Here is a 72,089-nt window from a genome sequence, read left to right as displayed (position 1 = left end):
TTTCATTAATGTTAGTAAGCTTTCACATATAAAACTGATGAGGAACCTAGAAATTAATAAATGAAAAGAACAATTCTTACTGTCTCATTAACAGAGAGAGAAAGTGAAGGTCTCCCAGGAAAGTCTCCTGGGAGTTCTGTCCTCTCTACTTTATTCCCTGGTGACATCAAGTATTTGCATAGTTTTATCTATTGTATCTATGATAAAACCTCTAAAATCTACATCTTCATCATAATCTCATCCTCAATGTCCAGTCTTGAATCTCTGACTGTCTTTTCTGATTCAAGCCAACATGCTAAAAACTAAATTTCTCATCCTGAATATTGTTATCCTAGAAGGATAAATTCAAGACCAGAGTTTGTTACTTATTTTTCCATTCTCCTGGTACAGTATGGTATGTGCTAAAATAAGATCTGGTTTTCTATATCAGCAAAAATGAAAAAAATATTTCCTTTAAATTTGTGAGTTTGCTTACCAATTTTTGTTCCTTAAAAATATAGTTCCAATTCTGTGTGCCTTTTCTCATGTGGGTACTTCTAATACATGCAAATATGGTGGGTTTTTTTCACCTCAATGGTATTCCTAAATATAATGAAAGTTTTAATCTTAAGAATGCAGCAATAGGTTCAAAATATAGCAGTATGTTTAATATACTCAGCAACACAAGTTCTATAACTATTTCACTATCGCACTGAAATCACTGAACTTACTGAATAAAGGGTTAAGTTCAAGATTTTGTTTCTTAGTTTCAAACTTCTCTCTAGGAATAGCTCAAATTACCTGAAGGATCAGCTCCGTCTCTGATACCATGACTTCCCACAATGTCTAATTTCCTTTCAGAGTCCATTCAGTGTGGACGCTTTTTCGATGCACTTTTGCAATATGGACACTCTCTTTCGGAAGAAGTTTTTCCGGAAGAGCTCTTCCAGAAAAGCTTCTTCTGACATAAGCCTGCAGTCTAGATACAGCCTGGGAGTCTTAAATGGAGCTGAGCTATAAATGGAATTCTTGTCCCTAGACTTTGAGAGATCCAAATTTTTTCTCATTCCCAATCTGGAATAAAGGTCAACATATTAAAAATGTTAATGAATTGCAAATCAAACCAAAAATGTGAATCAGGTCAATCAAAATGTTTCATTTTGATATTTCCAAAACATTTTGGTTTGATTTTGACCTGTTACTTATTTTTATATATTCTACCATTGTGTTTTAACTTACATTTCAAAGCAGAAGGCCACTTTGAAGCAAAAAACAGATTTATTACTTAGAACGTGTCAGAATGGGATTTTTTGACAATTTCAAGCCTTTTTCATTTTTAAAATGGGAAATTTGTCAAAACTGACCCTCTCACACAAACAGTTTCAGCATCAATTAATCAGAACTGTTCAGTGAGAAACACAAAGTAAAAAAAAAATCCAATTAGCTCCTGTCCTAACATTCATAGTATCTCACAGGGTAAGCACCAAACTGTTAAGAGTCTTCATTTCCCAGGCTACGTCTACACTGTGTTTTTTTTTTTTACGGAAGAGGATATGCAAATGGCATGCTCATTTGCATATCTTCTTCCGATTCTTTTTGCAGAAGACGTTTTGCCACTAAAAAGCCTTGTGTAGACGGGGCCATTTGTCGGAAAAAAAAACCCTTTTCTCAAGTTCCTATAAACCTTGATTTTTGAGGAATAAGGGATCTTGCGAAAAAGGTTTTTTTTTCCCTACAAATGGCCCCATCTACATGGGGTTTTTTAAGCGGCAAAACCTCTTCCACAAAAAGAATCAGAAGATATGCAAATCGGTGATCCATTTGCATAACCTCTTCCGCAAAAAGACCTCAGTGTAGACATAGTCCCAGTGATTTTAGTGGTAGTTCATGGTGCACATCACATTGTGCATCCTATGAGATCTAGTGGATTTCACAAAAGAATCAAACAGCTCCTGATTTCTAAATTGTATCCCTCTGTGCCTGCAGTCCAGGCATTTCTCTTTACTTTAATTTCCTCCTAACATTATTGTTCAGAAGCACTCTCACAGGGGGATCATTCATATTACATAGCTAATGAGCTTGATCTTGGTCCCATTGAAGTGAAAGGGATTTTGGCCATTAACTAAAATGATTAGGCCAAATATTTATAAATATCTTTGTAGATAAAAGGGGCTAACCATGTTCAAAGTATTAAAGAGTTACATTTTCTGAAACTGCATAGCATTTTGCTATAAAGTATAGAAATCTTGCATTTCATGAAAACCTTTTTTCTGCTGCAGAATTTTCCTAAAGCACTCACTGCTCTCCACTTCTGTCTCCTGGGGTTGTTTATGAATCTTGTGCTTGTGCCTTGGGAGACCCTCTTAAAGCTTTTTATCATTCTTCATGCAAAACACTGTAAGAAATTATAGTCACCTAGCACAGAAATGGTTTGTGGCACTCACGCTGGAGGAGATTCAGTGGAAGCTTCCGACATTCTGACATACATTTGTTTTTTGTAATAAAATAAAAATTGTGCTTCTGCTATGATAAAACATACTCTGTTGCCAGTTCCTGCTACATTCATCCACTTCACCCTGAGCCGCGACAGTATTTCATCTTGTGTTCACTTGAACAGTCTCTTAAGATCACTGACCATGGTGACCCATGCTTTTATGCGCTTCAAGACAAATTCATGCAATGCAGTGTTCATAGGAAAACCTTGAAAACACTCCAACAGGTCTCAAATGTGTCAGGGCAATGCTGGCATCTCAGAGGAGTATATCATCTCTCTGCTCCCATCACTCTATGGCAGTAGTCTCCAACCTTTTTACACCCAAGATCACTTTTTAAATGACAGACCAAGCCAAGATCTACCGCCCTGCCCCTTCCTTGAAGCCCCACCCCTTCCTTGAAGCCCCGCCCCTTTCTATTCTCCTCCTCTCCATCACTTGCTATCCCCAATCCTTATACTGCTGCTTATTTTTTTTATTCTTCTGTAGGAAGAGGTTTTTCCAACATTTGGCCTGTCTACACTGGACCAAATGTCAGAAAAAAACCCTTCTTTTGGAAGCCACCTTATTCCTTGTGGAAAGAGGAATATAGGGGTGACCAAAAGAGCCTGTTTGCTCTTCCACTAAAAAAGCGGAAGAACAAACGCAACCCTGGATGCAGAAGAGTTTTTCTGGGATATCTCCAGAAAAACTCCTGCAGTCTAGCTAGACCCTTGCTGTGTTGAGACAGGATGTGTAGGCTCTGAGGTGGGAATGAGGGATTTGGGTGTGGGAAGAGGTGAGAGGTGCAAGCTCTGGGAGGAAATCTGGATGCAGGAGGAGGTGGTGAAGGGGACACTGGCTCAGGGAGGGGGCTCCAGGCTGGGCAGTGTTGGGATACTAAGCAAGCCACAGGTTTGCGGATGTGAGGGTGCAGGAATTTGGGTTGGGGTATGTGAGAGGCTGAGGACATGAGGTTCCAGTGTTTGATAGGCTCAGATCTAGGGTCTGGGGAAGGGGGAGTGCAGGAGTGGTTGTGGCCAGATGGGGGCTTGGCCCCAATTGGGGGTTTGTTGGCCAGGCTTCATTTTTAAACAGAATACTATGTTAAACACAAAAAGTTTCTGCATTGTCTTTATTTATGAGAATGGCAGGGAACCTGCTTGGAGTCAGGGGTCACTGACCCATAGAAAAGTCATTTGGGAGCAGGGGACACAGTACTGGGGAGGAGTGCTAGTGGGTTCTGGAGCAGGGAACAGGGTGCCAGTGGGGGCAGGAGAGAGGGGGCAGGGTGCCAGGACAGGTTTCTGTGGCAGGGGACAGGGTGCTGGGGGGGGACAGGTTTCTGCAGAGGGGAGCAGGGGGACAGGTTTCTATAGTAGGAGACAGGGTGCCAGAAGGAACTGGTTTCTGCAGGGGGGGCAGGGTGCTGGGGGACAAGTTTCTGCGGGGGGGGGCAGGTTTCTGCAGCGGGGTCGGAGGGGCAAGAGAGAGGGAACAGGGGGCCAGGAGGGTGGGGGACAAGTTTGGGGCAGAGGAGAGGGAACAAGGTTGGGGGCAGGGAGTTCCCTACACCAGCCACGGAGGGAAGCCTCCAACCTGAGCTCCTTCCGGACTGACTGCAGGGTAGCCGGGCTGGAGCGAAGAAAAGCGGCTGCCCGGCCAGCTGGCCATGGTGCTCAGCCAGGGTGCCACCAAGCTCCACGTGGGCAGGCACAGAGGGGAAGCAGCCCAATCAGCTGGAGCGCAGTTCAGCCTCCTCTGGGCTGAATGCCACAGCCAGCAGGCCAGGCAGCTTCTCCTCTGCGCCAGCCCATGTGGAGCATGGTGCACCCTGGCTGAGCGCCATGGCCAGCTGGCCGGGCAGCTGCTTCGCTTCCCTCCAGCCCGGCTGCCCTGCGCTCAGCCCAGGGAGGCTGCGCCTAGCTCCAGCTGTGAAAGCCACAGTCAGCTGGCTGGGGTGCTTCAGCCCTCCCGACCTCCCAGTTCCCACCATTCCGTGCAGCTACTCACCTGTGTTGTTGCTCAGTGAGTAGCTGCTCCTCAAATGAGGAAATCTAATGTAAATGTACTGCACAGGTGCGCAGTTCAGAGAGGGCTCAAGAACTACTCTTAGAGCCCCTGAGATCTACTGGTAGCTCATGATCTACTGGTTGGTGACCACGGCTCTACGGGCTACCCTGACTTGTGACGCAATTGGCTCCAGGGATAGCATCGCAAGTTGGGGGCATCATAATTTGAGGCTGCATTTACAACAGACGTCGTATGCCATTGTAAATTTGCAGATGATACCAAGCTGGGAGGGGTTGCGACTAATCTGCAGGATGGGGTCATAATTCAAAATGACCTGGACAAATTGGAGAAATGGTCTGAGGTAAATAGGATGAAGATTAATAAAGACAAATGCAAAGTGCTCCACTTAGAAAGGAACAATCAGTTTCATACATACAGAATGGGAAGTGACTTCCTGGGAAGGAGTATGGCAGAAAGATATCTAGGGGTTATAGTGGACCACAAGTTGAATATGAGTCAGCAGTGTGATGCCGTTGCAAAGAAAGCAAACATGATTCTGGGATGCATTAACAGGTGTGTTGTGAACAAGACACGAAAAGTCATTCTTCCGCTCTACTCTGCGCTGGTTAGGCCTCAATTGGAGTATTGTGTTCAGTTCTGGGCACCGCATTTCAAGAAAGATGTGGAAAAATTGGAGAGGGTCCAGAGAAGAGCAACGAGAATGATTAAAGGTCTAGAGAACATGACCTATGAGGGAAGGCTGAAGGAATTAGGTTTGTTTAGTTTAGAAAAGAGAAGATTGAGGGGGGACATGATAGCAGTTTTCAGGTATCTAAAAGGGTGTCATAAGGAGGAGGGAGAAAACTTGTTCATCTTGGCCTCTGGGGATAGAACAAGAAGCAATGGGCCTAAACTGCAGCAAGGGAGATTTAGGTTGGACATTAGGGAAAAGTTCCTAACTGTCAGGGTATTCAAACACTGGAATAAATTGCCCAGGGAGGTTGTGGAATCTCCATCTGTGGAGATATTTCAGAGTAGATTAGATAAATGTCTATCAGGGATGGTCTAGACAGGATTTGGTCCTGCCATGAGGGCAGGGGACTGGACTCGATGACTTCTCGAGGTCCCTTCCAGTCCTAGTATTCTATGATGATTCTATGACATGAGGGGCCGAGGACATAAGTTAGGGGATTTCGGCCCTTTCCACACTTAGGCTGTGTCTACACTGGCATGAATTTCCAGAACTGCTTAAAACGGAATACTATTCCGTTTTCAGTTTTTCCGGAAAAGGAGCGTCTACATTGGCCCTGGAGTTATCGTCATAACGATGTGCTTTTCCGGAAAAGCGCGTCTACATTGGTGGCACGCTTTTCCGGAAAAGCAGAAGCACGGAGCCATTTTTAAGAGGGCAAAGGCCACCAGACCTTTCCGGGGGCTGAGCCAGAGTGCCGTTCAGACACGTGCTTAAGGGGGTCTCGCCAGACAGCTGTTGGTCTCCTGCTCTCGTGCCTTGGGGCCTCTGCTAGGGACTGGCACCCTTCGCAGGGTCGGTGGTTGCCCTCTGAGTTTTGTGGACACCACCTTTTGGCCCCCAACTGCTTTTCCGTGAGTTTTGTTTTGTCTGTCCTGCTCTGTCTGCTATGGAGCCGTGGGTGGCCATGTGCCTGGTCGGGCCCCTGTTGGGGCTGTACAGGTGGCTGCGGCTCATGCTGCAGGCCGGTGCCCTGCTGTTCATGGACCAGGAGGCAGAGATCGCTTTGGACTCCCTCACCAGGGAGGCCGTGGCAACTGTGAGGCATCAGCACCCGACCATAGACAGGCCCGTCTGGAGTTTGGAGAGCAGCACCGACTGGTGGGACCGGGTGGTTCTCGGACTATGGGACGACCACCAGTGGATCCGGAATTTCCGGATGAGAAAGTGGACCTTCCTGCAGCTGTGCACCTGGCTCACCCCCGCGCTGCAGAGAGCCACCACCCAGCTGCGGGCACCCATCCCCGTGAAGAAGAGGGTAGCCATCGCGCTCTGGAAGCTGGCCACACCGGACAGCTAACGCTCGGTGGCCCAGCAGTTCGGGGTGGGAAGATCAACCGTCGGAATGATCGTCGTGGAGGTAAGTCCCAGGGGGAGTGGGATGTGGGGAGGGTGCTACACTCCAGGCCCAGGGACAGCCAAGACTCCCTGCGGGGTCGCCCAGGGGTTTGGGCCGTCCCTTCCTTGCACAGGCCCGGGGGAGGGGGCATGCGGTGAGGGGGACCCTGGTGTGTGTGTGTGTGTGTGTGTGTGTGTGAGAGAGAGAGAGAGAGAGAGAGAGGACAGAGGGAATCAAGGGGGGGCCCAAGGGAGAGCACACTCACCCCTGCTGTATGTGATGTGTTCCCTTGTGTTTCTCTGCACCCTTCTGCAGGTCGTCCATGCCATCAACGACGTCCTGCTCCCACGAATCATCCGCCTGCGTGACATGGATGATACCATGGCTGGCTTCGCTGCCCTCGGGTTCCCCAACTGCGGGGGAACCCTGGACGCCACCCACATCCCCATCCGGGCCCCGGAGCATCGAGCGGGCCATTTCATGAACCGCGAGGGGTACTGCTCCATTGTTCTGCAGGCCCTCGTGGACCACCGGGGCCGCTTCGTGGACATTTACGGGGTCTGGTCCAGCCGGGCACACGACGCCCGCATCCTCCGGAACTCTGGACTGTTTCGCAGGTTGGAGGTGGGCACCTACTTCCCCCGGCGGGACTTGACTGTCGGGGATGTGCCTATGCCCATCTGCGTCGTCGGGGATGCGGCCTACCCCTTGATGCCCTGGCTAATGTGGCCCTACACGGGGCAGCCGGACCAGAACTGGGCCCGGTTCAACGACCGCCTCAACCGGGCCCGAAACCCAGTGGAGCTGGCCTTTGGACGTTTAAAAGCCCGCTTCCGTTGCTTGCTCACCCATCTCGAGATGGGTGAGCAGAATGCAACGGAGGTCCTGGCCGCATGCTGCGTGCTCCACAACATTGTGGAGCGCAGTGGGGAGGACTTCCTCCCCGCATGGATGGCAGCTGAGGCACAGACCTTGGAACAGCCCGACACAGCTGCTGTCCGCCAGGCACGCCAGGATGCGGTGCGCATCAGAGAGGCCCTGGTGGACATGTTTGCCCAAGCCCCGTAGTAGGGTTGCCTGGGTCTCCCCAGACTACTCCCACCCATCCCCTACCCTTCCCCACCTCCTCCCCTTACCTTGCCCCCAATTGTAAAGTGTTGGGTCAAAGCACATCGGCCGTCATCGAGACTGTTCATCAGGTGCTTCGGGCTTAGTTAGGGTTTTTCTTGTTAGCTTAGGCTAGGGTTTAGGCCACCATTGCCTGTCCCGAAGAACAGCCACGAGGATTCGGGGTTCGTGCAGAAGGCTGAAGTCAGCGTACCTGATTCCAGTCATCTTCTGTTGAGGGATCTCCTGGCTGTTCCTCTCCTGAGGCCCGGAAGGACCAAAGGATTGAGGTGGCCAGCTTCGCCGTCATCTTCCGTCGAGGGATCTCCTGGCTGTTCCTCTCCTGAGGCCCAGAAGGACCAAAGGATTGAGGTGGCCAGCTTCGCCGTCATCTTCCGTTGAGGGATCTCCTGGCTGTTCCTCTCCTGAGGCCCAGAAGGACCAAAAGATTGAGGTGGCCACCAATCATCCTCCCTGCACCTAGACTATGTTTAATTATCTCTAGTGTGCATCTTGTAACCGTTCTTGCTAGTTTGTTAGCTATGTAAATATAGTTTGTGGTTTACATTTTACTGAAAAGTCTCAGTATTTATTTATGCACCACAAACCACTGACCACTGAAGAAGGGCCCCCCCAGTGATAGAATACAGATTTTGTTGTCCACAGTTTGCAACCATGTTAAAGTTAAGTGGCTACTTGGCATCTCACATCATTTCTTACACTAACTAGAGTTACACAATTACCAACACAGGAATGAACAGCAAAATAGAGAACTGTTTATTTACAAGCGGGGGGGAGACCTTCAACTGGGACAGGGCGGGGGGAGACCTTCAACTGGGATGGGGGGGAGACCTTCAACTGGGACAGGGAGGGCGGGCAGTTACTGGGACGGGTGGCCCCTGCGAGTGCTCCTCCGGGGGCCAGCCTGCCCACGCTGGGCAGACCGCGTTGGGGCAGGCTGCACACGGAGGTGGCCGGGGAGGTGGGCAGGAGCAGGAGCAGGAGCAGGAGCAAGGGGCAGGGGCAGGGGCAGGAGCTGGGATAGGAGGAGGGGCAGGGGCAGGGGCAGGGGCAGGAGCTGGGATAGGAGGAGGGGCAGGAACAGGGGCAGGAGCTGGGATAGGAGCAGGGATAGGATGGGGCATGGGCTGTGCTACGGGAGGGATGGCGGGGGCCTGGGCTCCGCCCATGCCATAATGAATGGCATGCACATGTGCCGTCAGCGTGTCCATAGTGGCGCGCATCCCTCGGCACTCGTCGAGGAAGGTAGCCCAGCCCTCCTGCCACCACTGCAGGTCCCCCTGCACCCGCTCAGCGATGGAGGCCTGGATTGCCTCCACGGCATTGACGTGCCGGAGAAGCAGCTGGTCCCTCTGTCGGAGCCTGTGCCTCCGGGGTTGGCCAGCTGGGGGTGCCGCTGCTGCTGGAGTCGAGGGTCTTGTGCTCGGTCCCGCTGCAGGGAAGAGAAGAAAGGATGGGTCAGTCAGGCTGGCCATCCACTATCCCCACACCGCATGCCCTCTACCCCTGAGCCCAGGTGACCCCACAGTTGTGTGGCTTGGGCCCACTCGGTTCCCCTCCTGCCCCCGTGTTGTATGTTTGCAAGGAGGACCGCCCCTGGAGTAGGGTCCTCCCTCCAGTATTGTAAGCACCGGTCTGTATCCTGGCCCCGTGGAGGGCGGGAGGGTGCTTGTGCTGCGTTCACCTATGGAACTCCCTGCCGGTGGAGACTGTGAAAAGCTTTGGGCTAATCACTGGTGTTTGACAGGGAGTGAGATGCATCCCCATGCAGTGCCTGGGAGCACATCTGGCAGAGGTGGTCTGGGCTCTCAGATCCCCTTGCGTGGGATATCTCCTGGACGGAACCAGAAGAGTTACTGGGTGGGGGGATGTTCCATCCTTGCAGAAAATCTCAGGGGCCCTTCTCCCTCCCACTATCCCTCCCACAAGCCCGGTAGCCCAGGGACATGTGTGGCCACAGTGGGGACTTCCCTCGGGGAGGCAGCTAAGGCACCGGGAGCAGGCGAGGGGCTCGGTGGGGGTCCACAGTCACAGGACCGTGACGGTGCGGTGTACCCAGTAGCAGCTGGCTGTGCCTCACAGCGAGGCATGGGACAGTGTGCCGTTCTCCGTGCTGCACCCTTGGTGGAGCTGTGGGCTCTGGGCTGAGTCCCTGGGGCCCTGGCCGGTTCCAGCCGGCATCAACCTTTCCCCTGGTTCCACCGAATGTGTGTGAGCAGCACGGTCCCAGGCATGCCCTGCAGCTGCCTGCCGCAGCCACGTGCCGCTTGGTCACCAGGCTGCACGTGGTTGCACGTGCTGCTTGCTGCCTCATGCTACGCAGCGTGCAGCTCATGTGGCCTGAGTGACATGCTCTCCCCCTCCTCCCTCTGGGCACCTGGCTCCTCCCCCTCCACCCCCCGCCCTTTGGGAGTGCAAACTGCACAAACTCACCAGTGGGTTCCTCCCCGGCCTCAGCCTCGGAGGAGCTGCTGGAGGGGGCCTGCTGGGTGTTGGCTATGCTGGCCTCCTCACTGCCGGATGCGCTGGTGCTGTCCTCTCCCTCCCCTGGCTTGGTGGGACGGTTGATGGGGGGGCGCTGGCATGTGTCCACGGGGACAGCTGGGGCTTGCGGGGCTGGCTGGCCCAGAAAAGAATTCAGACGGTCATAATAGGGGCAGGCATCGGGTCCTGCCCCCCTACTCTCAGTGGCCCACACGTACCCCAGCCGCAGTTCTTTAATCTTCGAGCGCACCTTCTCGCAGTTGCGGCCGGGGTGTCCCTGCTGGGCCAGGTTCTGTGCCAGCCGCCTGTAAAGGTCCGCATTCTGGCGGCGGGACTGCAGGTCATGGAGACCCTCCTCCTCTTGCCACAGGTCCAGGAGGGTCTCCAGCTCCCTGGGGGTCCAGGATGGGGCCCGGCGTTTCCGGCCCCTGGGGGCTTCCTCCCCTGCGGATGCAGGTGGCTCACCACCCGTAGCTGCCATGCTGGGCTGAGAGGTGGCTGTTGGGCAGCACAGCGGCACGTGGCAGAGCTGAAGCAGCAGGGTCTCCAGCAGGCTCCTGCCACGGGTGCCCAGCAGCCTCCGAGCTCTTTAAGAGCTCGGGTTAACAGGAAGTCCGGGGCTCCTACGGGGTCTCGCGGCGTCCAAACCGCTTTTTTCCGTTTCTTCTGCTTTTCCGGAAAAGCTGTCTACACTAGCCCTTTTCCGGAAAAGCTTTTCCGGAATAAGAACTTATGCCCGAGCGAAAGCAGAATCGTTTTTCCAGAATAGCGGCTGATTTTGTACAGTAGAGCATTGTTTCTTTTCCGGAAATTCAAGGGGCCAGTGTAGACAGCTCTCAGCTTATTCCAGAAAAGCGACTGATTTTCCGGAGTAAGTGGCCCAGTGTAGACACAGCCTAACAGAAAAGGTTGTAAGTGCAGGGGGTTGTAAATTGGGCTGTCAGAAAGCAGGGGCCTCTAGTATTATCTCACCAATACACCAGAAGGTGCTGCTGCTAATTTCAAATTTGTGGTTCTCTCATTATATGATCTGAGCCTTCAGTGTTAGCTTTGCTCTTCAAGAAAGGTGCAGCTGTCTACAGCAAGAGTTAGACTTGTGAGAATTAGAAACAACAATATATTTAGTGACCAGTCTATATTGTGCAAGAGAGATCAGCAAGGCCTTATATATTATCTCTTCAAGAACAAGACCCCATCTTTGCTTTAGTTATTACACATCAGTATATGTTTAATTCATTAATAGCCATTGCTAGTCTTTGTAACTGAATAAGAAAAGGGGAGAGAGATATAAAATGCTAGGCAATGAATTTCACATGTTCTTGTTCGGTAAATTGTTACACTGTGATGTTGACAAGAAAATGATAGGTGCCTATGTAGACAGGTAAACAATGATGTCAGATATGATTGGCACAGAAACAGTGTAAGTATCTAGACACCCAGTATCAGGTTCAGTCCTGTGAGTGAGCGCCCCTTGGTGGCTGAAGGGGTCTCGCAGTATTTAACTCGCCTGTCTGCGGGAAAGTCAAACGTTCAGTCCTGGGCCGAGGTTCAGACCTCTTCTTTTACCCCCTTGCTTGGGTTTGGTTTGCAGTGAGTTGGGGGAGGGACAGGAGGAGGACCCAGGCCCACCCATTCCTCTGGGTCCCAGCCCAGGGATCCTATTTATAGCAGTTACCTGCCAAGCTTCAAGGTCAGTAACTGTGATCACGTCCCTGAGCCACTTCCCAGGGGTTTCACAGAGTTGCTGCTGGCTAGACTTTAGAACAGGGTCTAGCTCTGCTCAGTTCTGAGGGCCCAGCTCCCACTTGGAGCTGTCCATGGTTCTGGGGTAGTGTTCCCCAGTCAGCCCAGAGATCTCCCTGGGTTGAGCTTCAGGAAGGAACTGACTGGCTTTAGCTAGCAGCTCCTTTTATAGCAGTCTGCCGTACCCTGGTTGGCTGCAGTGAAGGCTGCTCCTCTACCCTGCTCGGAGGACTTCTCCACTGCTCTTGCTGTTGGCCAGGGTGCTGAAAGGCCTCCAGCGGGGAGGTTGGGCTTTGTCCACCCCATCACACACCCATACCCTTGTGCAGTAAAATATTAAAATCAACTGCAGTTCAGTCAGACCTTTGAAGAGGGGATTCAAGGGGGATGCAGGATGGCTTCCTCAGTGTTCCTTGCTCCTGCACATGTCTCTTCAGAACTGATTTTTGAGTTTGTTTCTCACAGTGTGACACATTTGAAGATAGGTGGGTCTCTGAGTTTCTCTACAAATGTAGTCTGAAAAATTCAGGTACAAACCCAGGCAATTTCTTCATAACTACTACTCTCTCCTGTGTCACTGATCTTCCTCAATGTCAGAGATACTTTTCCACATGCTCTCTTTCATAGCATCTTTATAACAGTATCCCCTGTGGAAAAAAAAAAGTAGAGAACTCACCTGGAGAAAGGGAAGACAAAATGTTCTTGTACTCACTCATCTATCTACCTGTATTACCTGTTGTTTCTTGTCTTATACTTACATTGTAATATCTCTTCTCCTCTGTTTGTACACCACCTTGCACAATGGTGCCTGGTCCATGACTATAAACCATGTCTACAATAAAGCAAATAAATAATAATAATGTAACCACTTCTTACTAAAAAATAATATGCTATGAAAATGCTTCTAAAAATCTTTTGATTACTCTGTTTCAGCTGTGGATCATGAGAGTCACACAACAAATATTTGGCTTAATGAGTGGTTGTGAATCCTAGCTACATTCATTTTTAGAATAGAAAAGGGGAAAGTTTCAGTATTTGAACTATATGGTGTAGGTGTAAAGATTTGTGACATCCCCAGACAGTTTGTCAGTTCACTTCACAGAATAAGGAACAGTAAAATGTTGCTTTTTCTATCAAGATTCTAGGGGGAAATTGTTTAGCATTTTAATGACCATCTAAAATGGCCAGCAGCTTGGAAAGAAAAAAAGGAGTGATGGTAAACAAGCGTTCAAGTAAGAGCTGAGAATGGGAGCTGAAAAGAGAACAATAAGAAGAAAGCAAAACAGAAAATACTTAGAAATGTCAGCTGTGCATTTAAAAACAAGCAGCAGACCCTGGCAGAGCTCTGTTCAGGGCACAAAGAGGGTGAACACATATGTCTTTACATAACTTCACTGTCCTTCAACCAATCCTGGGGCTTCCCAGGGGCTGGTCGTACCATCCAAGGATGCTCTCACTTAAGTCATGCAGGGGCTGTACCCAATTGACCTTTATGTCATTCAGAGTTTTCCAGCTCTATCCCCTCCCTCAGTCTACTTGGAGTTGAGGGGGATTCATGAAAATTCAGCTGTTGTGCTCTGTGGAGAACTTTGGTGATTTCAGACCCTTGAAAAGGGCATGCAAGGCTGGGGTGGGGAGAATCTCCTTGAATATTCTTTCCTCCTGCATTTTCTTTTAGAATCTGGCAGTAAGGACGATAGGTCTAGGACCATTGTAAGGCTCAGCAAGTTCGATGATACACAAACTACATGGGGAAAATGGCATTCCATTAAAGTCAAATCCACTATTTTACCATCCTTTCATGGGAACTGGAGGTGAACTGACCTCCTGCTGTTCGCATTCTTTGTACAATCAGTAGGAGTGGGTTCCCCTGTGGTGAACATGTGGCTTGTAGCATGCTGGCTTCCCATGTTAACGCAGCTTGGAAAGCTGCAGTGGGAAACTAACAGCAACTTTCCCATCTGAAGGTAGGTACAAAGTGATCATTATGTTCTAGTACAGAAATGAGAACTGCTCTGCATTTAAACGTGGAACTTATTTCTACTGTACATTTTAGAATTATACTATCTAGCTGTAGAATGTGATTTTAAAAAAGCATATTACCATTGGCACAAACACAGAATTGAGTCGTTATATATTCATTTTAACCTGGCAATATTCGTATTTCATATAGTAAAAACTGCTCTATTGTAGCCAAACAGCATAACTGTATGTATAGAAAGTTTTTAGACAGTCTTTTCAGTTTTAGTGACTCACAGGTGAAGCATACATTAAAGAAATAGCTCATCTCTCATTAAAAGAGTATTATTGTTCTAAGGCAGTGGTCTCCAACGTTTTTAAGCACAAGATCACTTTTTGAATTTAAGTCAGACCAGGATCTACCTCAAACCCAAACACCCCTGCTCCACCCCTTTGAGGCCCCACCCTCCTCACTCTGTGAATATGGAGTACGGGGGATGGGGACAGAGAGACATCAGTGCCCCCCTGCCTCTGTCTCCCCCACCCTGCACAACAAGCCGGAAGCTCCCAAGGGCAGTTCTGAGGCTCTGGGTAGGAGCAGCTGGGCAGTGGTAGGAAGGGCAGCTGAAGTGCTGTGCTTGATAGCCTCCCAGCCAAACCAGTCAGGATCTCCTGTCAGAGGCGCCAAGATCTACTGGTAGATCCCGATCTGCTGGTTGGTGACCCACTGTTCTAAGGAGTCTCATAGCAAAGAATACCTAATAGAAATAGCTAGTTGATAAATAAGAGGGTTCAAACTGCTGTATGTTTAGTATCTTAGGTGCATGTCTCTTAAAACAAATTAATGCACTGGAAAAGACAAATGAAAACTAGCCACACAACAGTATGCCACATTCTGCGTAAAGTGATCATGAACCCTGGAAGATCGTTGTAGAAGGGTGATTTATGCCCATAAATGTATCATGTGCTGTATCATATATTCCATCTCACTGCATCCTAGGGACAAAACACCCTCTTTCCTACAAAATGAAAAAAGTAATTTCAGGAGATATATGTGATGGAAGTGGAGCTCTTCTTTAATAACTTATGAATATTAAACATTAAATTATTTGGGAGACCAGAGTAGTTTTGGAGTCTGAAAAAGCTAGATTTGCCTAAGGCGGGGATAGGCAATAATTTTTGAACAGGGGCCACTTCACAAACTTATGAATATTAAACATTGCCCTGGTTTTTGGCATGTTTACTTTATGACTATATTGGTTTAGTTTGGCAAGGAGCTATAAAGAAAAAAGACAAGCAGGAAGGCAAAGAATAGCTCAATATAAACAACCCCCCAACAAACCGTTGGGGATGGTTAGGAGACAAAGCCAAGAAAAAACATGGCCTTCACACAGGAAGCAAAAGAACAGGAATACTCTCTCTACAAGAGAAAATTATTTAGGAGACCAGAGTAGTTTTGGAGTCTGAAAAAGCTAGATTTGCCTAAGGCGGGGATAGGCAATAATTTTTGAACAGGGGCCACTTCACAAATTTCAGAAGTGGCCTTGGGCCTCAGGTAGAAGCAGCAGGCTCTCGGGCAAAAGGGCAGGGGTTGAGAGCTACCCTTCTGGGGAGCTTCGCTTGGCCTTGGGTCCCTGCCCCCCTAACTTCTGGCCAATAGAAGGGACCTGGAATAGAAGAGAGGGTGTGAGGGGCTAGCCTCCTCCCAGGGCTTTTTGGGATGGAGGCTTAGATTTCATATAACAGGGCTCTCAGCTCCTGGTCCCGCTGCTAACCTGTTGTCTGGCAGCTGCCCAGCAGGCTCAAGCCCTTTGAATAGAAGCAGTTGAAAGGGCTTGTGCTTCCTGGGAAGCTCCCAGGTAATGGGCCAGTGGGGCAGAGCTGTGAGGTCTTTTCAACTGCTTCTGTTTAAAGGGCTTGTGCCTGCCAGGTGACTGGCAGGCAATGCAGCCATCCAGCAGGCGAGACCTTTAAATACAAGCAGTTGAAAGGGCTCATGTCTCTGGCTTCCAATAATGCGCTAGATGCATGAGGAGCAGCGAGCCATTTTAAGTGCTTCTATTTAAAGGGCTGGTGCCTTCCCTGGGCCTGTCAGGCAGCATTGCTTAGCAGCCACGTGGAACACAAGAGCTCTTTCAATAGAAACAGCTGAAAGGGCTCGCAGCTCCCCACACCTCTAGCACATTGCCGTAAATGTGCAATCCCTTCTAGCTGTTTCTATTTAAAGGGCTCTAGTGTTCCCTGCAGCCAATGCTGCACGACAGGTGCAGGGAAGGTAAGAGCCCTTTAAATAGAAGCAGTTGGATCAGGAAAGGGGTGTGAGCCCTTCTCCCGTTCTGAGGCAATACGCTAGGGAGCGGGGCCCGGAACTGCCTTAGGCGGGCAGGATCTGGCCCACTGAGAGGCTTTTGCCCATTCCTGGCCTATGGCTATATCTACACTGGGAAGGTTTGGGGATGAAAGTGCTGTTGACATGCAAAAGTTGACAAAAGTCAAAACTGGTCAGTCTGGTTTTTCTGCTTCCCCCTTATCAATGTTTCATGGTCACATTGCTAGTCCCCGTTGACAGATAAAGCAAAGAAATAGAGGTAAGCATCCCACAGTGCAGTGTTAAGTGAAGACAAAGTGGATCCTTGTGCTTCTTGGTATTCCCTTATAGCTGTGTGAGCTCTCCATGCTAAGGAATGTCAAAACAGCTCAGCTGTCTCTCCGGCCCTCCTCCTGCAGTAGCAATATTCCTGTCATTGTACTCCCAGCAGGGCAGAACAGGTGCATTCCAATTATTTGTTCTTTGTTTGTTCCCCAAAAGGAACAGCTCTCTCAGCTCTTACATACTTCCAAGAGCTTTGAAAGGGGAGTGGCACATGCCTGAAGGGCAGCAGAGATCACAAAATATGAGCACAGCCATCAGGGCAGGCATTGTGGGATACTGGTAGAAGCCAATTCTCTCAACAAAACAAACAGCAGAGTACACATTGGCTATTTGTCGACAATAAAGGAGAGGGAAAGTCTCTCACAGAGCTGCAAGTATTTTGTTGCCAAAATTGGGTGTTTTTCCCAACAAAAGTTGCATCGCGGCATAAATGCACTCATTGTTTTGTCACCAAAAGGCAGGTTTTGGTGACAAAACATGGCAATCTAGACAAGGCCTACGTTATAGTCAGTGGATGATAAGCCATTAAGTAACAGCCATATGTGTAGACTGTTTAAAATCTATTCTTTACATACTTTACTTGTTTTATCCCTACTGTTAAAATACACAGATCTTCTATTAAGATGGCTATTGTACCACTGGCTACATATTCCTAAAGGGAAGAACCACAGGTGTCACAATGTAATCAGACATGTTGCATAAGCATGTTTGATAGACAAGTTGGGGTAGCCCAGAGCTCAGCTAAAGAGTGAGAAAATTGGAATTCTACTCTAGAAGAGATAAAAACACAAGTCCCAATACCTGCAATAGAGATAGACCTGAAAGGGGACATTAGTTCAGCTAGCCCTGTAAGCATGATAGTAGCTGAGCTCAGAAGAGTAGATCTTAATTTCATTCTTTGTATAAACACACTTTTGTGCTTGTGATCATTTATTTGTGGGGGCGGGACTTTATAGGTGAACATTTTCAAACATGGGTGCTCAAGATGAGTCAAATTGGAAGTGGTGGCTTGATTTTGAAGGACTCGGGCACCCACAATTTCCATTGATTTTCTATTCCCAGGGAATGAGAATGGCAAATGCCATACTGTGACTGGCTATTTAGATTATGCCAGCACTCTACCCTCATCCTTTCCTCAAGCCATTGTGAGGGGGAATTTAGTATTCCTTCTAGCAGCATTAATTATAGTTTCTCATACAACATTTGGCTCAGAAATTTCCCAGTATATCTGGAGAGCATGCCAAGTAAAGTGGTTGAACTTTTGTGTCTGACTACCTACTTGCCTACACAAATATGGAGGGCCCCAAAAGCCTGGTGTAATCATAGAAGGGCTTCTTTATGCCTTTTGGAAAAATGAGGGTCTATTACAGATTCTCTGCTGCCCTCTTTACATTTTCACTCCTTTAATTTTAATTTGCTCCTTTCCACAATATGGAGCAGAGAGAGGCATAATTGCTAGTGTTTATAACATACAGGGTACTCAGCAATTCGCACATTAGCTTGCACTGCATTGGGTACTTTACATGGTCTGTGGTGCCTAGAGATTACACATACTAGTGGTATATAAGTGTATTAAGTGTAGTGTAAATAGCAGAATTTAGCTCAAGACATTTAAGGCTTCCTCAGTGTAGCAAACTATGTGTTTTTCTTAATTAACAGGACAGATAAATAGTTAATTATGAGATTTCTTATCCAGGATTCAACTCTGCATAAGCATATCTTTGCAACTGTGTGGAACCCCATTGAGTCTCAAGGACTCCTGTTCATAGCTTAGTATATGCTTGGGACCTAAGGGCAAAATTCCTTCCCCAATGGTAAGGGTGCACTTTTATTTTGATACTGCACCCTCCCTACATGTGTGGAATACATGTTGACTCAAGGGATTAGACCCAAGTATGTTGAGGAGAAGGTTGTGAGAACAATGGCTGCCTTTGCAATTCTTTGAGAGGAGAATTTTTTCTCCAACAAAGTAAACTGCCTTGTACTACAGTATTTCTGCATATTTGTTCTTACTTAATGGCTACATCTAGACTGGCATGATTTTCCGCAAATGCTTTTAACGGAAAAGTTTTCCATTAAAAACATTTGCGGAAAAGAGCATCTAGATTGGCACGGACGCTTTTCTGCAAAAGCACTTTTTGCAGAAAAGCGTCCATGCCAATCTAGATGCACTTTTGCGCAAAAAAGCCCTGATCACAATTTTCACGATAGGGGCTTTTTTGCACAAAACGAATCTGAGCTGTCTACACTGGCCTTATTGCGCAAAAGCTTTTGCGCAAAAGGACTTTTGCCCGAACGGGAGCAGCATAGTATTTCCTCAAGGAGCACTGATTTCTTACATGAGATCGTCAGTGTTCTTGTGGAAATTCAAGCGGTCAGTGTAGACAGCTGGCAAGTTTTTCCACAAAAGCAATTGCTTTTGCGGAAAAAACTTGCCAGTCTAGACACAGCCATAGCCTTTATCTGTCTAGCACATACAAAGCCTTTTAGAACATCTGTTCAAAACCATGTAACATGAAAACAAGTCCACTTCCAAACAAAATATAGGAAAACCAAGCTTCATATGACTCATTACAATTTTCAGGGGTTTTTTTTTCTGAAGATAATACAGATATGAAATGATCCTATACTTTTAAACTTGGATAAGTAACTTTCTGAAACAGTACAAAGTAATGCCAAAAGTTCATATGGTCAGATTAGTCCATTAAACGTAAGTTTGATATTCTATGCTATTTGGTGGGATTTTTTTGCTTTCCTTAAATTTCTTTTAAAGAGTTGATGATAAGATAAAGTTGGCAAAAAGGAAAGGAAAAGAGCATACTACATCATTAGAGTGTATTTGCATTGCCACGCTTTGATATATTTTTTTATTTTTATTTTTGATAAAATGGAGCGAAATATTACTTCAATGATAATTTAAATATTGAACTTGGGCTCACAGGCTATTAAAAGTGCTACAAATGTTGAGATCTCTCTTCTTTGATGATATATTTGCAAGGATTTACTTCTCTCAGCTTTGTTTAAATACTTGGATTTCAGTAGCCTTGCAAAATAAGTATTTTTTTCAACTTTACCCAGAGTGCCATCTAATGGTCCTGTTGTCTCAAATGAAAAAAATCAGAATGTGTTACAAAGCAGATTTCATTTTAAGATACAATGAACTTGTTATTATACAATTGAATATAGCTATCATCTTGTATAGCAAGTAAAGTAGGCTAGAGTTTTCATAAGTTATTATTTATATTATGTTCTTATGGGATTTATTCATCAAGACCATAAACACTATACTTTAATAAACTAAGATCATAATATTTAAGAAAGGCAGAGAATAATATAGGAAGTCTGACTATATAATCATATTGCCCTTTCTCTTTTCCTTCCCCTTCTCTTTCCCTTCACTGGCATGCTATCTTTTCTGGTAATTCTGGTCTCAACTGAGACATTGATTGAGCACATCACTTAATCACGTATTTACCTTTAAGCACATGCTTAACTCCCCTTTATGCTTGTGTCAGGATCTGTCTACAAAGATCAACACTGAGTGTAAGATCTTCTGGGCAGGACATCTATTTTTATTTGCTTTGTGAATATCTATGCTCATCTATGGCACTATTATGAAATATTAGTAGCAACTGAAAACCAGTATCAATTGAGCGCAACAAGATAACTAGAGAATTGCTTCAAGCTTCTACACATTATTCTAGCCTGTAAACTCTTGTTAGGCTTGCAATGAGGAATAAACTTAAATATGCCAACAATCATGACAGCATGGTAGAATAATGTGGCAGACTTTCTTAATGGTATGACAAGATTTCGGTCACTTTATAATATCATACTTTAGCCTATTGCACTTCATTTGCTTTTAGTGCAGCCAGGGAGACCCCAGCTCCCAACTAATTCAGTTTCTAAAGAAAAAAACCACAGCTAATAATGCTTGTCTCTAGATAATGGTTTAAAAATTAATTGATTTATTTTTACGTTATGTCATTTTATTCCTCTTGATATGAGAAGCTCTTCGTTGAGATTGAAAAGGTACAGCAGAGAGTAAATAAGATGATTCGGGTTTTACAAGTCTAAATTATAACAAAAAGATTAGTCTGTATAATTTAGAAAACAGATGACTAAGTAAGGACCCCACAGAGAGAGAATTAAGATTCTGAAAGTAAAAATCAAGGTGATATGCATGCTATACGTAAAATTAAACAATACTTGTTGACCCCCAAACAGAAGATAATAATTATGTACAAAGAGAGGTAGCAATTCAATTCCAAACCAGTAATTTACTGTGGTCTCACTTCTGTAACCCTTACACATGTTGACTAGCACTTACTAATGTGAGTGTTCTACTGATTATAAAAACAAAAATTTGAACTGAAAAATAATTGAGCCTACTGTTTTAATTTAATGTTTGTTTGTTGATGTAGGAGGAAAAGGACCTGAAACATAAGCCTTTGTATTATGAGTCCAGAAGCTTGGGCTAAAGTAGCGGTCAAAACTTTGTTGTCATAAAGCAAAGTTAAGTTTTAAGCAAGATTCAGGCCCTACTTACAGAACCTGGAAACAACAGGGCTAATACTCCCAAAACGTACCTTCTCAACAACTGTGAAACACAAAGAACACACATGTGCACATTACAGAAGGGTGGTACCAGAGCACTCCATACCAAGAATGGTACAAACACATCCCCCAAAATAAGAGGAACACACTGACCCCTCCTAAAAATAAGGTCAGGATAACAATATGATGAATTAAAATGTACAAAGTGATGGGAGGTTATGTCAAATGGTGGTAACTAACTATGTCAGGGGGTAATACTTAACTTGTTTGTACTAGAGGGAATAGTTTTGGCCAGCATAGGTGGCAGCTGAAAGTCCCACCACTGAATGAGCTGAGTCTAGTGTCACAGACATACACTAATACTATGCTTTGTGAACCATAAATCTGGTTGGGTGCCTTCATACCTTAACAGATCTTGTGGTCATTGAAGAGTTCACTTCACGTCTGCTATGCCAACTGCCTGCGCAGAGCTGGAACAACTCACAGGGAGAACATACACAGTCGAACACAAAAGGCACAAAACTGTGTTCCAGAAGCAGAGTGACAGTTCAAATCTGCAAAACAACTTCAAAAGCTGATCTCTGACAAATCCCACTCTAGTACAGTAAGGGTTAAGGAGCAGATCTAGTCCCAGAAAGCCATGCCTTGCCATCCCTACCAGCTGAGGTCAAGAGGAACCATCTTACCTCAGTCTGCAGACAGAGCAGGAGAAGATTGGTATGTTACAGGCTCCAGTTGAGAAGATCCTGGTGCCCAATGAAGCCCAGACCAAGCCCCACACAGCTTAGTAAAGATCCCACTGTCAAGCCAATGCAGGCTCTTCAACCACAGATATTGATAACAACTGTGATTAAAACAGCAATACATAGAGAGAACAACTAGAGAGGACTCCACAGTGTCCTCAAAAGCAAAACAGTGACACCAACAGAGGAATAGGTGTCATAAGCAAGAGGGAGAAAACTTGTTCATCTTGGCCTCTGAGGATAGAACAAGAAGCAATGGGCTTAAACTGCAGCAAGGAGGTTTAGGTTGGACATTAGGAAAAAGTTCCTAACTGTCAGGATGGTCAAACACTGGAATAAATTGCTCAGGGTATGTCTACACTACCCTGCTAGTTTGAACTACCGTTACTCCTCGTGAAATGAGGAGTAATGGTAGTTCGAACTAGGAAGCCTAGTTCGAACTACCTAGTTCGTGCCCCGTGTAGCCGCGCTGCACGGGGTTCGAACCAGCGGGGTTTTAAAAATGGCGGCTCCCCGCTTATGCAAATGAAGCCCGGGAAATTCAAATCCCGGGCTTCATTTGCAAGTGCAGTATGCCTACATTACCCTCCTAGTTCGAACTAGGAGGGTAGTGTAGACATACCCTGAGGGAAGTTGTGGAATCCCCATCTCTGGAGATATTTAAGAGTAGGTTAGATAAATGTCTATCAGGGATGGTCTAGACAGTATTTGGTCCTGCCACGAGGGCAGGGGACTGGACTCGATGACCTCTCGAGGTCCCTTCCAGTCCTAGTATTCTATGAATAGAAGCTGGGATAGGAAGTGGCCCGGGGAACAGGTGTAGAGACATCCAATGAGCTGGATGTTATTTCCACCTCAGCGCATTTAATGAAGTGGGTTTTACTCACAAAAGCTCATCATACTATGTATTTTGTTAATGTCAAAGGGCATGTCTAAACTACAGAGCTTTTTTGAAAAAAGTGGCCTCTTTTTTAAAAAACTTCACCTGCGTCTAGACTGCCATCACGTTTTTCTGAAATTAAATCGAAAGAACGCCGCATTTTTTTAAAGCGGTAAACTTCATTTTATGAGGAAGAATGCCTTTTTTCAAAGGAGCTCTTATGAAAAAAGGCATTCTTGAACACAAACAGGGCTTTTTAGGAAGAGTGTGTACAGGTTGCCTGGGTACTCACTTTCGAAAAAGCGGATCGCTTTTTTGCAAGTGCTGTTGCTGTCTAGACAATCTCTTTTGAAAGAGGTTTGTAATCTAAATGTACCCTAAAATACCACAGGACTACTTGTTATTTATAAACTCCGCTGCCACTAATAGGGAGAGACTGATTTACATGAATGCTATAAGCACACTTAATTTGATTTTGGTAGCTCCACTAAAGCCTGGAATTCTGAAGAATGTACATGTTTGTTATTGATTGTACTGAAGAAACTGACAACCCAGGACAGCAGCCTAATCTCTAAAGAACAGATTATGAAAGTAGCCTCAGGAACTGGAATCAAAATTAGAAATATGTCAGATCCCCAAATCTCAGTGCCCGCAAGATGTTTAATGCCTTCATTTTAATGTCAGTTGAGAGCATTTACTGATACTGCTCCATAACAAATTATATGAGCTATTGAATACAATGGATAAAATTCATCCCTGGTTTAACTCTCCTGGTGTGACTGCAGATTCCAGCCATGTTCTAGGACATATTTAATGGATCAACACATTGTTCTTTACCATAGATTGTATTATAGTTCTTGTATTTGAGAGCAAGTAGTGATTACTGGTGATCAAGTTTAATATAGCCTATAGAACAAAATATGAACATCATTCTCCACTGAACAGAATTGTAGTTGTCATGGTGTGGGGAATCCAATGAAAACCTGTGAAGATTCCAGCATCCAGTTTTCACTTCCAGACATTTTGATGTTTAATTATTAAAAATGTAAAAGATACTAATTTTTCTTGTCTTTTCCTGTTTTTCACATCTTTGATCATTCTAGTGTGGTCTTTAGATTTTTCATTACTACAATGAACCTTATTTATTCAAAAGTAAAAAAGCACAAATTTGCTTAATGTTAATCAGTACTTCTGGGTGTCTCTGATGCTATGCTTGCTAAGTACATGACAGCAGCTGAGGCACAAAACAAGAATAGATTAAAAATTTCTTATGAGAAATACGGTGATGTTTCTGTGATTACAATGTATTGAATCCCAGATGCATTCATACATTTGTTGTATATGTATATTTTAACTAGCATCTTTTTAGCTGGTAGTTTTAGAGAAGGTAAATGTGAATATCTTTTCACAGTTGCTCACAATGAGCTATTTATTCCTTGGATTTGAGCCTTTTTGCCTGTTCTTGAATGCCCTATAAAGACATCAAAACATTTATGAAGTTGTTTCCTACCCAACATTGACTGAATGTTTGGTGCAAACAAATTTTAATATGGGGATCGATTGTGAACTGTTCAGTTAGAACATTTATATTGGGTAGAATACATAATCCAACATTAGACCCAAGCACTGATTACTGTGATAACCTCTTAATTTCGTTGGATGTTTCATATTGGATATTTTAAGTCTATTCTCATCAGACACATAGGGGCTACGTCTACGCTGGCATGAATTTCCGAAAATGCTTTTAACGAAAAAGTTTTCTGTTAAAAGCATTTTCGGAAAAGCACGTCTAGATTGGCAGGATGCTTTTCCGCAAAAGCACTTTTTGCGGAAAAGTGTCCGTGGCCAATCTGGAGCGGTTTTCTGCAAAAAAGCCCCGATTGCCATTTTCGCGATCGGGGCTTTTTTCCGGAAAACACTACTGTGCTGTTTACACTGGCCCTTTTGGGCAAAAGTCTTTCGGAAAAAGACTTTTGCCCAAAAGGGAGCAGCATAGTATTTCCGGAAAGCACTGACGATCTTACATGAGATCATCAGTGCTTTTCTGGAAATTCAAGCGGCCAGTGTAGACAGCTGGCAAGTTTTTCCACAAAATCACATGATTTTGCGGAAAAACTTGCCAGTCTAGACACAGCCAGGCAGTAGCATGAAGCCTATGTCATTCAAGAATCAAAAGTCAAATTTCTAAAACCATGGTATAGTCTTAAAAAGAATTAAACTATGACAAAATAAGTAATTTTTTCCCACCCTGATGATTTCTAATTTACTCTATGTAGGAGGAAGTGGATCACTCTCAATTTTTGAGTATCCATTTGAGGTTTAACATACAACCTGAAATGCATACGGAAAAATGGATGTCTTCCTGAAGGTTTCGGAGGGTATGTCTACACTACCCCGCTAGTTCGAACTAGCGGGGGTAATGTAGTCATCCGCAATTGCAAATGAAGCCTGGGATTTGAATTTCCCGGGCTTCATTTGCATGAGGAGTACAGCTAGGTCGGATTAGAAGCCTAATCCGAACTAACTACTCCGTGCCGCGTGTAGCCGCGCAGCACGGGGTTCGAACTAGCCGGCATTTAAAAATGGCACCGGCCGGCTTCATGCAAATGAAGCCCGGGAAATTCAAATCCCGGGCTTCATTTGCAATTGCGGATGACTACATTACCCCCGCTAGTTTGAACTAGCAGGGTAGTGTAGACATATCCTTAGAGAAGTAACCCTTGCCCTTTTCATCTCCCTAGACTGTTAGGGTATGTTTCCACAGAAAAGTTATTTTGGAATAACAGACGTTATTCTGAAATAACTGTGTGAGAGTCTACATAGCAATTCTGTTATTTTGAAATAATTTTGAAATAATGGATGGCTTATTCTGACTTCTGTAAACTTCATTCTGTGAAGAAAAATGCCTATTCCAAAATAGCTGTTTCGAAATAAGGTAGATGCTCCACTTCTATTTCAAAATAGCCCCTCACCCGGGTCATTCGTAGTTATTCCTCCTAGGGCTCTAAATCAAGATAGCACATCTGCATTAGGGAAGCCTCCCTCAGACTAATTTTGAGGCTTCCCTAGGAGTGACAGTGTAGAAGTGGTATTTCAAAATAACTTATTCCGAAATAAACATGCAAAGTAGACGTAGCATTACTGTCCTGCTTTCCTCTGTGTGGCCCTCTATTGTCCCTATCTCCCTCTCTCTTCTATATCCCTGCCATACTGAGTCTTCTATCCCACTTGTATGTTCTTTCAGGGTATGTCTACACTACCCCGCTAGTTCGAACTAGCGGGGTAATGTAGGCATACCGCACTTGCAAATGAAGCCCGGGATTTGACGGGCGCCGCCATTTTTAAATTCCGGCTGGTTCGAACCCCGTGCCGCGCGGCTATAAGCGACACGAACTAGGCAACATGGAGCCACAGCTCGCCCTGCACCTTTTGGTGCACTTTCTGGACTTGTTGCTGCAAGCCTGCCAGCAATGGCTCGAGGCTGCCTGGCACCACCTGGTGCACGTCAGCCCCCTACCTCTCCACCTGGCCGCCCTGGGGGCCGTGGAGGAGCTGCGGCAGCGCCCCGGCGCCGGCGTGCCCCGCCGCATCTGGCATCTGGACACCAGCAGTGACTTTTGGGACCGCATCATCCTGGAGCACTGGGAAGACCGACAGTGGACCCAGAACTTCAGGATGAGGAGGGAAACCTTCCTGGAGCTCTGCGAGTGGCTCGCCCCTGCTCTGCGCAGAAGGGACACTCGCATGAGGCCTGCCATCCCCCTCCAGAAGCGGGTGGCCATCGCCCTCTGCAAGCTCTCCACGCCGGACAGCTACCGATCCGTCGGGAACAATTCGGCATGGGGAGATCCACCGTCAGAGAGGTGCTCATGCAGGTATGGCACTCGTCGGCCACTGCACCGGGGGAGGGGTAGGGGGGCTGCAAGGAGGGGATGGGCCGCCCCAGGGACAAAGGGGGGGGCGGGAGGAGGCGAAAGCGCCCCACACCGGAGGGGTCGGTCTGTCCCGGCCGTACTACACGCCACCAGGGGGGTTGCTTCCGGGAATGGGGCGCGGGGCACTGCCAGGGCACGAATGCTCCCAGCCACCCGGGTGCCCCACTGATTGGCGTTTTTCTGTGTCTCTCTCCGCAGGTGGTCAAGGCCATCAACCGGGTGCTGCTCTGCAGGGTGATCCGCCTCGCCGACCCGGACGCTGTCATCCGGGGATTCGGTGCCCTCGGCTTCCCCAACTGTGGGGGGGCCATCGAAGGGACGCACGTCCCCATCCGTGCCCCGGAACACCAGGCGTCCCGTTACGTGAACCGCAAGGGGTACTTCTCCATCCTCCTGCAGGCCATGTGTGACCACCGGGGACAGTTCACGGACATTAATGTGGGCTGGTCCGGCAAAGCACAAGACGCCCGGGTGTACCGCAACTCCTCCGTGTGCCAGCGGCTGCAGGACGGGACCTTCTTCCCCGACCGCCACATCAGGGTTGGGGACGTGGACATGCCCGTGTGCCTGGTGGGGGATGCCACCTACCCACTGCAGCCATGGCTCATGAAGCCCTACACGGGGCACCTCAATCCCTCCCGCCAGGCCTTCAATGCCAGGCTGACCAGGGCCCGCATCGTGGTGGAGGGGGCCTTCGGGCGACTGAAAGCCTGCTTTCGATGCCTCCTCACCCATCTGGACCTGGCCGAGCACAACATCCCTCCCGTGGTGGCAGCATGTTGTGTGCTCCACAATTTATGTGAGAGAAAGGGAGAGGCTTTCCTGCCAGCCTGGATGGCTGAGGCTGACCACAGGGCTGGCCACTACGGTCAGCCCCGCACCGCCGCCATCCGGGAAGCCCAGCGGGGGGCCGTCCGGATCCGGGAAGGCCTGCGGGAGGAGAGGCTAAAGAGACTGGGACTTTTCAGTTTAGAAAAGAGGAGACTGAGGGGGGATATGATAGAGGTCTATAAAATCATGAGTGGTGTGGAGAGGGCTGATAAAGAAAAGTTATTTATTAGTTCCCATAATAGAAGAACTAGAGGACACCAAATGAAATTAATGGGTAGCAGGTTTAAAACTAATAAAAGGAAGTTCTTCTTCACACAGCGTGTTGTCAACCTGTGGAACTCCTTGCCAGAGGAGGCGGTGAAGGCTAGGACTATAATAGAGTTTAAAGAGAAGCTGGATAAATTCATGGAGGTTAGGTCCATAAAAGGCTATTAGCCAGGGGATAAAGTGGTGTCCTTGGCCTCTGTTTGTCAGAGGCTGGAGAGGGATGGCAGGAGACAAATCGCTTGATCATTGTCTTCGGTCAACCCTCTCTGGGGTACCTGGTGCTGGCCACTGTCGGTAGACAGCATATTGGGCTAGATGGACCTTTGGTCTGACCCAGTACGGCCGTTCTTATGTTCTTATGGGAGAGCTTCCTGGTGGAGGAGGAGGACTGACCTCTCCCTTGCATGCCCCACTGGGGCCTTCTTCCACCCTACCCCCTTCCCCTTTCCCTTCCCTACCTACTGTCAAATAAAGACACCTGTTTTTCAAACAAAAACGTCTTTTTATTTAACATAACTGGGGTGGGGGAAGGGAGGAAGGAGGGTGGGAGAGGGAAGGGGGAAACCTGGGACGAGGGAGCTGGAAGGGGAGGGGAGGGAAGGGAGAAAGGGAAAGGAAAGCTCAGGGGTGGGGATCCGGCTGCCTTTCCTGTCTCGCAACACTGCAGGTCCGGGGGCGTTGGTGGGGAATGGTTGTGGAGGGTGGGGCAGGAGGGATGGGGGGTGTGGAGGAAGCAGGAGTGGGAGCAGGAGGGGGAGCAGGGAGAGCAGGAGGGGGAGCAGGAGGAGCAGGAGCAGGAGCCGGAGCAGGAGGAATTGGGAAGCGGTCGAGCAGGCTCTGGAGGCGGCCTCGCAGGGCACGGCCCTGCTCCTCCAGTGCCTCCAAGCTCCTCCAGCGCAGCCTCAAGTCCTCCTGGACCCAGTGGTCCTGGATGCGGAGCTGGTGCTCCAGGAACCGGAGGTGCCACCTCTGGTAGTCCTCTTGGTTCCTGCCTCTCCTGCTGGCCCGGGCGCGGGCAGCTGCTGCAGGCAGGGTGGTGCGCCCTGCAGTCCCAGGTGCTGCGACTGTGGTGAAACAAGAACAGGGGTCAATTACCCCAGAGGCCCAGGTTGTGAAACCCAGCTCCCCTCTGCAAGGCCAGGGCCCCTGCAGGATCCCCAGCTGCTGCTCCATGGTGGGCAAGGCCCAGGAGCACGGTCCCTGGGCTCCCTCTCGCCCCAGCCCCCCATACACATAAGGGGAGCATGATGGTACTCACATGTGGACGCCTCCCCGGCCTCGGATGACACAGGCGAGCGGCTCTGTGGGGTGCCTTGGGGGTCCTGGGTCCTGGGCAGGCTGCCAGCAGGCTCCTGGCTCTCGGAGCCCTCCTCCTCCTACTCCTCCACCTTGACTGGGAGCGGTCCCTCTGCCCCGGGGTCTATCATGTCCCGGGGGGCAGGGACGGCATGAGCCCCCAGGATGTGGTCGAGAGCCTGGAAATGGGGGCACGCCTCCGGGTCGGCCTCTGGCAGGCAAGCCCAGGAGTAGGACTGCCGCAAGTCCTTAATTTTCCAGCGCACCTGCTCCCTTTTGCGCTGGTGGCCCCTGGCGGCCAGGCTGTCAGCCATGCGGCCATAGACGGCCGTGTTCCTGTGGCTAGTTCAGAGATCGTGGACATTGGAGGCTTCCCCCCAAACCTCGATGAGGTCCACGATCTCCACACTAGACCACGCGGGCGCCCACCTCTTGTGGCCCCGGGCAGGCTCCTGGGAGCCGCCTGCCTGGTCCCGGGAAGAGGGGGAGGGGTGGGGGGCATCGGGTCGCTGGCTCATGGGGTGTCAGCTGCTGGGTGTGCTGGCTGGGTGCTGGCAGCCTTGTAACTGGTACAAACCCTGTAGCCAGCCCGTGGCCCTTTAAGGGCTCCGGGGCCGGGAGGGGGGCAGTAGAGTTTCCCTGGTGTTGGCCAGAGTGGCCACCAGGGAAAGCTGGGGAGGGTTAGCCTCCCACTAGTTCGAATTAAGGGGCTACACAGCCCTTAATTCGAACTAGTAAGTTTGAACTAGGCTTAATCCTCGTGGAATGATGTTTACCTAGTTCGAACTAAGCGCTCCGTTAGTTCGAATTAAATTCGAACTAACGGAGCGCTAGTGTAGCGCCTATGAAAGTTAGTTCGAACTAATGTCCGTTAGTTCGAATTAACTTTGTAGTGTAGACATACCCTCACTGATTTTACTCCACTAACACTTCGCTACGTTCATTATGTATCTGGAATCAACGTATCTTGAACTGCATTTTCGCTCCATCAACACAGCAGGAACTCGACGGGAGCAAACGCTCCTATCAGCTTCCCTTACTCCTTGTGACGAGCAGGACTACCAGCACGGACTGGGGCAGCCTCTTAGTTTGAATTAGCAAGTCTTTACTAAACCTGCTAATTTGAACTCTGGAAGATCGACTGCGGTACATCAATCTTCTGTGTAGTCTAGATATGGCCTATGTGAGGTCAGAATTAGGCCCAAACAGTGATTATCAGTGATTAGACAAAACATTTGTTATTATCCTAGGTGTTTTGTTGTATTTGGATACTAATCCCCTCTCATTTTGAATAATATGTAGCATCTGACACAAGTGATGTATTGATAAACGGATGGATGGATATATTATTGTTCGGCATTTTTCAAAATGTTGACCTTAAGGGCACATCTATAATGGTAGTTAATGCACAGAAAATGGGTGTGTAAGTCTGCAGCAGTCTAAAGGACTGTGCAGTATCTAGTTATATGAACCCTGCTGCCACAAATTAGGCATTCCATAGTGCAGTTTTTTCAAATATTGGGGTGTTGCAGAAGGACAAATGTCACAGGACAAACTCCCATTAAGCTCACATCCTTGTGTAAGGATGGCAGAGTTTAGTCCACCAAATTTTTCTTTTGTATGAGACAGGGATAGCATGTGTTTTAATTCTATCACACTATCTCTATCACTGCTTTCCAGAGCTTAAATTAAGTGGACCAAAAAAAATTGGGAATCAGTTCATTATTATATTTTGGATTCCACTGGCTTATGGGTTTGTAACATACATTGCTGACAGTCTTAATTTTCAATTCATTATCATTTTACCCAGCACAGCATATCAAAAAAATGATGAGCATTTTGTAAATATGCAGTTCCCTTTTTAAGGAGGAATCATAGTTAGGAATTCTTCCATTGTAAAGGGGTTCTGTAACCAATCTATCCCTGGTGTAACATTAATAAAGTATGTTTAATAAATCTGGTTTATGGCTCTTTGCAAAGATCCAGTACTTGTGCTGTGTTATATTTTTAGATGCCTCTGCATGGTGCAGTGCTCTGTTTTATACCTCAGTGTTTGCCAGTTGTGCAGACATAAATAAAGATTAGATAACAATGGAGTACATTCCATGTGCCAGTTATTTTAAAATGTGGCCTCACAGAATTTTGATCAGCAATCACTGGCACAATTCTTCATGGCAGGATATTGTCCTCTGCTGTCCTAAAACAATCCCCTCCCCCCCAGCCCCCGCCAATAACTCTATGATAAACTCTTCACAGCTGTGGTTAGTGCTGGGCAGCAGTTTGAAGTCAAGGATAAGATGGAGCTTAGTTTCAACTCTCAAAGAATGTATTTGAAAATACAGATGTTATTGAGGTGGCACTGTCCCAGAAACCAAATGGATGTAGCATTCAGTGCACCGACAACAAAATGGGGACTGGGAACTCAGACAGGCAGGGCCTTTTTGCATTCCATTTGGGTGTTTGCTTTAATTCTTTTCAAGTGTTTCTAAAGGTTTGGCTTGTCTATGAAAGCAAAGTCCACCAAAACCTTTAGTTGGAGCTTATTTGCACTCTCTTCCTGCTGCAATCAGCTTGTACCTGGTCTGGTAGACTCTTATGGGCTGCTGTAGTTCCCAAGCTGGCTTCCTCCCTGCAGCTGTGTTGCAAGAAACTCTAATGCACATCTCTCTCCCTTCTGGTTATCACCTCTTCCTCTGACTAACTCTCCTTTTTTCTCCTTTCCTCCACGTGAAGCAGGCTCTACAGGCATGCCTCTTTAGTACTGGCTGAGCCCCAAGGAACTTGCTAGCCTTTTCTTGATTAAAATGGAAGAGTGCCCTATTACAGGAACTATCAGAGGAAAAGGCAGGACACATGAGGCTCCATCAGAACTAAAACCAGTGATAAAGGGCATAATCATGAATCAACGTAGGTGACTGTGCAGGAAAAAAAGAGATCACAAAATGTCCCTGTTAATTTCCTTTGTGAGCTACTGGGAGTCACAGTGCAGGAGAGCTACTCCCATTCCAAACATGTAAGCTGGTAGCACAGTGGGAAGAGTCTTGCATCTGTCCTCTCTCCCTGCAATGTGCAGTCCAGCACAGGTGATTAAAAATAGAGAGGAAAGTAAGCTATACCAGGTAAAGCACAGGCACAGCTTAGTTACTTCCTCAAACATGAGGGACTGAATTTATTGTCATTCAGTTCTTGGTCTTCTCCCTCAGGATAGCAGAGCTACTCTCTGCCCATTATTTAGCTAACTAAATATGAATTTAGATGCCTTCCTCCATGAATAAGGAGAGGAAGCTATGACTCTTCTTCCATAGTTATTGTTGCTAGGGTAAGCATTCCACAGGGATCCACAGCTCAGCTTCTCTGTCTCGCTTTGCCTGGAACTCTCAGCATTGTGACACTGTGGAATGATAACACAATTTTTTTTGCGAAGGGGAGTTGTTGTTTGGTCTTGGTTTTTCCACCACTTCTGACTGTAGCAGAGACTTCTAATTATGTAGAATTGTAGAAATAATGGGGTAAATCCTCAGCTGAGGTGCATTGGTGTTGCCTCATTGAAGTGTATGGAGCTACCCCAATTTACATAAGTTGAGTTTCTGCTCCCAAATCTGTAGGAAAACTTAGGCCCAGAATCTTCAAGCACTATTTAAGGTCTGATCAAACTCCTACCAAATTCAATTGGAGTCTTTCAAATTACTTCAGAGGGAGATCGATTGGGTCCTAAAAGTTTCAGAGTTCTTCAAGTGTTTTTCTTCTGTACTTTATCATACTGAATGTTCCAATTTCTGCTCCCACTCCTCCCGCACTTCCTTTTTCATTTTCCCCTACCAACTGGTGAGAGAAGTAAGTAGCTTTTAATGTAGCATATCAAACAACACAATAGTGAAATTGTAGAAGACAAGCAATGTCTTTTAAGGCTGTGGGTGTGGATGAGTCAGCCAGGTAACTGAAAGGTGCCAAAATATATGAATATGTACTTTGCTATATTTTTCCGTTAATTTTGGCATCTTAGAGGACTGCCATATCCTATGTATCTTGTGAGGCAATTTCCATGTAGTGCATCTGATCATATGGCACACAATGTTTTTTTGAGGTTTATGCTGTTTGGTGTTCTGCTTATCTGTCATTCATTCTGATTTCTCTGCTCCTCTGCCTCTGAGCTTCTGAGCAGTAATTGTTAAATAGCTACATGTACTGGCTGCCAGAGTGGGAAAAACTCTTTGGAGATATGAGAATACTATTGTTTTCCTTGCAGGTACGAGAAAGCTCAGAGACTGACCCCTAATAGGGTTTGCTCCTTCGAGATACTGAACACTCCTGTACAGTACTGCACTCCATCTCCTGCTGAGCTCATTGGGTAGCCTCTTGTAGAATAGAGCTTATGACTAGGGGAGCCCATTCACAGTGACAAATCTTACTTCTAATGTGTCTCTCTCTTCTAAGTACAATTCTTTTCTCAGTTGCCTGCTTCTGAAACACTTAACAGGGCCAACCACTCTTCATACAGAGACTTTGACCTTCAGAAATCAGAAGAAATATTATACACTCAGTCTAGTTTTTATGGGCTTGTCTGGTTCTGAAATTATCCCAATGGGAACTATAAACTTAGAGTGATAAGCAGGTGAGTACTTGCATTACTTCAATCCTCGAAAAGAGCCTAAATATGACAGACAATCACTCTATCAAAAGCACTCCAAAAGCCGTTTGAGCTTATATCATTAAAAAAAAAAAACCTGTCTTCAGGAATATTGCCATTGATACTAAAGTGGTTCTCCATTTGAATATGCTTCTCCATTTGCCTCAGATGTTCTCCTCAAAATATCCTGCTGCCCATCTGAAGAAACCTGTAGTGTTATTACATGTTTTTTCCTAACCATTGTGTGTCTTCTGCAATTTTTTCTGGAATGGTTGATGCATTATCAAATTCTACCTCCCTAGAAACACAGAAAATAGGTTGTCTTGTCTATTCCCTTAAAGCCATGCCATATTCTTTTTGCCAAATAAAAGGTCTTTTTTGTCATCTTCTTCTAAGGCTAGTACGGCATTAACACTTCAATCACTTTTTGTGTTATTGTTTGTTTACATTTTGAAGGATGAAAGAATGACTTCCTGTAGTCTGAGGCTTGTAATCATGCTCCAAATACGCTATCAGTGGATCTAGTTCAAGCTCACTGTATCAGTGGATATAATGCTCTCAAGTAATGATATGGTCATTGCATCAGTAACAAGTAGGATGTTTTGACTGTAGAAATGAATGGTGACTCTGTTCATGATATTGCACATTCACTGAAAAAATACCTTTTTGTCTCTAGTACCTGTATTTCCTTTTCTGGTAGCAGGAACTTGCAGGCTTTTTTCCTCCAGGAACTGATGGTCAATTTGTTAGAAAATTCATCAGTCCCTAGACTGAAGGGTGCACCTTATACGGAAGAAATGCAATGAGCTTCTAGGAAACGTAACACCCAGATATAAGTAAATGTCATCAAATATACTTAATTGACAACTTAGTAAACATCTTCCATGCAATTGGGAAGGGTACCATGGAACAAATATAGCCCAGTCTATATCATTGACCAATCAATGAATAAATAACACACGTGATATTGTTTGGAAAGCTAATTCATGATGAAGTTACTACTTTACTAGCATTAACCTTGCTTTAATAAAGCACAGGGTCTTTGGACATGTGCACACATCGTGACCCTCCTGTTGTAGCTGTTGCTTCTTTAACAATGTAGTCATATGACTGTGGGTAAACATGCGACTTATAGGAAGCCAGCTTCCTCTCAGACCTTTGCTATCAGTTCTTTCATATGCTCTTGGCTTTCTGACAGCTTAATCTTCCTGCTATACACAGACACATGCAGCTGGAATCCAGTTGATGTCCCAGCTTCCACATATTTAATCAGTCCTAGAGAAACTTTGAATTACTTTTCTTGTTCAGACCTTCCAAGTGGCCTGTGGTTCGGGTGGTGGTTTTGATTTGTCAGCTATTATACTTAATGAAGGAGCTTAATTACTTCTTTCATTTATCCAGAATTAATGGCAAGTAGGACACTAACCTCAATAAGATTTGTGATTGCATTTATAGCAAAGATTCACATGCTGGCAGCCACCAACAAAAGTATTAGTTCTAACTATCACCCTACAGCAGTGGTTCTCAAACTGTGGTCCAGTCCATGGCCACCTTGCAGGTGGGCCGTGGCTCAAGGCTCAACCCCTTCCCTCTCCCCCCACTCCAGCCCTGTGCCCCCTCCCTGCAAAGTTGGAACACAAATGCCAGCTTCCCACTGGGGGCAGAGAGAGAGCCTCAAGATGGGGTCTGGCTTGTGGGGGGAGCAAGTGGCTCTGTGCACTGCCACTCCTGCCCCTGGTTGGGGGAATGGCAATGCACAGACACGCTGCCTGGAGGCTTTCTCCACTGTTCCCACTGGTTGGAATCATGCCCAATGGAAGCAGTGGGAGGCAGTGCCTGGGACGTAGTGCCTGAGAGCAGTGCCTAGGAGTGACAGGGTATGCAAAGCCAGGTTAACACACCCCATCCATCGCATGCATGGACCCCACACTCCCAGCCTGCTCCTGCACTCTCCCTTGTTCCTCACCTTTGCACACCAGTGAAGGAAACAATTGTTATTTCACTTTGTGCGTGTATTTAATGTGACTGTCAAGAGTATTTGCACCATTTTCTCAGTAAGTAGGATTAAACTAGACTCATAGACTCATAGACTTTAAGGTCAGAAGGGACCATTATGATCATCTAGTCTGACCCCCTGCACAGTGCAGGCCACAGAATCTCGCCCACCCCTCTTAGAATAATCCTCTCACCTATGTCTCAGATATTGAAGCCTTCCAATATTTTGAAGGCCCCAACATGCAGAGAGTCCTTCAGCTGTGATCTGTGCCCAATGCTACAGAGGAAGGCGAAAAACCTCCAGGGCCTCTGCCAATCTACCCTGGAGGAAAATTCCTTCCTGACCCCAAATATGGCGATCAGCTAAACCCTGAGCATGTGGGCAAGACTCACCAGCCAGACACCCAGAAAGTTCCCTATAGCAACTCCTATCATCCCTCCATTGACCTATTTCCAACTGGAAATGAATGGTCAATTAGTTACCAAGATCATGTTATTTCATCCAACCATCCCCTTATCATAGAATCAGAACTGGAAGAGACCTCAGAAGGTCGTCAAGTCCAGCCCTCCGCTCTAGGCAGGACCAATCCCATCTAAATCAACCCGGCCAGGGCTTTGTCAAGCCGAGACTTAAACACCTCTAGGGATGGAGACTCCACTACTTCCCTAGGTAACCCATTCCAATGCTTCACTACCCTCCTAGTAAAATAGTTTTTCCTAATATCCAATCTGGACCTCTCCCACCACAACTTGAGACCATTGCTCCTTGTTCTGCCATCTGTCACTACTGAGAACAGCCTCTCTCCATCCTCTTTGGAACCTCCCTTCAGGAAGTTGAAGGCTGCTATCAAGTCCCCCCTGACTCTTCGCTTCTGCAGACTAAACAGACCCAAGTCCCTCAGCCTCTCCTCGTAGGTCATATGCTCCAGACCCCTAATCATTTTGGTTGCCCTCCGCTGGACCCTCTCCAATGCGTCCGCATCCTTTTTGTAGTGGGGGGCCCAGAACTGGACACAGTACTCCAGATGTGGCCTCACCAAAGCCGAATAAAGGGGAATAATGACATCTCTGGATCGGATTATTGTCTCAAATATTTTTCCCAAGATTAAGGAATTGTTTATAAAGATTGTTACAAACCATCTTGTGAGGAATGGTGTGTTTTACTGGAAAAGACATTACTTGAAGAGGTAATATGTTGCCCCTGGAATATGAAGTGACCCTAGAGCAGAGACATGTATGTAAACATGAAAGCACATGTCTGTGTCTGTAAAAAGACATGTGGTACAAATTGAATCTGGACCCATATCTTGAGCATCTGAAGTTCAGGTCCATTTCTGGAAATCTTGTTATAGGATATCCTATCCTATTTCTAGAGCGGGGGTGAGCAAAAGGGCCTCTGCAGGCCGGATACGGCCTTCCAAGCAAGTTGATCTGGCCCAGGGAGGTCCTGCCACTCCCCCATCCTCAGGCCAATTAGGGCCTAGGGGCAGGGGAAAGTGCAAAAAGTTTCCTCTGCCCTGCTAGGACCATGAGGCACTTAGAAGTGCCACATGCTCCTGGCAGGGCAGGAGCAGACTTCACATGCTCCCTTCTGTCCCTAGGCTAATGAGGGCCTAGGGGCGGGGGGAAATGTGTGAAGTTTACTCTACTCTGCCCCCACCCTGCAAGGAGCATGCAGTGCTTTGAAGCACCACGCACTTTTAGCAGGGCAGCAGGAGACTTTGTGCGCTCCCCCACCCTCCAAGCCCTGATAGGCCTGCGGTGGGGGAAGCACATAAAGTTTTCTCCACTATGGCTGTGCCATGCACTCCTAGCAGGGTGGGAGGAGACTTCATGCACTCCCCCTCCCCCAGGCCCTGATTGGCCCGGGGGCAGAAAGGGGAGCGTGTGAAGTCTCCTCCCACTGCCAGGAGCATGGGAGCCTGGGGGAACCTCGGGGGGCAGAGACTTCACTCACTTCCCCATCCCCAGACCAATCATGGTCTGTGAGTGGAGAAGCATCCTGCCCCCGCCCCTTCCACTTGAGGCCCTACTCCTTCTAGTACAGCCCAGGGCCACTTCAAAATTTCTGAAGTGACCCCAGCAAAAATGTATTGCTTGCCCCTGTTCTAGAGGCTCACTTCAGGACATGCTGGAGGGATTATATTTCCTGACTGGCCTAAAAACACCAGAGAATCCCCAGGAAGAGCTGTTTCAGAGGAAAACCAGGTCTGGTCCACCCTACTCTCAATGCTGGTGCCATGACCGTCACCAGAAAAGCAGCTTAAAACAAAAGTATAGAAGGTGAGGTTTTTTTATCTGTTGGGTGCAAACTCTGGTGTCATGTATGAGAAGAACTAAATACATTGTTTTAAAACTGTCTTGTGAATGTGCGAGTTTCTTTTCTTGCAACAATCTTTATAAAGGGAATATCGGATTTTCTTTTCCTTGACATTATACAGTATGGCTGCATCTAGACTCGCATGATTTTGTGGAAATACTTTTAACGGAAAAGTTTTTCCGTTAAAAGTATTTCTGCAAAAGCATGTCTAGATTGGCACGAATGCTTTTGCGCAAAAAGTGCTTTTGCACAAAACCATCCGTGGCCAGTCTAGACGTGATTTTGCGCAAGAAAGCCCTGATTGCCATTTTAGCCACTGTGGCTTTTTTGTGCAAATCAGTTCTTTCCAGTCTACACTGGCTTTTTCCCGAGTGGGAGCATGAAAGTATTTACGCAAGAAGCACTGATTTTGTACATTACTCGGTGCTCTTGCATTAGTCAGTGCTCTTGCACAAATTCAAGCAGCCAATGTAGACAGCTGGCAAGTTTTTGCGCAAAAGCACTTGCTTTTGCGCAAAATCTTGCCAGTCTAGACTCACCCTATGGTTTTCCCTCACCTCCTCTGCTCCTTATCTCCCCAAAGAATAAGGGAGCAAAATGCAGGTGTACCAAACAGGTTTAGAAAACTGTACTTCTTGAATACTAAAGCCCACTCATGTCCACCCCAGTTTATGTGCATTATCACATTATCAAGAAGTACCCTCCCTTTCACCATGAGACAAAAAGAAGGGATTATTTTGACACATCATTTACAGAAATAAATGGGTTTTTTTAAATTATCTTTGGCTGTTTCTTGCAGGTATGGTTACTTAGTGACTACTGGTCAAAAGGATTTCAATTTGATTGGTATCCACTTTAAACTCTAAATTTCACTTCTGTGCTGCAGCTCTTTAAACTTGGAAACAGTTTACATTTTGATTGGCTGGCCATAACACCTTTGTTCAAGATTTAGATTGTTAGTATTATGTCAGATGCTATCGGGAATGGCCACCTGCCAATCAAATTATAGAACACTGAAGAGGTTAGAGCCACATAGCATATTACTTTCTTTTGTAGATTGCACTGAGTATTCAAATTCTCTGATGTCTTATTCCACCTACAATGATTGCAATGAGAACAAGAAATAGCACAATATAGATCCAGTTTTATGACCATGATTCTAATGAGAATGGGAAATAGCAAAAAATGAATTCATTCTTTCTATGACATAAAGAATGTAATATTTGGAATTCTTCAGACTGTATATAACCAAAGCAAAATTCTCTAAACTCTAGACTACACTTTACAATCTTCTCTGAGTCAGAGGCACTCCACAGTTGTGCTGTTTCAGGAGTGCAGTGTAGATTTAATCAAAGTTCAATTCTTTGGTCTCTTTAGGAAATAAACTGCTTCAGCCTTTTTTTTTAAGGGGAACTTTCTTCTCCTTCTGCACAAGTCCAGAAGTAATATTGGACTCGGATGGCATCCAGATGGCACCATTCTCCATCTTTCCACCCTCTCTTTGCCCACCTGTGTGCATGAGAAAGTAGGAATCAGATAATCATAAAATACTAGTGTTTGAAGAGTCCTCAGGAGCAAAGCAGGACCATCTGTAACTGAGGCTACATCTACAGTACATCATAAAGTTAACTTAAGCTACACAACTCCAGCTACATGAATAACGTCGCTGGAGTTGATGTACCCGACCAAAGTTGAGTTATTTCAGGATCTGCACAGGAGCTGGGGGAGGTGGAGCGGGAGTCAATGGGAGAAACTCTTCTTCTACACTTCAGCTATGTCTACACTGGCATGATTTTCCGGAACTGCTTTTAACTGAGAAGTTTTCCATTAAAAGCATTTTCGGAAAAGCGCTTCTAGATTGGCAGGACGCTTTTCCGCAAAAGCACTTTTTGTGGAAAAGCGTCCGTGGCCAATCTAGACGCGCTTTTCCGCAAAAAAGCCTCTATCGCCATTTTCGCAATCGGGGCTTTTTTGTGGAAAACAAATCTTTGCTGTCTACACTGGCCCTTTTGCGCAAAAGTTTTTTGGAAAAAGACTTTTGCCCGAACGGGAGCAGCATAGTATTTCCGCAAAAGCACTGAAAATCTTACATGAGATCGTCAGTGCTTTTGCAGAAATTCAAGCGGCCAGTGTAGACAGCTGGCAAGTTTTTCTGCAAAAGCGACTGAAAAAGTCCAGAAAAAGTGGCCAGTCTAGACACAGCCTTCTTGTCAAGGGTAGAGTAACAAGGGTGACAGGAGAGTGATCTGCAGTTGATTTGGCAAGTCTTAACAAGATCTTCTAAATTGCCTGTGGATTGATCTCAGAACATTGATCCAGACTGAAGTGTAGATGTAGTCTGAAACATTCCAGCCAGGGCTTTGTCAAGCCTGGTCTTAAAAACCTCTAAGGATGGAGATTCAACTACCTCCCTAGGTAATCCATTCCAGTGCTTCAACACCCTCCTAGCGAAATAGATTTTTTTTCTTATATTCAAACTAGGCCTCCACCACTGCAACTTTTGATCATTGCTCCTTGTTCTATCATTTGCCATCACTGAGAATAGCTCCATCCTCTTCAGGTAGTCAAAGCTATTATCAAACCCTCCCCCACTCTTTTCTTCTACACACTACATAAGACCAGTTCCCTCATCCTGTCCTCATAAGTCATGCACCCTACCATCCTAATAATTTTGTTGCCTTCCACTGAACACTCTCCAATTTGACCCAAAACTTGACACTGTACTCCAGATGTAGCTGCACCAACGTTGAATAGATCATCCTTCAATCTGCTGGCAATTATCCTACTAATGCAATCCAATATTCCACTACCCTTTTTTGGCAACAAGGACACGCTGTTGACTCATAACCAGCTTCTTGTCCACTCTAATCCCCAGGTCTTTATATGTAGAACTGCTGCTTAGCCAATTGGTCCCCATCTTTTAGAAGTGCATGAGGATTCTTCCATCCTAAGTTTGTACTTCTCATTATTAAAGCTCATCAGATTTCTATTGGGCCAATCCTCCAATTTCTCTGGGTCACTTTGGACCCTATCCCTATTCTCTCCATAGCTTAGTGTCATCCGTGTACTTGCTGAACATTCCTTCACCCAGATTATTAATGAAGATATTGAACAAAAGTGGCTCCAGGACCAACCCCATAGATACTCTGCTTGATACCAGCTGCCACACAGGGTACATCTAGGCTACAGAGCTTTTCTGGGATACCAGACGTACTCGGAAAAGCTCTGCCACATCCAAGGAACTCGTCTGCTTTTCTGAAAAAAAATCAGAAAAGTGGACGCTTTTGTTGGCATCCTTGTAAACCTCATCTTATGAAGAAGGGATGTTCCAAAAGAGGAGGGTTTTTTTCCAACATTTGGCTCTGTGTAAACAGGCCAAATGTCAGAAAAGCCTTTTTCAGAAGAAAAGTGGAAAAAGACATGCAAATTGCGCTTCACAATCTGCATATCTTTTTCCAACTTTTCTCTGTAGTGTAGACATAGCCATAGACATCAAGCTGTTGATCACTATGCATTGATGTCAATGATCTATCCAACTTTCTATCTACCTTATAGTTAATTCATCCAATCCATACCTCTTTAACTTGTGGGAAAAAATACCGTGGGAGACCTATCAAAAGCTTTGCTATACTCAAGGTATAGCATGTCCAAATGTTTCCCCAAATACCCAGAACCAGTTATCTCATGATAGAAGATGCTTTGCAACATCATTAATCTTTTGCCATGTTGTGAGCCACTATGTGGATATTCTACACGGAGGTGCAAATGGACACATGCCTATTGGCATTTTGAAATTTGGGGCCAAGTTCACTCTTTTACTGCATCTCTTGTCATCATTTACACCAGTACACAGAGTGTGAAACCAGGTGCAATGTGTCTTGATCCAGTAGTGTTTTTGCACTCACTTTGACATGACGTAAGATGTAAAGCAATAGAAATTTTGGTCCTAAATTACTTTAGGTTGCATTCTCTTGCCCACATCAGTGCCAGCTTTAATCTACTTTATGCTCACTTTGCCAGATCAATAAGTATAATTGGAACAAACTAATAGAGTTTGAGGCTGCATTAACTTATGTTGTTTTGCCCTTCTGAATTATGGAACTACCATTTGTTGACAGAAAGTATGGGAGGCAGCTAAGGTTAAAAAAGCCACTGCCCCCAATTAGAATAAAAAAGAAGCACAATCTGGGCATGAGTTTGCCTAGGTGTGAGTGATAACACAAATTGTGAATAAATCCCTGTCTTTGGAAATGCACAGACTTCCATTTCCTACAGGCAGGTTATGTTTACTCAGGATAAGTCTACAGCCTCTCAGCATAGCCACAGTCTGTTGACGAAGACTTGCAGGTCTGAGAATCCAGGGCTAAAATCACTGTGTAAATATTCAAGCTTGGGTGGAAACTGAACTCTGAAACTCTCCACCCTCACAGAGACCCAGGACTCAGGCTGGGGCTTAAATGTAACCATATATGCTACAATTTTTCAGCCTCAGAACATGAGTCTACTGACCTGGGCCAGCCACAGGTTTCTCTCCTCTGTGGGTATATCTACACAGGGGTAAATGTGTTTGTTTGCAACTGTTTTCCCCTTATCCGAAAATACACTCAGACAACTGAAGGAGAGGCACTTATTTCTCATTGTCTGAGTATCTGGATTTTTAAATTTAATTTATGTTTTTATTTACTTGTCTGTTATAATGGAGAATGCTACAGAGTATCATTCTTCTAAAATACCATCCCTGTGCCTGCTATCCCATTGCGTTGCCTCACTGTCTCTGTAAAGCCACTTTATTCAGGCAGAACTTCCAGTATATGGGGGAAGAAGCACTAAATTGACCCCACAGACTCTGAATGGTGGACAAAATGAAATTATATATCAGACTTGTAGTTAAGGAACTGAGATAATTTCAGGAAATCTAGGGTCCATTCCTAGACTCTAGATTCTTCCAGAGATTTTGTGTGAGAGTTTGGACAAATTGCCAGATTTCAATACATCACTCATGATGTTGTTTTGATGAAAAATTTATTCATATCTCTATGATATTAAGGAGAGGGGGACCACACAAATACTTATCTAGATATATTTATCTGTGAAGATATCCATACCTCACAAGTAGACCTGTAACACATCTAGTAATCATAGAATCATAAAATACTGGAACTGAAAGGGACCTCAACAGATCATCAAGTCCAGTCCCCTGCCCTCATGGCAGGTCCAAGCATCATCTAGATCATCCCTGATAGATGTTTATCCAACCTACCCTTAAATATCTCCAGTGAGGGAGGTTCCACAACCTCCCTAGAAAATTTAGTCCAGTGTTTAACCATCCTGAGAGTTAGAAAGCTTTTCCTAATGCCCAAACTAAACCTTCCTTGTTGCAATTTAAACCCATTGCTTCTTGTCCTATCATCAGAGGCCATGGAGAACAATTTTTCTCCCTCCTCTTTGTAACACCCTTTTAGATACTTGAAAACTGCTATCGTGCTATCATATAATATGTACAATAATGGGTGAACTTGGGTTCCCCCTCTCAAAAAATTGATGTCAGTATTAGTCACAATATTAAAAGATTCTCCACCCTGAACTATTGGTTTTAAGTAAGCAAAACTTGAAGGAAATCAGTGGGTTACTCTCATGTAAAATTGATGTTTCAGAGAATAGATGCAAGCCTTTGGTTGACTCACTGTGAAAAAATGTGGTATTTGGTCTAATTTTGCCTTTTTAAATCAATGGACATGTGTAAAGCACAATGCAATAGATGGGAGAACCAGTCCCAGATTCTTTAATCTAGGTAACTGTACTGATTACACAATATGAGGAACAACTTGATAAATTCTGAAAAGGCAGTAAATTCTGAAAGCTATTTGCATTATATTAACATTCACTATCATTAAAAGTTTCATTACTCCTCATTGCAATAGGTCAACCGAGGCTAGGGTAACCATAGGCTGGGCAACCTAGGCTAGAGAGTGGGCCACATGAGTGGCCCTCCATTTCAGTGAAGGTATATCTCAGTGAACCTCACTTCACATTCATGTCACTTTTATAATACTAGCAGGAAGAAAATGATGCCGCTGGAAACGAGGGGAATTGTAGGCAACAGTAAACAATCTCATGGACCACATGTAGATGGGCCGCATGCAGCCCTTGGGCCACAAGTTGCCCACCACTATTATAGGTAAATTCTCTTAACTATTTAATACAGTGCAATCAATAGGACTATACAGTCAAAACACCGCCCCATTATGTGTACTGCAAAATTATGCCCTGCAAGGTTTTTTTTCCATGCATATTTTTGTGTGCAGTTACTCCAACACAATCAGATTAAAAGAGGGAAAGATGGTTTCCCAAGTAAATGTGATTATTTAATATAAGAGAACAGTTTTGGAACAGCTCAATAAGAAAAAAAAGGGGAGGAGGGTATTTAAATTGTTGGGCAGTGATCAACAATATTTTTTCTTCTAAAAATTTCCTGTTTCTTTGTTATTCTGACAAAAGGAAATGTAACCCAAGCTGAGTATTTTTTAGCAGCTGATTGCCACTTTGAATGGGAAGCAAAAGCATTTACTTGTACATTTGAGCAGTATTATTTGTCTTTGAGTCTTATGGAGTGCACAGTGAGGATATTAAATGACAGCTTTGAAAAACTAAGCTACATGGTTAAAAAGAAGACCGAACTATCCTTTACAGAAAGGGACTAAGCTGCAACAGTTTTTGATTATAGTGATGTCACCAATCTAGAGCAGGCACAAAAGCATGTGAAATACAGGTAGTCAGCAGTATATTACAATCCACAGGAAGATGGTGAACCTTTTCCTGTTGTTCATGGCCCACCCTCAGAGATTATAGATGCAATGGGCTTCCTAAGGACTCTTGCATAATTTACAGTCTAACCATGGAACCACATGTCAATCACGGGCTTAGTGGGGCACAGTCATCATCCATTTTCAATACTTGACATGATGACAGACCCTTTTCTCTGCATCATCCCTGAAGGTCAATAATATTACAAATGGTCTGCAGCAGATGAAAGAGATGAGGAGCAGGGCAGCACATGAGGAGTATTTATCCCATGATGAAAATAATAGATTGTCTCAAAGGGAAATTTTCTGTTTTTAAATCACAGCTGTAGTTAAGACTCAGAGTACTTCTTCTTTCCACAGCGTCAGTGAAACCTGGAGACACAGAAATGTTCAAAGGTACAGGCAGCCTGCATGCAGCTCTGGAACAGTGTCAAAAATTTCCTGTTGAAAAGAATTTTCAATGTACTTCACAGGTAAAAAAGATCAGTGCTTAGGCCTTTTTGATACCCTGCTTAGTTTAAGAAAGTGGGTGCAGAGGTAGCTTTAAAGCTCCCTGATACAGGGCCAGTTATCAGGTTCACCACACAGAGACCAACAATAGGAACTTTCCATTAACTAAGCACTACAACAATGTAGGGAATGCCTTGTCTCACATCCTTTTTCTCCTGTGTTTAGGGGCTGAGAATTGTGTGTTTGTGTGGTTGGGAGGGTGGAGGCTCAATAGAGCTACTGCACTGATTTTATGACATGAAGATATTCCCTTTACAAAAGGGGAATTCTCAGGGGGCTCCTTATGTTGCCTTCATTGTTAATTTATGTGACTAGACTTTAAAACACCTGGAAGAAAAAAGTTTGCTGTAGGGCTTTCAAGAATATTCCTACAATCTGTTCGGATCTTTGGATTAAAATTCAGTGAAGTTTTCAATATAGAGACAAGGAAATGTTATCTGCATTGTGTGTCTAAAGTACAATATACATATATTTACCATGCCCTGAATGAGCAGTTGTCATAACCCCTCTCCTAGAGGGCCAAGTAATGAGCTGAAACCCAAGTAAGAGAAAAAGAGTTAGGGTACAGATGTTCCAGTCTGTTTAAGAACTCTATTTGCCATTTGGGCCTTTTGCCCTCCCCTGTATGCTCTTTGATGGAAAATAACAGTGCTGTAAAGATTCAGTTGACTCTTGCTTCCTTAATTCCAGTAGGCATTATATCTGAAATGACTATTAGGTGCCCAAGATGATGACGTTTCAGAGCCAGCATGGAGTGTTATGGTGAAAGATGATACAGTGGATAATATCTGAGTGTGGGGATAATGATGGCAGGTCCATCACTCTCTGACTGAATAGCAGTGCGAGGTTACAAAAGTGTGGCAAAGCAGTGGCAGCAGAGAGATAGCAGAGAGGCAACAAAACAGCTTTTCAGAGAAGCCAGAGCCTCATGGTGAACATACTTGGATATACCCCTGGGCTCTGAAACTTCACTAACTTCTGACAACAAACTGTGAGTAGGGTACAGTGCGGGGGGAGGGCACAGAGTTCCGTTAAACAGGTACATTTTTATTGGATGGTCACATTGACAGTTGGGGAACCTGAAGTGAAGGACTATTGGAAAAAATGTAGGAGTGGATTTTACTTTCTGTTCGCATACTATTCAGTGGCTGTTGCTGTGTTTTTTCCAAATTAAAGTACTCCTTATTAAAATTTTTCTCTGTATGCAACAAAGACTCACAGTTTGCAAGTGGAGATATATTACCGGCAAAGTGCACTCTGAGGAAGTATGTCATTTTCCCAGATTTGTGTGCATGAACTCAAGCCAGTTTTGTTCTATATTTTTAAGAACACCTCTAATTGCTGTATACACGAGCAGTTTGTCAGTAAAGAAAACACTCATGAAGTCCGAGCACAAACATGTCACACCCAAGGCTCATGCAAGAGTGTGGGGATTCTCTAGGTCAGCCCAGCCAACCTCTCTTTGTTCTCAGATACCCACTCTACCAAAGAAAGCCAACTAAAACCAAGAACTGCCTTAATTTTAATGAAAAAAAATCAGATAAAAGAATTGGTGAAATGTTACAAAGTTTGCATGGTCACAAAATTGGCAAAACCTACATTTTTGTCTGTTTAATGGGCTGTATGAAAAATGTCACACAGCTTTACTTTCGTCCCTTTATCATAGGCCAGGATCTAGCCTGTGCTGATATTTGTTCTTGATATAGACATTATGATTAGAATACAGAATTTTAATATCTCCAGTAATCTGTGAATGATAGCTATAAATTGTGTTATCATGGCCTTTAAAATATTCTGGTAATTAATTTGATAGACACTCACAATCTCCCTTGTTCACAGCATTAGTCACCTTTAACAAAGAAATGTAATGGCTACTAGCTAACTATACAAAATGTTTAAAACTTTAGGAATAAAGTTAGGGATAAGGATACTTGGATTTATAATATGATTGATAGAAGTCTGCACAACTGATTGCTCACTTAACCACACTAAAACCTCTCCTTGAAATCTACTAATGGTTGCAATCTCTCTCAAGCTGTGCTGAAAATTAAAATTCTTATGTCACAAAGGTAGTAATAAGAACAGAAGATGGCCCCAGCTGTTGAGACTAGAGGTTTCATTCTGCAATTCCTATGCATGGAAAATTTGGATCAGCTTCACAAGTAATATTTCTGCATATGTGGGGGCTTTCAGGATCAGGTAATGCTTTTATTATTGTTATTAATAATAATAATAATACATAATGGCACACTGATGCCCAGCAGCAGAGTTGTGAAAAATCTAGGCAGCCCAAAGTTTCCTGTATCTCCAGGGAATCTCACTACTGCTCTTATCTTTGGCATAGGGCAGCACCCATTCTGATCTATGGTTGGATAGCTCTTGTATAGGGAAAGTGGTAGGACATAACACTTTTTCACAGAATCATTTTGGACTGCTACTTTATCCCTCCTGGGTATTGAAAGGGTAAAGGGAAACTCCTTCCTGTCCCATAAACCTTGCAGAGAACATGAGCTACCTGTCCCTTTTTCATTTGTACAATAAAGATTGCAGGAAGGAAGAAAATGACACCAATTAAATTCCTTCTGAGTACAATGCTCAGAGCTATCTGACCATAATGTTCTAGCCTCAGATAAGTAGCTGTATCTTATGAACACCTCCTGCCACACTTTTCCCCCTTTTGAATTAAAAGACCTGCTTGCTTGTAAATGTTTAGCAGATTGAAAGTACTGTGAGTACAGAATGTGGGTAACTGGAGGTCAATCTATAGCTATTTACAGACCTATTTAAAAGAATCCTCCACTTAAAATTTGTCAGTCAGTTACTATTTGTCGAAGCTTATTACAAGGCATGTTTAAGATGTCTATGCAAAACACCTTCTTTGACATAGATATGGTTCACAGTCTTGGGCTGTGTCTAGACTGGCAAGTTTTTTCGCAAAATCATCTGCTTTTGCGGAAAAACTTGCCAGCTGTCTACACTGTCCGCTTGAATTTCCGCAAGAACACGGACGATCTCATGTAAAGTATCAGAGGGGTAGCTGTGTTAGTCTGAATCTGCAAAAGCGGCGAGGAGTCCTGTGGCACCTTATAGACTAAGGGCTCGTCTACACTGGCCCCTTTTCCGGAAGGGGCATGTTAATTTCACCTATCGTAGTAGGGAAATCCACGGGGGATTTAAATATCCCCCGCGGCATTTAAATAAAATGTCTGCCGCTTTTTTCCGGCTTTTAAAAAAGCCGGAAAAGAGCGTCTACACTGGCCCCGATCCTCCGGAAAAAGTGCCCTTTTCCGGAGTCTCTTATTCCTACTTTGAAGTGCTTTTTCCGGAGGATCGGGGCCAGTGTAGACGCTCTTTTCCGGCTTTTTTAAAAGCCGGAAAAAAGCGGCGGACATTTTTATTTAAATGCCGCGGGGGATATTTAAATCCCCCGCGGATTTCCCTACTACGATAGGTGAAATTAACATGCCCCTTCCGGAAAAGGGGCCAGTGTAGACGTAGCCTAACTGAAGTGTAGGATCATAAGCTTTCATGGGCAAAGACCCACTTCGTCAGATGCAAGTAGTGGAAATTTCCAGAGGCAGCTATAAATATGCAGGCCAGAATCAGGCTGGAAATGACAAGATGGATCCAATCAAGGAGGATGAGGCCCACTTCTAGTAGCTGATCTGGAGGTGTGAATTCCAAGAGTGGAGAAGCTGCTTTTGTAGTTAGCAAGCCATTCACAGTCTTTGTTTAATCCAGAGTTGATTGTGTCAAACTTGAAGATGAACTGTAGCTCAGCAGTTTCTCTTTGAAGTCTGGTCCTGAAGTTTTATGCTCCTGCACTTCAGTTAGTCTATAAGGTGCCACAGGACTCCTCGCTGATCTCATGTAAGATCGTCACAGTTCTTGCAGAAATACTGTGCTACTCCCGTTCGGGCAAAAGCCCTCTTGCGCAAACCATTTGCGCAAGAGGGCCAGTGTAGACAGCACAGTACTGTTTTGCGCAACAAAGCCCCAATGGCTAAAATGGTGATCGGGGCTTTTTTGCGCAAAACCGCGTTTAGATTGGCACGGACGCTTTTCTGCAAAAAGTGCTTTTGCGGAAAAGCGTCCGTGCCAATCTAGGTGCGCTTTTCCAAAAATGCTTTTAACAGAAAACTTTTCCGTTAAAAGCATTTCCGGAAAATCATGCCAGTGTAGACGTAGCCATGGGGAGCTCCCCTTGGTTGCAAACGGTAAACCAGAGCCAATGGGAGCCACAAGGCTCTGTGGCCACAGTGCCAGAAAGTAAACACACTGGTGTGGCCAGCTACCATGTTTCTTAAAGTGGTTTCATGGAGCACTTTGAGAAACACTGCTATATGGTTTTATGAGAGGCAATCTCATTCCAGGCACATCCCATTTTCCTGGCACAGCCGAATCCTTAGCTCCTACTATTTAGGGCTACGTCTAGACTGCAAGCCTCTTTCAAAATAGAGCGTCTAGACTGCAAGCAGTACTTTCGAAAAAGCAAGCCGCTTTTTCAAAAGAAAGCACCCAGGCAGTCTGGATGCTCTCTTTCGAAAAAGCCCTGTTTGCATTCAAGAATGCCTTTTTTCGAAAGAGCACTTTTGAAAAAAGGCGTTCTTCCTCGTGAAATGAGGTTTTCCGCCATCGAAAGAAAAGCCGCGTTCTTTCGATTTAATTTCAAAAGAACGCTGCTGTAGTCTAGATGCAGGTGAAGTTTTTTCAAAAAAAGGCTACTTTTTTCGAAAAAACCCTTTAGTCTGGACACAGCCTAGGAGGAGTTCTTGAACAGACAGACAGATAGATGGATGGACAGAGAGACAGATGGACAGTTGGGCAGACAAGCTCAGGGGTCTGGGGTTGAGGGTGCTTTCAAAAATGTAATTCCAAATTGCCTATGCTTTCTAAAACTATTTTATAACTCTGCCCTTCTAATCACACTTTAAATTAATTGAAGTGTATTTACAATCTGAGCTCCAGCTTAATGAAGTGTTTCTGTCTGGGATGGAAATATAGAAGCCAGCGCTAATCTGAAATGATGGATGTGAGCTAAAAGAAATTGTTAATGTTCACATTTAGCATTACACTGAATCTGATGCTCTCTCTCTAGGCTCATTCATCTCATTTACATCAATGACAGCAAAAGCGTATTTGGACTATCCTTTGCAGAGAGGAGCCAGTTCAATAAGAGGGGCCTTCTTCATCCCTGCAACATCCCATTTCTATGTTTGTGTAACTCTGCTGAGATCAATGCATAGATGATAGTAAAAAAACAGTAACAGCCAGTTACTCTGTTTTTTGGCATTTTTGGCCTAATTAATAGAGAGTAATTCCCCATGCATGTGGCCATACACAGAGAGCAGGGATATGCTAGTATGTAATGCTGCATCAAGCCTGCAATATTATCAAATCCAATGCTTTAAAAACACATGACTAGAATTGTTTGACAAACTCCTGTACTGAAATCTTTCCTAAGCTGGGCTATTTAATTCATTATATCCATATCAACCCAAAGCACGAAGAACAACATTTCTTCCATTGCCCTCTTTTCTCAGAGCTGCTAGAATTTCTTACTCATGAAGATAATATTACATTTTATTTCCAAAATTAAAATCTTTGAACATTACTTGAAGGAAGAAGCCTGTGGTGGGTGGTGTAATGCTACCTGTAGTGATTCAGGACTGTGAATACCAATTTTAGTAAAGAGAAATGGGTAAATGGGGAGGTGACAAAATTTGCAGATGATTCAAAGTTCCTCAAGATAATTACATCCAAAGTTGGCTGAATAGTTACAAAGGAATAGCACAAAATTCAGTGACCGGGCAACAAAATGGCTGATAAAAGCCATGTTTATAAGTGAAAAGCAATGCACACTGGAAAACATAAACCTATATATACATAAAGAGGGGGCCTAAATTAGCTGTTACTGCTGAAGAGATATCTTGGAGTCATTGTGGGTAGCGCTCTGAAAACATCTGCTCAATATGCAGCAGCAGTCAAAACAAAACAAAAAAGAACAGTGCTAGGAACCTTTAGGGACGGGATAAACAATCAGACAGAAAAATGCACAATGCTTCTCTATAAATCTATGGTACGCCCACACCTTCAATACTCCATTCAGTTTTGGTTGCACCATCTCAGAAAAGATGGAATGGAATACATAGAGAAGGGCAGCAAAATAAGTAAGGATATGGAACAGCTTCCATTGGAGGAGCGATTTTTCAGTTCAGAAAAGCAATAATAAAGGATATGATAGATGTCTATAAAAATGAATGGTGTGGAGAAAGAGCATAAGGATGTGTTGTTTATCCTTTCACATAACACAAGAACCAGGGGTCACCCAATGATATTAATGGACATCAGATTTAAAAAACAACTAAAGGAAAAACTGTTCCATATAGTGTGCAGTCAGCCTGTGGAACTCATTTCTATTGGATGTGGTGAAAGCCAAAATTATAACTTGGGTTCAAAAAAAGAGTAAATAAATTAATGGAGGATAGGCTCAACAATGGCTATAAGCCAAGATGGACACAGATGTAACTCCATGCACTGAGTGTCCCTAAACCTCTGACTGCCAGATTCTGGGACTGGCAGACAAGAGATGGGCCACTTGATAAATTGCCCTGTTCATTCCCTCTGAAGCCTCTGGCAACAGAAAACTATCAGAAGACTGGTGTCTGAAGCACCTGGCAGTAGTGGTGGTCAGAAGACAGGATATTTGGCTAGATGGACCATTGGTCTGGCTCACTAAGGCTGTTTTGATATTCTTAGAAGGTTAAGAACCAGGGTACATACTATATACTAGTCATGAGTTCTTTACTTAGATTGCACCCATTAGCTAGCTACTGTGAACTCCCCAAGCACTATAACAATCTAAACATGGAATCACAGACAGTTTCCTTAGCACACTGATCAATATTGTCACCCAGAATAAACACACTTTTATTATACATGGCACCAAGAAGTACAGCAAGATGAAGCAAACAAGGAGTCCAATGGCACTTTAAAGACTAACAAATGTATTAGGGCATAAGCTTTTGTTAGATACAACTCTCTTCCTCAGATGCTTGAAGGGATACAGATATGAGAGTGTGACATCAGTTCTAATTAAATTAGAGTGGATACTGCTCATCTCTAAGGGTATGTCTACATTACCCCGCTAGTTTGAACTAGGAGGGTAATGTAGGCATACTGCACTTGCAAATGAAGCCTGGGATTTGAATTTCCCGGGCTTCATTTGCATAAGCGGGAGAGCCGCCATTTTTAAAACCCCGCTGGTTCGAACCCCGTGCAGCCGCACTGCACGGGGTTCGAACCAGCGGGGTTTTAAAAATGGCAGCTCCCCACTTATGCAAATGAAGCCCGGGAAATTCAAATCCCAGGCTTCATTTGCAAGTGCGGTATGCCTACATTACCCCGCTAGTTCGAACTAGCGGGGTAGTGTAGACATACCCTAACAGTGATGAGAAAGTGAGAATATCTGGAGAGGAAATAACTTATTGTAATGAGAGAGCCATTCCAGAACACTATTCAGACCCATTCTGATTTGTCAAATTTGCTTGTGAACTCTAGCTCAGCAGTCTGGTTTTGAAGTTTTTTTGCCTAACACCAACTTGAAAGTCAGTAATCATGTGTCCAGAGACGGTAAAGTGTTCCCTAACTGGTTTTTGCATGTTACAAATCAAACATAAAAAATTGTGTTAATTTATTCTTTTGCATAGAAATGGTCTGGTTTGTCCAATGTACATGGAAGAGGGGCAGGGCTAGCATATATCACACTAGAATATGGGCAGTTGAATGAACTTTTGATGCTATAGGTGATGTGGTTAGGTCCTGTGATGGTATACCTAGGGTAGATGTGTGGACACAGTTGGCAACAGGTTTGTTGCCAGGATTCCTATCTCTGTTGTGGGGTGTGAAGCTGGACCAATCACATCGCCCATGTCAATTGTACCTGAGATCTCACACCAAAGACAAGCTTGTAGTCAATCTTATAATACATTAAAAATAGATTTATTAAACAGAAAAAAAGAAATGACTTATTTACAGTGCTAAATCAGGTAAACATACATGCAAATTAATTAAAATCTTAAGTTTCAAAGTATAATAGAATGTCTATAATAAGCAAGAATGAGAAATCCTGTGGCACCTTATAGACTAACAGATTTATTGGAGCATAAGTTTTCGTGGGCAAAGACCCACTTTGTCAGATGCATGTAGCGGAAATTTCAGAGGCACGTATAAATATACAGGCATAAGACAAGAGTTTCAATCAAGAGTAAGGCTAGAGATAACGAGATCAATTCAGTCAGGCAGGATGAGGCCCACTTCTAGCAGCTGATGTGGAGGTGTGAACATCAGAAGAGGAGAAACTGCTTTTGTAGTTAACTAGCCATTCACAGTCTGTTTAATCCTAAACTGATAGTATCAAATTTGCAGATGAATTTTAGCTCTGCAATTTCTCTTTGAAATCTGTTCTTGACTTTTTTTGTTGCAGGATGGTTACTTTTAAGTCTGATACTGTGTGTCCAGGGAGATGGAAGTGTTCTCCTATAGGTTTTTGTGAATTGCCATTCCTGATATCTGATTTGTGTCCATTTATTATTTACATAGGGACTGTCCAGTTTGGCTGATCTATATGGCAGAGGACCATTGCTGACACATGATTGCATATATTACATTGGTAGATGTGCAGGTGAATGAGCTGGTAGTGGTATGGCTGATGTGTTTAGGTCCTGTGATGGTGTCATTGGTGTAGATGTGGGCAGAGTTGGCACTGAGGTTTATTGCAGGGATTGGTTCCAGAGTGGGAGTTGGTGTGGTGTGGTGTATAGTTGCTGGTGAGAATTTGCTTCAGGTTGGCGGGTTGTCTGTGGGCAAGGACTGGTCTACCTCCAAGGTCTGTGAGAGTGGAAGATCATTGTCCAGGATGGGTTATAGATCAGCAACCTACAACCCTCATTGCAAACTCTCCTCATTGCATTGGAGAGGTTTTAGCTGGGGACTGTAGGTGATGGCCAGTGGTGTTCTGTTATTTTCTTTGTTGGGCTTATCTTGTAGCAGGAGGCTTCTGGGTATACATCTGGCTCTGTTGATCTATTTCCTCACTTCCTCAGGAAGTAGCATATTTAAAAGTAGCCATCCTGCAACAAAAAACTTCAAGAACAGATTTCAAAGAGAAACTGCAGAACTACAAGTCATCTGCAAATTTGATATTTTAGGATTAAACAAAGACTGAATTACTAGCTAACTACAAAAGCAGTTTCTTCTCTTCTGATGTTCACACCTCCACATCAGCTGCTAGAAGTGGGCCTCATCCTCCCTGACTGAATTGACCTCGTTATCTCTAGCCTTACTCTTGATTGGAACTCTTGTCTTATGCCTGTATGTTCGTACCTGCCTCTGGAATTTCTACTACATGCATCTGATGAAGTGGGTCTTTGCCCATGAAAGCTTATGCTCCAATAAATCTGTTAGTCTATAAGGTGCCACAGGATTTCTCATTGTTCTTGCAGATTCAGACTAACATGGCTACCCCTCTGATACCTGTACTAACCAAGTTCTATATGTCCCTTAGGCATATGCCAGGCTAACCAGATGGACATTTCTTGTTTGTGCCTAAAAACCTTGCTACCCAGCATTAAGATCACATCCCTTTTTGTTAGGTTCCCCCCCCCCCCCCTTCTCCCATATGCTCTGATCTGCAAACCCTGCTGCTGGGAGGAATCCATTGCATGACTCACCTTTGGGACAGGAGAAAGGGTAGAATGACCAACATATTTTGTCATTTAAATTTTCCACAATAATCTGTCTGATATCAATGGGCCTTTCCTCTTGGAAAGGAACATAACACCTTTTGTTGAAAACCTGCACTTCATACTAGTTTGTCACTCTATCTGGTGATTTACATAATCACAGACACTCAATACAACTGTACAAATACTACTTAATAAGTTATGTGAGCTTGATGCATGCAGCAACTCACAAGAATTCAATACATTCTAATCAGTGACTACATAATTATAATTCTAATACCTATTTTAACAATACTAACACACAGCTTGGCCCCACTGCTTCCGGCCATGTATTTTAGACATGAGCAAAACCTGGAATCTGATCTGCCAGAGTCCGAGGCAGAAATGCTGATGTATTGCTCCTCCCTACATTGCCTTTTAAATACAAACCATTGCAGAATGTGAATGAAATGATGAGCTGGAAGTTCCAAGGAAGTGACTGTACTGAAGATGGGTCCATCTACTATGGCTGCTTGTTGTAAAGACAGGTCTCTTGGTAAGTGTGATTATTTTGATTTGTTGGGCTTTGGACCAGTGCTTTAATAGTGGATTGACTAAGGTGAGGTATTGTTGGGGGGCACACCCCCAACATGGGGTGTGTCCCCTCTAAGGTCCCATGTCCCCATCCCGGCCCCTCTAACAGGGCATATACAATACTAGCAGTCCCAGTACAAAGTCCAGGCCCCTCTATCAGGGCATATACAGTAGTTGAGGCCTAGCTCTGGGAAAAGCCTCTCCCAGCTGAGGTGATTGCCCAGGGTGCAGAAAGGGGAGGTAGGAGGACCCAGGCCCTCCCACTCCATCAGGTCCCAGCCCAGGCCCCTGTAGGCAGGGACTCTTGCTCCTGCCTGCTCGGTGGGGAATCCTGCCAATACACACCAAGCTCTGATAGCAATACTTTGCCCTGGACTGCTTCCTGGCACCCCTATAGTCAGTCCACCTTGGCAGTGGTCCTTGCTGGGGCTGGCAGTGTAGGTGGTCCAGTCCCTCAGGCAGGGTTGGCTGCCGGCTTCACTCCCACAGTCCGATGCTGGCCCCCGCTCTAGCCTCAGCTGCTGTAGGAACACCAGGGTTGCAACCTAAGTCCTTCTACCCTCCAGCTGCCTCTTCTCCTACTGGGCTCCCTCTGTCTTTATATGCTGGCTCTTCTGGGAGCATGCCCAGCGGGGCTGGAGGGGCGGGGCTCTTTCAGCCATCTGGGTCTGGGCTACTCCCAGCTCTTCAATGTGGGGCCTGTTCACACTGTCACAGGTATATACCATTTTAAAAGTCAATGTTTACCAACAGAGCTATACCAGACAGTTACCAGTCTTATTAGATCAGATTCCATTGTATGGCAACTGTTGGAAAATGTTTACAGTTCGAGGTTGACCAGTATTGAGAGAGGATGATGTGGCCATTAAGAAAATGAATTTGGAGTAAAAAAACCTGAATTACAACATTGACTGGGCTACAGACTTTCTGTAACATAACAGACCTTTTATAACAGTATAATAACATTTTCTTTCTCCCACCCTTTGTCTCTCTTGTCTGTTTAAACTGTAAATCAGAGGTGGGGAATCTCCAGTACACCCACTGAATGCAGTTCATCAGGTTTAGCTGCTAGAAGGACACCAGATGGTTTGTTTACCTGTGTGTCTGCAGGCACAGCCACTTGCAGCTCCCATTGACGTATTTATGAAAGTTCTAAATAGCTAAGAATAAATCTAGTCAGGAATTTATTTTCCTCATGTAATGTTTGATGTTAAGTAAATTTTTCTTCTGGCATGTGTTTGAGTTATCATCAAAAATGAAAAAGTTAAAAGCAAAATTGGGTGGAAAGATTGATTTTTCAATGAAGTGCAAACATTTTTTTATAAAAAAGCAGAAAAAAAACAATTTGGCACAGAGAAAAAGTGACATAAAATCAATCAATTCTACCTGAAAATGTAGGATGTATAATCTAGAAAGGAATATTTGAATAATGAGGAAATGGGTGAATATGCTTGATTGAAGATGTTACAAAAATTGAAAAAGTACTATTTGGTGTAATAGATCTTAAATAGTCTCATAATTTATTAGATATAAAAAAACTAATGCTAAATAAGAAAATGTATATTATCTGACAAATTAATGGCTGTTTCCTAGGCAAAAATTGTAAATTCAAAGCCTATATCTTATGCCTTATTAATTATGGCTTTTGCTGTCATTGCTTAAAAGAAGATCAGAAAAGGGATGTGGTAAAGAGGAAAAGGAAGAATTGGTTCTAGAGTAAGGAGGTCTGACTTATCCTAGACATAAGCTGACTGACACAGTAGAGAAAAAATGATTATCGTGTTGGAGGGTTGAGACCATAAAAATGGACATACTGGGTCAGGGCAAAGGTACATCTAGCTCCTGACAGAGCTCAGTGCCAGGTGTCGCAGAGGGAATGAAAAAAAATAGGTAATAATCAAGCGATCCATTCCCTGTTGCCCATTCCCAGCTTCTGGCTTCAAATAAATGCAAGTAAGCACAAATGTCCATTGCATGCTCTGGAAAATAAAAAGATCATATACAGTCATAGGAACTAAAGATTCTGTGCTGTGACTAACAGGAGAAAATGGTGTGGAATGGAATATACAATGCAAATTCTGCCCCCATTGCACTCAATATTTTTTTCCACTGGTAGCAGGATTTATTGATCAAGGTAATGTTATACATATTGACACATTTTCAGGGTAACTCCACCTGTATTCTTCCTCCATGGTATCTGAAAGGCACACATTAAGGATCCCAGACCCCAGATGTCAGTTTTCTTGGGAAAAGACCCATATCTCCCTCTCTTATGACTACAGGTTGATCTCTCTGGTCTGGCACCCTCAGGGCCTGACCAGTCCCGGATGACGGATTTTGCCATACCAGGGGAGGTCATATCTGTCTCCCATACTCTCGGCTCCCCCCAGCTCTGGACTAGCCATCAACCTCCTGGTTGGTTCCCCCTTGCCACCAGCCTCACTACCCTGCCAGTCCCCTTACTTTCTTCCCTGCTACACCAGGCAGCTCAGCTGCAGCCCATCTCCCTGCATGCTGGGATGCCCTACTATAGTGTGCTGGCTCCTTCACACAGCCCCGCAAAGATGTGCCATACTCCTGGCCCTGCCAGGCAGCCCCATAGGTTGTGGCCGGCTGCCCAGATACAGCACTCCAGGCAGCCCAGATGCAGGGACGACTGCCCACCTGCAGGGAGCCCAGCCACCAGCCCTCCACTAGGAGGGAATAACCTTTTGTTATTGTCCTCTTAGAACATCTGTGGTCCTGTCAGATGGATGTTGCCGGACTAGGGAACCCTGAATAACAGAGGTTCACCCTGTAGTATTTGGAAGTTGCACAGCTACCTGCCTTACATTGTATTAACCACAGTAAGCCAGCCTGCATAAAGGCATTGATTTATTTCTCCTAGGACTATGAACAGTGCATTAACACCAGTTATAAGATGCCATATAGCTTGTTCTAGGCAAGCATATTTATACTTAAGGTAAAAGAATAACAGAGAACATATATGTTAAAAAAACACAATAAAAGTTCCTATGTATATTCTAAAAAAAAGACTAGAGGTCTTATAGGGTCCTAGTAGACCAAAGCCTTTTTGATTCTTCAACTTAGAAAAGAGGAGACTAAGGAGGGATCTAATAGAGGTCTATAAAATCATGACTGATATGGAAAAAGTGAATAAGGAAAAATTAGTTACTTATTCCCACAATATAAGAACTAGGGGTCACCAAATGAAATTAATAGGCAGCAGATTTAAAACAAAACAAAAAGGAAGATTTTCTTCTCTCAGTGCACAGTCAGCCTGTGGAACTCCTTGCCAGAGGATGTGGTGAAGGCTAGAACTTTAACAGGGTTCAAAAAAGAGCTAGATAGATGTATGGAGGTTAGGTCTATCAATGGCTATTAAGCAGGATGGGTAGGAATGGTATCCCTAGCCTCTGTTTCTCTGGAGGTAGGTGACAGGGAAGGGATCACATGAGGAATACCAGTTGTGATCCCTCCCTCTGGGGCATCTGGTATTGACCATTGTTGGCAGACAGGATACTGGGCTAGATCGACCTTTGGTCTGACCCAGTATGGCCATTCCTATGTTCTAAGTTTGGCAGCCCTGTAACAAAAGGTTATTTCCATTTATTGGATCAGAAAGGAGGTCCTGATCTGTTGTTCTAAGTCATTCCTTCCAAAAATTAATGGTAACTTAGGTACATGGGATCATGACTTGATCATATTTGTAATCTGTACACAGGATAAAGTACAGACCAGTGCTTTAACAGAGCCAATTTCAGAAACTATGATTAGCTAAATCAGAGGTGGGAAGAAGTTAACTAGAAAAATGTGAATTATAATTGCAAATTGTTTAAAAACACTTCAGGAGATGCCCCAAAAGCTGCAAATGAGATTTTTAAAAATTTAAAAATTACCTGGTTTACAGGGGATGTGAAGTCACCTATCAAGAAAAAAAAAGCAACATCTGTAACAACCCCAAGAAAGCTGGAATTTACCAAAATTAATGTAAATCATAGCCCTGGTCTACACTTGGGAGTTATTTCAAAATAACTCCCCTTATTTTGAAATAACAAGGGGAGAATCCACATTACCAAGCCCATTATTTAAAAATTAAGGACTGATTATATTGAAGTAGTAACTCCTGCTTGTCATGAGGAATAATGCTTATTTCAAAATTGTTATTTCAAAATAGTGGTAGTGTGGATGCTTAGCTGCTATTTCAAAATAATTGGCCTCCAGAGGCCTCTCACAACTGCACTTGTGGCCGCTTTGGCCACACACCTGACAGTTCTAATGCTTCCTTTCTCCTGCAAAGTTTAAAGCTACAGCAGAATGGAAAAGGCTTGTGGCATCAGGACAGCTTTGCTAGACCCATGCCACTTAACAGCCTTTGTGGAAGCCATGTCCAACCCCAGTGCTCCTCTCTGTGCCCCCCACAGCTGTCACCCCTCCTGTAGCACCTTCTGATGTCCCTGGTCAGGGCTGAAAGAAGGCACCTGGACTGGTGCCAAGAACCTGGACCTTATCAAGGTCTGGGGAAGGAGATCAACCTCCAGACCTTCAGTGTCAGCTCAGAGATTAAGGCAAGGCTTCATTCACAGTGTCTCCTGGGATAACTGCCTTTGTCACTTTTCTTCACAGCTGGACCAGCTGCAAGCATGGCGTTTACACCACCTCCCATTCCATCTTCCTGACTATGTGGGATCTACCGCAGAAAGTACACCAAGGAAGATCTGTTGTGGGACAAGATGGTCTGCCTCCAGCCTCTCATCCAGGGGCTTGACGAGGAGCACCAGGAGTGGGCTGCCAACCATGACAGGCTGATTGGGAGCAACAGAAGGCTATGTGGGAATAGCTGTCATGCCAGCATGAGGTCATGTACTCCTCCACAATATCTGTCACGGAGCACATGGCCACATGCAAAGAGCGGACCACCAGCCATCACCCCAATCCTGACCCCTCAACTCCCTGTCCCCCAACTCCTTACCCCTGTCTCCCCAACTCCCTTTCTCCACACATCCCCAACTCCCTGCCTCTGCATCCACCCCTGCCCCCTGGCTTCTCCTCCCTTGGGGCTGCTGGGGCCTCTGATCATGTGGCAGTGTCACCTTTCAGACAGCCAAAGCCTTCCAAGGTACCGAAGGCAGGTGCCAGTTCCAGCCCCATCCCTGAGCCCTTCCACTGTATCCTCCCCCTTCTTGCCCCTCCCCCATTCCAGGTACTCTCCCCAGTCCCTCCCCTGATGTATAGCCCCTAAATAAAAAAATCAGAGTTGCGTTTTCCAAACAAAAAGGCTTTTTTCATTTGATCTGCAGAGCAGGGGGAATGTGGAAAAGAAGAGCAAGGGAAGAGAGTGATGGGGAAGGAAAGGCACATGGGGCAATGCAGGGACCCTTTGTGGAGAGGCACAGGAGAGAGTCTCACAGTTGGCTTTGGCTGAAAATCTCCCTTGAGGCCTCCTGGATAAACACAGACCCCTGATGTGCTCTCCTGAAAGCACTGGTGTCTGGCTGCTTGTGCGTCCTGGCCAGCCGATCGGCCTCTACATCTCACCCTGGCAGGAAAGTCTCCCCCTTGCTCTCACATATGATGTGGAGCACACAAGAGGCTGCCACCACTTAGGGGATGTTTTGCTTACTGAGGTCCAGGCGGGTGAGAAGACTCCTGAACCTCTCCTTTAGGTGGCCGAAGGGAACTCGACTGCCATGTGGCACCTGCTGAGCCTGCCATTGAAGTTCAACTAGGTATGGTCTAGGCTTCCCATGTAGGGCTTCATCAGCCAGGGAAAGAAGGGGTAGGCTGCGTGTCCCAGGATGCACATGGGCATGTCCATGTCCCTGACCCTGATGGTGCAGTTGGGGAAAAAAGTGCCAGTGTGCATCCTCTGGAACAGGCTTAAGTTCTGGAAGATGGAGGCATCACGTGCCTTCCCTGACCAGCTGATATTAATGTCCATGAACTGTCCTTTGTGGTCCACCAGGGCCTGCAGCATCATCAGAAAGTACCCCTTCCTGTTTTTATAGTCCAAGAAACAGTGGTTGAGAGCTAGGATGGGGATATGTGTGCAGTTGGGGAAGTTCATTGCAGCAAAGCCACCCACAATGGGTTTGACGTTCCCAAGAGTGATGACCCTATGCAGCAAAATGGTGTTGATGGCCTTGTTTACTAAGGATGTTAAGGACTAGTCGACTATCCAATAAGCAAATACTTATTAGATAGTCGAGTCAACTAGTTGATTCCTCCCTCCCCCTGGATGCCTCTATCAGACAGAGGCAGCAAAGGAGGGGGAAGAAGAGGTACTTCAGAGCAGCAGTGCCACAAGGAGCCCATACCAAGCTCTGTGTGGCACTGCCGCTTTGAAACACTGCCTCAGCATTTCAAAGCAGCGCCACCGCAGGCTTCATGCGGTGCTGCCTCCGGGCTCCATATTGGTATGTCTACACTACCCTCCTAGTTCGAACTAGGAGGGTAATGTAGGCATACCGCACTTGCAAATGAAGCCCGGGATTTGAATTTCCCGGGCTTCATTTGCATAAGCCGGGTGCCGCCATTTTTAAATCCCGGCTCGTTCGAACCCCGTGCCGCGTGGCTACACGCGGCATGGACTAGGTCTAGATGTGCTTTTGCGGAAATACTTTTAACGGAAAAACTTTTCTGTTAAAAGTACTTCCGCAAAATCATGCCAGTCTAGAAGCAGCCGTAGACTTTAAATTCAGAAGATTATTTTTATTCTTTATGCAGTACTGGTACTGAAAGGATGTGTTCACTTCTGATGTCCACAATTCAACAAATATGCTGATGTATTTGGGAGGGCTCAGCAAAGAGCCATAAGAATGATTAAAGGTTCAAAAAACAGAAGGCGATAGATTCAAGGAGCTCAGCCTATTTAGATTAACAAACAGAAGAGTAAAGTTTGACTTATGCTGTAAGTATCAACATGGGCAGAAATATTTACTAACTGAGGGTATGTCTACACTACAAAGTTAATTTGAACTAACGGATGTTAGTTCGAATTAACTTTGATAGGCGCTACACTAGCGCTCCGCTACTTCGAACTTAATTCGAACTAGCGGAGCGCTTAGTTCGAACTAGGTAAACCTCATTTTACGAGGACTAAGCCTAGTTTGAACTTACTAGTTCGAATTAAGGGGTGTGTAGCCCCTTAATTAGAACTAGTGGAAGGCTAGCCCTCCCCAGCTTTCCCTGGTGGCCACTCTGGCCAACACCAGGGAAACTCTATTGCCTCCCTCCTGGCCCCAGGCCCCTTAAAGGGGCACGGGCTGGCTATGGTGCCCGTGCCAGGTGTAAGCCTCCAGCACCCAGCTAGCAGACCCTGCACCAGGCACGGCTCAAGCCAGCCACCCAATGCCCCCCAGCCCTCCCCCTCTTCCCGGGACCCGGCTGGTGGCTCCTGGGAGCTTGCCCGGGACCGCAAGAGGCGGGCACCCGCCTGGTCTAGTGCGGACATCGTGGACCTCATCCATGACCTCCGCACTAGGCACAGGAAAGTGGCCGTCTAGGGCAGGAGAGCTGCCAGCCTGGCCACCCAAGAGCAGGTGTGCATGAAAATCAAGGTGGTCCACTGAGACCCCTGACCCTGAGCCCTGAGCTTACAATGGCCGTCCTGGGTCAGACCAAAGGTCCATCTAGCCCAGTAGCCTGTCTGCCGACAGCGGCCAACCCTAGGGACCCTGGAGGGGATGGACCGAAGACAGTGACCAAGCCATTTGTCTCGTGCCATCCCTCTCCAGCCTTCCACAAACTTTGGGCAGGGACACCACTCCTAACCCCTGGCTAATACCACTCCATGGACCCAACCTTCATCACTTTATCTCACTTCTCTTTAAACTCTGTTCTAGTTCTAGCCTTCACAGCCTCCTGCAGCAAGGAGTTCCACAGGTTGACTCTTTGCTTTGTGAAGAACAACTTTCTGTTACTAGTTTGAAGCCTGCTGCCCATTCCTTTCCTTTGGTGTCCTCTAGTCCTTCTATTATGGGAACTAATGAAGAACTTTTCTTTATGCACCCTCTCCATCCCACTCATGCTTTTATAGACCTCTATCCTATCCCCCCTCAGTTTCCTCTTTTCTAAGCTGAGAAGTCCCAGTCTCTTTAGCTTCTCTTCATATAGGACCTGTTCCAAACCTCTGATCATTGTAGTTGCCCTCCCCTGTCCACCCTGTCTCTTCCCCTCTCCCACCTCCTTTTCCCAGTCTCCCCGAGTTTTGTTCAATAAAGAGAGATTCTATTTTTGACCACACGTTTTCTTTATTTTGTACCTCAGGAAGGGGGGCTAGGGAAGGGTAAGTGGAAGGAGGTGAGGGAGGAATGCGGTACAAGCCCCCGATGGGGAGGACTGGGCTGACTCTGTGGGCCTCTGGGGGTGGAAGCTCTCCTGCAGCCCCCCAATTGCCCGCTCTCCCCAGATGTCAGCCTGAGGCAAGTGCAGCCGGTCTGATGGCCGAGTGCTGTGGTGTGCCGAGTGTGGGCACTCAGGGCACTCCAAGCCAGGACTGCTTTGCAAGCGGGGCACCCCTGAGAACTGTCTGTCCGGGGTGGGGGTCGGGTCCCTTTAAGCACAGCCCTCGGCTAGCCTGAGACAGCAGCTCCACGCTCTAAGTCCTCATCTGATGCCCTGCCGGCACTGCTTCCAGCCATCCTTAACCCCGGTTCAGGGTCCACTTAATGTGGACATGCTAGTTCGAATTAGCAAAATGCTAATTCGAACTAGTGTTTTAGTCTGGATGCGTTAGTTCGAATTAGCTTAGTTCGAATTAACTAATTCCAACTAAGTTAGTTCGAATTAGCGCTGTAGTGTAGACATACCCTCAGACATTTGCTTAGCATTGCTTGGGTCCTTAATTCTTTTTTTTTTTTTTTGAAAATGAAAGGAAAATATGTATGCTTGATTGAAATTAGTTTATTTTTCAAAAATATGATTTTATTTTTCAATAATACAATTTTATGAAGTTATTTTTTAAATAGGAATTCCATCAAGTGTATTATTTTTCTTCCTCCCTATAAACTCTGATAATTCGCTATGTTTTAACAAAAAAGGGTTATAGTTAATTGGTCTCCAATAACATTTTCTTCTAATTTTCAAACCTTAGCATTGATTTAGCTGTGCTAAAATAGAGCACTATTCCAAATTTCTCCATTTTATCTCTTTTCTGTAAGGTATATTGAGAAGCAATCTTATTCCTATTTTTCTGGCTCATCTTGATTCAGTGTCTTTCAATATTTGCTCAGTTATGGCAGTTTTGAACACTGCACTTCATTTGGTGTTTTTTTCTCTTTTTTTGTATCGTTTATGAGACGCAATTCCATTCCAGACACATCCCATTTTCCTGGCACAATGAAACCCTTATGTTGCTTTAAGTTGTGATAAGAGGAAGCTGTATTCCAAACTTAGTGGTCCAAGTGTGACGAACCCCCTCCGCCCCATGGTTTATGAAATGGACCCATGGACATGAATATACGTAACTCAAAGGTGGTTTGAGCAAATTATTTCATGTAACCCATCGATCTTCCTGCCATGATAAGAACATAAGAACAGCCGTACTGGGTCAGACCAAAGGTCCATCTAGCCCAGTAGCCTGTCCGCTGACAGTGGCCAGCACCAGGTGCCCCAGAGAGGGTGCACCGAAGACAATGATCAAGCGATTTGTCTCCTGCCATCCTTTTCCAGCCTCTGACAAACAGAAGCCAGAGACCCCATTTCTATCCTCTGGCTAATAGCCTTTTATAGACCTAACCTCCATAAAATTATCTAGCTTCTATTTAAACTCTGTTATAGTCCTAGCCTTCACAGTCTCCTTTGGCAAGGAGTTCCACAGGTTGACTACACGCTGTGTGAAAAAGAACTTTCTTTTATTAGTTTTAAACCTGCTACCCATTAATTTCATTTGGTGTCCTCTAGTTCTTCTATTATGGGAACTAATAAATAACTTTTCTTTATTTGCCCTGTCCATACTACTAATGATTTTATATACCTCTATCATATCCCCCCTCAGTCTTCTCTTTTCTAAACTGAAAAGTCTCAGTCGTTTTAACCTCTCTTCATAAGGGACCCGTTCCAAACCCCTAATCATTTTAGTTGCCCTTTTCTGAACCTTTTTCAAGGCCATAATATCTTTTTTGAGGTGAGGAGACCACATCTGTACACAGTATTCAAGATATGGGCGTACTATAGTTTTATACAGGGCCAGTAAGATATTCTGTGTCTTATTTTCTATCCCTTTCTTAATAATTCCTAGCATCCTATTTGCCTTTTTGACCGCCACTGCACACTGTATGGAAGTTTTCAGAGAACTACCCATGATAACTCCAAGATCTCTTCCCTGATATGTCATAGCCAAATTAGCCCCCATCATACTGTACATATAATTGGGGTTATTTTTTCCAACGTGTGTTACTTTACACTTATCCACATTAAATTTCATTTGCCATTTTGTTGCCCAATCACTCAGTTTGGTGAGATCTTTTTGGAGTCCCTCACAGTCTGCTTCTGTCTTGACTATCCTAAACAGTTTTGTATCATCCACAAACTTTACCACCTCACTGCTTACCCCTTTCTCCAGATCATTTATGAATAAGTTGAACAGGATTGGTCCCAGGACTGACCCTTGGGGGACACCACTATTTACCCCTCCCTGTTCTGAAAGTTTACCATTTATTCCTACCCTTTATTTCCTGTCTTATAACCAGTTTTCAATCCATGAAAGGACCTCCCCTCTTATCCCATGGCAATGTAATTTACACAAGAGCCTTTGGTGAGGGATGTTGTCTGTGATCTGCTGTTTCTGTTTATCTTACTCTGTTTGTGTGTGTAAAATTAGACACCTGGAGTGGGGAATACTTAGGTGAGTTTCAAATGTGTGAATGGGAGACATGGAGGGTGTTACCTGAAACTTCTAGATGAGCCACTGTTAAACAATCTTTTGTCCTTCAGCTGGAGCAGTGGTTAGTAGGGAGTGGTCTCAATCCTTTAACAAAAAGAATAGGAGAGGAGAAGTCTGGGTCTTTTGGCTGGGGCTGCACCTGAGGGAAGGGGCCAGGGACCCCATAGTGTGGAAAAAAGCCCAGGTTTAGAGTGGCAGCTGGAAAAGAGATTTTAGGGTGAGTTTGATTAAGTTTGTACTGAGGTTTCAGTGTAGAATTAGCCAAGCAGTTTTGTTTCTTTTCATTTGTAACCTACTTTGCTCTGCCTACTTTCACTTATTACTACTTAAATCCTACTGCTTCAACTTAATAAAACCATTTTTATTTCTATCAAACCCAATGTACGTGATTGTTACCTGGAGGGGCAACCAGTGTGCACATTCCCCCTTTAATTGCTAAAGGTGGCTTATCTAATTATTTGGGGTTTGATCCCATCTGGGGAGTGCTCTCTCAGGAGGCTGGGCCCTAAACTGCACTCTCCTTGGACCAGAAGTGGTTCAGTGTCTGTACTTCTCAGTAGGGGCAGGGACCTCAGCTCGGGGCCTTGGCTGGGGGAGCTGGCCCAGCAGGACCGGACAGTGAGGAGCCCCAGAGAGTAACCCATGCCTGCAGCATGCTTTGTTACTCCCATGGCAACTAGCCCTTTTACACTTGATGAGCTTGCTACAGTTTTAGCTACTGGTCTTACGATATTTAGCTCATGCTGCAGCAGCAGCTCATAAACTGCACTCCAAAGAGCCCAGGTTCACTGCTGCCTGTTGATGATTGGGGTCTGTTGCCCTTACTCTTTAATTATAGGTAATAAAAAGGCCTATTACGGTATTTCACTTAGAGATAGATTCATAAAGGACTTACTTGCCTAAATCCCAGAATCAGACCACCGAGCTTCACAAAACCTTCACTTAGCTGCCCACACATCCTATAGGCACCTAAAATCACTAGTCAACTACATTTTTTTTCTGTTAAATTTCCTGAGGTGTCTATATTTCTGACTCCAAGTATGTGCAGTGGAGATCCATGTGAAATATCCATATGCCTACACTGCAAAGTGATTCAATCACTTGTGGGGGCTGAAGCATTAAGCATGCTCAAAGCTTAATTACTCATTAGTAACACTACAGGCAAGCTTCAGTGCTCCTCTCCAGCTGAGCAGGAGAAAGGATGTGAAGAGGGATTTACCACCTCTGAAATATCCTGTTGTGGGCACTCCCTCAATCTTTCATGTTGAAGCTTTCCACTGAGAGAAATTAATGAAGGAATCATTGGGCCAGAGAGAGAGAGAGTTCTCACTTCCTTTTCCTGACAAGATGCTGCATCCTTACATGGTAAAGGTGAAGGAGCTTTTTTTCTGCTGTAAGTTTTTGCATGTCTAGAGACTGATGCAGAAGTTATTGTGCACAGAGGTGTGATTCAAGTTTGCTATCAGCTGACATTACCAGCATTGTCCCTTTGAGTTTGTGCCCCCAGGGCTGAAGGTACTTGCTGAGGAATGAACTTGTGAATTGTTCTGAGGGGTCAGAGAGGAATTGGAGGATGACACAAGCAACAGGAGTATGTATTCAAAAGGTAGAAAAGAGTTTCTTTGTTTGTTTTTGCAGCTTCCTTCTGCTGGGGATCAGTTGCTTGAGGGACAACTTGGTATGTAGGGGATGGAACTAGGTCTCTTTATGCTGCAAAATAGTTTGCAAAGCATGTCCTCCATTTCAAATTGCATGGGTGTTGAGGAAGGGCAGGAATATGGTGTAGCATAGCCATGAGTTCTCCCTTGCCCTATAAGAGGGCAAAAGGGTTATCTGAGGCTATTCCATTGAGGGTCTCCAATCACTTTAAGGGCCTCTACTCACGGGATTAAAAGTGTGGGTCACCCAGAGGAAAAGGTGACCCAGAAGAGGCCTCTCTTAGACTCTGAATTGGAATTTTTGTTTTTCTGAACTCTGCGGTTCACAGTAACACAAAGGGAAGCTCTATTGCTGAAGAGGGAGCAAAAAGACCTGTCACAAATTAGCATCCGAAGAACAGTGGTAATAAGGAAGGACCTGGGTATTTGCTTCTAGCAATGGGTCTCTTGGGACACTGCCTATGAAGAAATCCTAAGTAGCAGTTATAGCAGATCAGGTTTGTTTTTTTGGTTAAGATTCCTCACAATGACATCTGTGGTACACCTTCCAGGGAGCTGAGAACTCACTGTTAGCTTTTTCTCCTATATGGAAGAGGATTTTTTTTTTTCTGGGAGTGGTTTGGAATTAAGAAGGAGACTGGGGTGCTATATTAGCGGTTTCTTTATTTAAACCTGCTATTCAGGCTATGATTATTTCTTCCTGCAATTAAAATTTATATGAAACAAACATTCTACATTGGAGTTCAATTCATGGCAAACTGTTACTGACAAAGTTTATGATCAGGTTAGGGTTTGGAATGATAAATTTGAAGACGTCATTGACTTTTCTAGGTAACTAATACAGTGTGACATCTCCTCAATATATTTCATTTAGCTTCTGAGTGGGGTTACCGTGGATATCCCAGCCACTGGTATGAGGACGTGCACGTGCTGTGGTTCTAATGTATACAAGAGTGAGAAACATAGGATTTGATTAGATACAATATGTGTAGAAGAGGTGAATATGTTTATAACCAGTGCCCAGCATCACAGCACAATAGAAAAAGATGCAACTCCGAGCCTCGCAAGGACTCTGTGTCCGCTGTGTTTATGAATGTTCATTTTGAATTTCTGTAGTATATGAGTGGTTACACTGACACATTCCGGGATAGGCAAGGTTGACGCATGAGTCCATTGCTATGTAGTATTTTCTGCGGACATTGTATAATAATGGGATTTCAGGGCATTAATGTGGATTAAGAGAAGGAAGAATTTCTTTTGGCTAGTGAAAATTTTCACCCAGACGCATGATGTCAGTGGGTAATGCTGAAGTTAGGGATATATTTATTGAACTTTACATAAAACTGGAACACTTAATTAATAGGAAGAGTCGTATTTTGTGGGTGGAGACTTTTTTTTTTTTTTTTTTTTTTTGCTCTTCTGCCTGTCAATGGGTATAATAATTTGGGACTCACCCGTAGAAGTGATTCATAGCTGAGCTGAAGTGGGAAAAGTGTTTGGTCTCCTGCTAGGTTCAGGTGATGAGGTGGAAGAGACGGACCTGGCATTGGCAGGAAGGGCAATTTTAATTAAAACAATTCTCTTGCACATATGCCATATAAATGCATATCTGGAAATCTGTTGGTCAAACTGATAGGGTTCTATTTTTCATAGACTTTGGGGCAACAGATATAATCTAATGAAGAGAAGTATAGTCTACTTGTTAATTAAAATGGGTTTGGGGAATGGTCTACCACAACATTTCCTTGATGGTGTTGTGTGTATTGTTTAACTTTCATAGAGTTCACACAGATGGGGCAAGGGATGGCCACTAATTTTGGAAATGTCACAGGGAAGGAAATAGAACAATTGGTGGTGGAAGAAGGGATGTAGCCCCTGAAAAGTAATTTTTCCCGCAACAGCCTGGCCATGTTCCCTTTTATATAAAACTTGCTTCAAGATGCATTTTCCATGGGCTAATTCAGGTGATACCATGCCAGCACAGTGGGTCATAGTTTAGGAGACTGCATAAGCAATATTATTCAGAATGCCATTTCACATTATTGAATTGACTAGAAGATTGTCTCAGAGGGGTACCGTTGTGTCTTTGAAATAATACTTTTCCCAGGGATTTACAGTGGCAATTATTTCATGGTAAATTGTATAATCTGAAATGGAAGAACCTAGGGTTGTCTCTGAGAAGCCTGCTGTGGAAACAACAGAGGATTTCTTGTTCTGTGGCTCCTTAAAACATCTTCATATAAGATTTCGTGACTTCAAAACTGCGAGTCTGCTGTGGAATGTCCAAAGTTATGGACAACTGGCTTTTGGTCTTATTGGGCTAGATGCTGACCACTGAAGGAAAGGTACATATATATCATATATTTTCTTGGAGACTGGCAGTTGTTAATGAACCTATTATAGAGCTACTCTTTGCACTAATTCCATTCATACTGTTTATAATAGCCATTTATTCACTGGCAATAATAGATTAAAAACAAGTTATTTTTGTGGACTTGTGGGTGACATAGGGTCCTCTGATAACAGACTAAATTCTAGTTTTCAGGAGTATGTCTGGAATGAGGAAGGTTTGTATGGTTTCTTTGTGAGTGTGATATTCAGTTGTTGTTTTGAAGTTTTTACCATAACTAAAGAATGAATGGCTCTGTAAACTGATGGTTAGCTCATTCAGTTGGGAGGTCAGAGACTCAGGATGCATTCCCAACTCAATTTTTACTTCAAAATTATTTATCTACAGCACAACACTTTTTACGAGACAGCCTAATCATGTCTGACATAAGACAGCCCATGGTACTCATCAGAAAGGTGGAAGATTCCTGTTCAAATGCTCAGATGGAAGAGGGACTTAAATTGGGCTCTTCACATCTCTGTTAAGTACCTAATTTACAGGATAACAATTATGAGGGACGTCATTCCCCATAACTCCCCCAGGGTTCTTGCTCAAATACTATTATTATCTAAAGCCATGAGAGGATTTGCAGCTGAGAATCCCAATCACCTCCCTGCATCCCAGAATTAGATTCCTATTTCCACGAAAAGGGTGGGGCATAGCATGCATACTGCCTTTTTTTAAGGCACCTATCTCTTCCTATTCTTTGTGTAGGGATCCGAAGTGTCCAACTCAAGCTTTGCTAATCACATAAGGTTTCTAGGTACTTAAAATATAGGTGAGGCAGCACTCAGAGTCACCATGCCTCTGTTTCTTTGTGAATCTAGCCCCTTGTCTTTCTCCTTCCCAAATCAGGCTTGTTCCAAGAGCATAGCCTTGCACGGTTATTCACTTTAATCGTCAAGAACCTGGAGATAAAGAGCTTCCACCATGTCTCTCTGGAAAGCCAGATTTTTTTCAGTCAAGTTCTGCCCAACCTCCAAGTTTGCAAGTGCAAATTGTGTCATGAAATAACTGTACCTATATCTTTATTGTGGGGCAGTAGTGTTGCTCTTCCGTGTAATGTAGATGTGCCCTTAGTTATTTGTGCTGGGGTGTTCCCCTTTTTCTGAAATCAAAGGACTAGTGTTTATTCCAAACTGTTACACTTCAATGTGAATAGTATTGCAAGTAATTCCCTCCTCCCACACACTAGCTTAAGCTGCAGTTGTCATCATATCTTAGTCTCCATCATTGCAAATTAACTGATGTTGGCAGTGATTGCTTTTAAGCTCTTACCGCAGCACATTCATAAATTATTCTGTCACTAATGCCCAACCTGCCTATTCCTTTATTGTAACTGAGGACAAATGATGACTTTTCTTGTCAAATCTAATAGTTATAGGGACACTATCCTCCATGTCTTGTGTAGGGAGCAATGACAAAAGATAATTTAACTGTTTCTTTTTTATTAAAAAAAAAAGGCTAATGAAAGGTTCCCTCCTTCCATACCTCAAAATACCCTTTCCTCTCCTCCAGACACCCAGATTTCTGAAGCATGCCTTATACTTTTCAGCA

The 72,089-nt window shown here is 44.8% G+C and overlaps 1 long non-coding RNA gene across 1 annotated transcript; it reads left to right on the top strand.

The window, feature by feature from the left end:
* The first annotated feature begins 32,454 nt into the window (after nt 1–32,454).
* LOC112547054 (uncharacterized) lies at nt 32,455–50,551 on the top strand. Its single transcript, XR_003090801.2, has 4 exons — nt 32,455–32,863; nt 45,135–45,247; nt 47,354–47,483; nt 50,383–50,551. It is a non-coding gene; the product is annotated as an uncharacterized LOC112547054 (long non-coding RNA).
* The last annotated feature ends 21,538 nt before the right edge of the window (nt 50,552–72,089 follow it).

This window comes from Pelodiscus sinensis, chromosome 2, assembly GCF_049634645.1.
Source record: "Pelodiscus sinensis isolate JC-2024 chromosome 2, ASM4963464v1, whole genome shotgun sequence".
Lineage (NCBI taxonomy): Eukaryota > Metazoa > Chordata > Testudines > Trionychidae > Pelodiscus > Pelodiscus sinensis.
The sequence above is the reverse complement of the archived record's forward strand: the minus strand, read 5'-3'. Positions and strand labels throughout refer to the sequence as shown.